The sequence below is a fragment of the Rhinolophus sinicus genome, linkage group LG05 (assembly GCF_036562045.2).
Source record: "Rhinolophus sinicus isolate RSC01 linkage group LG05, ASM3656204v1, whole genome shotgun sequence".
NCBI lineage: Eukaryota > Metazoa > Chordata > Mammalia > Chiroptera > Rhinolophidae > Rhinolophus > Rhinolophus sinicus.
The window spans coordinates 80,649,696-80,707,520 of NC_133755.1; the positions used below are offsets into that span (position 1 = coordinate 80,649,696).

General features: G+C 46.1%; 3 protein-coding genes and 1 long non-coding RNA gene across 17 annotated transcripts; 1 reads left to right on the plus strand and 3 right to left on the minus strand.

Moving 5' to 3' along the window:
• Positions 1-488: 488 nt before the first annotated feature.
• LOC109450997 (HLA class II histocompatibility antigen, DM beta chain) lies at positions 489-7,291 on the minus strand. 5 transcript variants are annotated; one of them, XM_019738845.2, is made up of 7 exons: positions 7,123-7,291; positions 5,251-5,313; positions 4,376-4,657; positions 2,869-3,153; positions 1,388-1,504; positions 1,191-1,226; positions 489-854 (listed from the first exon to the last, which is right to left on the minus strand). In XM_019738845.2, exons 2-7 carry the CDS (start codon positions 5,303-5,305, stop codon positions 835-837), a joined length of 795 nt encoding a protein of 264 aa, XP_019594404.2. In that variant the 5' UTR covers positions 5,306-5,313; positions 7,123-7,291; the 3' UTR covers positions 489-834. The 5 variants fall into 5 exon arrangements, with proteins under 5 accessions (XP_019594404.2, XP_074188851.1, XP_019594403.2 ...); XM_074332750.1 differs by having other exon boundaries at positions 5,251-5,340; XM_019738844.2 differs by having other exon boundaries at positions 5,251-5,375; positions 7,123-7,290.
• Positions 7,292-15,966: 8,675 nt separating this feature from the next.
• Positions 15,967-19,768, minus strand: LOC109451004 (HLA class II histocompatibility antigen, DM alpha chain). 2 transcript variants are annotated; one of them, XM_019738861.2, is made up of 5 exons: positions 19,610-19,768; positions 18,085-18,369; positions 16,955-17,233; positions 16,583-16,711; positions 15,967-16,242 (listed from the first exon to the last, which is right to left on the minus strand). In XM_019738861.2, exons 1-5 carry the CDS (start codon positions 19,695-19,697, stop codon positions 16,238-16,240), a joined length of 786 nt encoding a protein of 261 aa, XP_019594420.1. In that variant the 5' UTR covers positions 19,698-19,768; the 3' UTR covers positions 15,967-16,237. The 2 variants fall into 2 exon arrangements, with proteins under 2 accessions (XP_019594420.1, XP_074188861.1); XM_074332760.1 differs by having other exon boundaries at positions 16,532-16,711.
• Positions 19,769-25,397: 5,629 nt separating this feature from the next.
• On the minus strand, positions 25,398-31,465 carry LOC109451005 (uncharacterized). The gene is made up of 5 exons (XR_002137911.2): positions 31,333-31,465; positions 29,063-29,122; positions 26,966-27,048; positions 26,186-26,265; positions 25,398-25,533 (listed from the first exon to the last, which is right to left on the minus strand). It is a non-coding gene; the product is annotated as an uncharacterized LOC109451005 (long non-coding RNA).
• Positions 31,466-31,757: 292 nt separating this feature from the next.
• Positions 31,758-43,639, plus strand: BRD2 (bromodomain containing 2). 9 transcript variants are annotated; one of them, XM_074332758.1, is made up of 15 exons: positions 34,069-34,342; positions 34,741-35,198; positions 35,818-36,047; positions 37,617-37,920; positions 38,166-38,257; positions 38,526-38,663; positions 39,144-39,282; positions 39,370-39,584; positions 39,680-40,054; positions 40,566-40,694; positions 40,888-41,136; positions 41,278-41,543; positions 42,166-42,470; positions 42,710-42,832; positions 42,927-43,639. In XM_074332758.1, the coding sequence occupies exons 6-15, from the start codon at positions 38,553-38,555 to the stop codon at positions 43,061-43,063; spliced, it is 2,049 nt and encodes a 682-aa protein (XP_074188859.1). In that variant the 5' UTR covers positions 34,069-34,342; positions 34,741-35,198; positions 35,818-36,047; positions 37,617-37,920; positions 38,166-38,257; positions 38,526-38,552; the 3' UTR covers positions 43,064-43,639. The 9 variants fall into 9 exon arrangements, with proteins under 9 accessions (XP_074188857.1, XP_019594230.1, XP_074188858.1 ...); XM_074332756.1 differs by lacking the exons at positions 34,069-34,342; positions 38,166-38,257 and adding an exon at positions 31,758-32,215; XM_074332757.1 differs by lacking the exon at positions 34,069-34,342 and adding an exon at positions 31,781-32,215 and having other exon boundaries at positions 34,741-36,047.
• Positions 43,640-57,825: the final 14,186 nt, after the last annotated feature.

The following is a 57,825-nucleotide window of genomic DNA, read 5'->3' on the forward strand; positions in this document are numbered from 1 at the left end:
AAGAAATAACCACCCAGAAACTCAGACCTGAAGATAAGCTCTGCCCCCTGAATCCTGACTACCTGAGGCTCTGTGTCAGGACGGGGATGAGGACCAAATAAAGTCATGCATGTGAAGCACCTGGTACAATGCCTGGCCCCAAAGCTGAGTAACTGACAACAAACAGCTCATGTCACTATGGTGGGCTCACTGAGTACCCCACAATGTTGTCAGCCATTTACAAGTAAGAACTCACAAGACCCCTGATGAGGTAAGGAAAATAGTTACTCCCTTCCTCTACCTTACTCTGCCACTCCATCCCATCACAGTCTAATTTCTTCTTATGAATTATAAATAATAATAATAATAAACCCAATTTTTGTCATGTCTAGATGGGAAAATGGGAGAAGGCATTGACTCCTCCACTGGAGTAGGAGACAATCCACCCCAGCCCCTAACTCTGCCCGTAGGGCTTCCCTAGCGCCTCAGGAAAAAGCATGGGAAAGCAATACTTCCACCAGAGTTTATTCCTCAGAGATGATCACCAGCGACTCAGCACCTTCTGTGGCACGTGGGGCCCCCAGAAGGGCCTTTAACTTCCCTCCCCAGATTATGTTCACCCCAGAAATAAGCCTCGGACAATAACTTGGTTACAAAATATTCCCAGCAATGAGTTCCCCCAAGTTGCTAAGGTTTACATGGAGGGGGAGGGGTACTAGGAAATTCAAAGAACTGGATGGAGAAATCATAAGATACAGAAAAATCTGGAGGCTTTGAGGATGTTGGAGGGGCACTGCAGTATCACTACAAGTATGACTCTGTCTCACTCGGCATAGAAGTTGTAGAATCCTGCCTCTAGGAAATGTGCCGACCTGCTGAAGAAATAAAAAGAACATAATAAGCCTTCAAACCCCCTTACCCCATCATTTGTCTCTATAACCATCATGCCAGAGCTTTTAATACAGTGACACTGAAAATTCTGGAGCCACCTTCAGCCTCCTCCCCCTAGACACTCCCTTGGTTAGAAGAGAAGGCTTGGCTCTCGTCTTTCCTGCTCCTAATCCCAACAACGGCGGCTTAAACACGCTCTTGGCTAGATCCTGGGTAGCTCACCCCTACTATAAGCATGTTCAGCTGAACCCAATGCTGACCCCCTCCAACTTCACCCCTCCCAAAGCACCAGTAGGCAAACAGACCAACAGAGATGTTACCTTCCGGATAATTGGCCCCAGGGAGGGAAGTATAGCCTAGGAGAGGAAAATGTTTGATTAGAGGACAGTCTTTGTGGATAAAAGTAGCTGGCGTTATTCACAGCAAATGGGGTAGCATTGGGAAAACCGATCACAAACAGAACGTGAGCAGAGACTGGGAGTGAGAGTGGCGCTGGGAGCTCAGGAGGGTCACTCACCAGAGGAGCCAGCTCTCTGACAGCTGAGCAACCCGAGACAGAAGATGATGAAGCCCAGGCCCAGAGTCACCGCAGCCACAGAAACCTTCACTATCTGCTCCGGGGACAGCCCAGGTGCTGCAAAAACACAAACTTACTAGAACCGATCTCTGTCGCTCATTCCCAGAACAACTTAATTTATTGCGACCTCCACCCAGCAGATGCAAAGGTGCTTAATTCCAACCCCAAGGGTCTAGCTCACACCAACCCCTCCTCAAAACCCCCATGCTGTGAATCTCTACTCCTAGAGTAACCCCAAGGGACCACTCTCCCTAGAGTTAGCGCCTCCCTCTTAATACAGCAGGACCTCTCAAGGGACCCTATTGTCTTCCTTCACCCAAAATACAAGGATTCCATGGTGACAATGTTTGCTCCCTCACTTGCTCTATCTGAGCACTTTCCTATTAAAACATCTTTTCTAACGTCCAGTGGTTCTGTTCCATGAGCTCTGCGTCTTATGTGTCTTAATGTGTCTCCTACCTGTCCACATCCAGATTTCCCATGTGTCCTCCCAGAGACTGTCTCCATCCCCTTCACAGCCCCCCGCCCTTCCCAGAGCTGGTCCTACTCTAACTCCTGTCCCACCTGGACCCCTTTCCCATGCTAAAATGAACATTCCACCAGCAAAGGAAACCGCCTGTGAGGGTGTGAAGGAGACTTTCCCAGGAGAGCTCAGGTGAGCCAGCGCGCTCCACTCCGCTCCTCAGGCCCTTCTCAGCTGCCCAGCCAGACACCACCCTCCCCACAGGGGGAAGTTTGGTCTCAGCAGCCAGTCTGGGATTCTGTTCACTGACCCTTTTCAGACACCCTTCCTCTTCTTCCTTTCTTCTTCTTCTCTTTCCCAAAAATCCCCAAATCTGTGTGCACTTCTCTCAGTTCCTTTAACTCCTTCTCATCCTGGTGACTGCTTCCTTGTTCACTAGCCCTGAGCATGCAAGCACAGTGTCTAGCAGCTATGGCTTTTGCTCCCTGATAGAGCAGCCCACATTCAGTATCGCCCCCACACCAAGAGAGAGTCCTTTTTCTTCTGCAACCTTCTTTATTTCTCTAATTCCCACTTCTGACCTGACAACAGAATAGCTGAAATCTGGGGCTCCTGGAATATTGCATCATAATTTGGGGTTCTGAAATGTACATCCTCTTTTCAGAACAGTCCTGCTTCCTTGCAGCCCTCAGACAAGCACACCACATCACCCACACTACCATGGCAACAAGGACACCAGAGAACTTTCCGTTCCTGTATCCCCGTGCCCCGTCTCCCGTCACAAACCGTCCATGCATTCCTTCAGACCCACTTCTCATTCTCACCCTCTCCCTCTCTACCGTATACCGCGGACCTCTCCACATCTCACTCCCTTTGCCAAAGTACTGCTGTTCTTTTCCACCACCCGCTTGCAATGGCTCTGCTTTGGCCCTAATCCTCCGGCCTGCCATGCCCTTACTCCAGTCCTGACGGATGGGCTCTGCAGCCCCAACGTGCTCCACCATGCAGGTGTAGGTATCCCAGAAGGACGGGGTGGTGGCTAAGTGGGAGAGGGTCTGGTACGTCCAGTCTCCATTGGGCTGGGCAATCTTTTGGGCACTGCCCTGAGGAAGGACAAGCTGCCCATTCTTCCACCACGTGATGGTCACGTCCGCTGGATAGAAGCCCCACACGTAGCAGGCCAGCATCACGGGCTCCCTCGTGTTAAAAGGAGTGGTTTTGGCTACTTGCACAGATGGTGGCCCTGCATAGGAGGAAAACGTGGTCACAAAGGAGGGCTTTTCCTCCAACCTGACTTTTTTCCTACTTCAATTCTTCATGGATTGTGCCAACTTCCCCTCCCCACCCCCACCCGACGCCACCACACATCCCTTTGAAAATAGGGAATTAGAATTTACTCCTGCTTCACTCTTCCTTTTCTCCCATTCCTTCACTGCCCCTTCCTTTCTTTTCCTCCAAAATTATGTTTGATCAAAATAAGCAGAAGCTGAGTCTGAACTGCAAGCTGTTTCAGGAATCACTGTATTTATTTCAAGCACATAAGCTAAGAGTTGTCTGGAGTTGCAAGTTGGGGTTTATGTAAAGGTAGAAAGACTTCTGTCCTCAAATCTTGTTAACAAATTAATTTGCTAAATAAAGTTTTTTTCCTCAGATAGTTTAAGGAAACAAGCCTAACTCAGGGCTCTCTTAAATTTGGATTAGCGTAGTCCAAATTAATGAGATTGTTAATACTGCCATTTTTTACTAGTTTATTCCCCTAGGTGACCCTCTTGCTTGCCTCTGTCTTTGCTTTTCAAAGAAAATCTTAAATAAAAATCCAAGAAATTGTGTTAAAATGCAGATTCCCTAGCCTGCATCCCCAGATATTTTCGTTTAATGGATCTGAAGGGCTTGTGTTTGTAACAAGCACCTTCCCCAGGCAATTCAGAGAATGGTGGTTCAGAAATCACATCTCAGGACACACTACTTTGTCCTGTGGAGATCTTCAAGCTTTCCTCTACCAATCTCAAGGCATTCTCAATACAAGCGGTAAGGGTGAGGGAGCATATACATCAGAGGCTCTCCAAATATTCCTATGTCTAGGCCCATCCCAGACCTAGAATATCAGAACCCAGCATAAAAAGACATGCGTACTTGGGCAACACCCAAGTTATTCTGGTTATTCTGACACAGCCCTGGTTGAACTGTGAGCTGCACCCTGGGATGCCCTGGAGGAAACATGCGGACCCTCCCCACCAGGGCTCCTCTCTGGCTCACACGTCCCCTCCTCCTCTTTATTCCTGCTCCACCCCCACCAACCACCTTGTTTCCCCTTGGGGTCAACCCACCCTCTTTCTACATCCAGGTCCATGCATTTTCTCCTTCTTTTCTGCCCAAATCTCAACCCCCTTGCCTGCTAAGGAATCTTCCCTGGCCTCTCTTCTCTTCCCGTGCTTCCTCTCAGCCCCTTACCCCTCCCTCCTTACGTGTCCTGTGGGTCAGTGATCCCCAGAAGGGCTCTGTGTATGTGGTACAGTCCTGCATCCCCTGAGATAAACGCTGGATCAGGTCTCTGTGGCTGTTGAGGTAATTTGACAGGACAGTGGCCAAGCCATGCAGTGTCCCAAATTCACAAGGGGCCATTTGGTGCTCGTTTGGATCCCAGCAGGTCAGCAAATCTTTGTTGAAGGAGATGCAATAGGTGAAATCCTGTGCAGTCCCATTGTCATCCAACAGACAGGTGCTTTCCACATGGGCCACAAAGCCCCCTGCAGGAGCCAGAGAGGGGACAGGTCAGAGGCCAGGCTCAGCTACACCGTGGGGCATAGTTTCCCACCTCGGGCAGCATCTGCTAACCCAGCTCATGTACTGGGGTCCCTGAGAGCCCCGATTAACAGACTAGCTGGCAGTAGCAAGATATGGTTAGATCCTGTTTTATGGAAGGTAGCCCGAGATTATTTACGTGTTTAAACACAGCGATTTACCCAGGACAAGGCCTTTAATAAGGCCACATTATTGAGTGGGAATGGGGGTAAAGGGAAAGAGTCAGCTTTGCTTCGTGCTGGATATACTAGTAACTATTCACCCCACTTATACTTGTGAGGCAGTCACTACGTGCCAGGCACTGCGCTAGGAGCTGGGAGGGCAGCAAACAAGGCAGACGGCCTACATTCCAGCAGGAGATCCATATTACACAAATAATCACACAGCTTCATTACTATTAAAATTGCTACAAAGGCACAGTATAAGTGCTATAAGAGTATATCATAGTCTGGGGTGTCCAAATCCAGTAACAAAACTGAACATTCTCAGCCTACAACAGGAGCAGAGCAAAGGAAGGCCCAGGAAGAAATGTCCTTACCGGCCCCGGTGCAGCCCAGGCTGAGGCCCAGCAGCAGCCGCAGGAGTGTGGTCATGATCTGCTCTGGAGAGACACAGGGAATTCGGTCCCCTGGACCAGCTCTTCCAGGGGCCTCGTGTCCTCACCTGCCCCAGAAACCCCAGCCTGGGTAGATGCTCTCCAGACCCTGAGCAGATCCTGGTATTGCCCGGGTCTCTTGAGTAAATGAGTGATTTGGAGCTACCCAGCCCCTAGATCCTAAACTTGTTCCTACCGGCCCATCTAAGTCGAGTCCCAAACTGAGGGTTGTCAGATTGGCTGGGTAGCCGGGGCAAACATAGACGAATTATAGAGTGCCTCAGCCTAGCGTCATCAGTTGCTAGGTAAATGTCATCCTGTCCTAGGCTTTAAACCACTGGTCTCTTCCTTAACTCTTCCTTGTAGACAACCAGTCTGTAGGTAGAGTTCCCTGGGTCAGTAGAGATAATGCTCCCAGTATTCCCAGGATGCGGACTGCCCAGGATTTAACTGTTTCCTCTCACTGTCCTTCCCAAAGATTGGGCCTAGATAACCTCTTTTGTTCCTTAAAGGGAGGTTTCTTAGGAAGATATTACATAACCCTTGGTCTGCCCTGTCACCCAGAAGACAGAGGACACAGGGCCTTCTGGGGCAGGTGGCAGAGGCGGGGCTGCTGAGAAGGAAGGAGGCGCAGGGAGAGTGCAGGATTCTCTCTGGCCCAAAGCAAGACAGCAGAATAAGGAAAGCAGTTCCACCTTAGAGGGCAGGGACACAGGCCTGCAAATCCCTCCCTGGGCCTCCTGCGCTTCTTTTGTTCCAGCCAGTGGACCTTCATTTCCTCCTTTCTGCTTTCTGGAGCCTGAGCCATGTCAGGACAGACTGCAGGGTAACTCCACTTAAACCCCTTGCTAAATAGCTGGTGATGGGCCAGTGCCCAAAGCTCACCTGTCTCCCCCAAATTCGAAACTCCCCTATATGTTTCCCTCATTGGTCCCATCTGACCGAGGGCAGGTCCCTATAGTATGAAGCCACTAGAACAATAAGATAGTAAAGCTTCCCTACTTCTCTCCCCCTGGAAAAGACAGAGTTAAAAGAAAGGATTAAGAGGGAGCCCCTTATCTCCACACTTATCTGTCCTCACCCACAGTCCCTGACCCTAAGAAATTTCTGATCCTTATGAAGAAAAGTGGAAGGGGGGGAAAAAAGCACATGCATCAAAAGTAAATACAAAGATGAATATCAGAAACAAAAGACGTGTTTTGTATAATTGAGCTTAACTGAAGCTGTGCCCATGTTTCCCAGCCGCCCGCACTCTCAACCCCACCGTGGTTATAAGATTGGTCTACACTCTGATTCCTCTAATGGACCATCAAGTGGGTTGGAATAAGCAGAAAAGGGGGTGGGGAGTCCAAAATTTGTTAAACTTCTACTTTGTGACAGATCCTACGCTGGGTATGCTGTCTCATTGAATCATAAAAGGCCTGTTAATTGTCCTCATTTTACAGTTTTGAAAACAGGTCCAAAGATAAACACCCCCGGGCTAGACACACACACACACACACACACACACACACACACACACACTTAGGCATGCCCAAACACTCGCTACCTCCTGGGACTGAGATGACCCACATACAGGTAGCTAGTGGTGGCTTCCACTGAGCACAGGAGAAAGGGAAGAGCCATCCCATCCACCCAAGTCTTACCTTTCCTGTTCTCAGAATTCCTTCTGCTCTTAGAACCTTTCACTTTCTCTTTCAACAGTTTCAAACTGAATTCTCCTACACACACACACACACACACACACACACACACACACACACACACGCTTCCCCCTTATACCCTCCTCCACCCCTAGGTGGGAGGGAGACTAACCTTGCAGGAAGTAGGTCTTGGGATCGTTTCCAAGGTTTACAAAGCCTGCCCTGGCACAGGCATGCCCACTGTGTGGTCCTGTGCCCGCACCGGTGTGGGCCTCCGCCAGCGTGCTGAGGCTGAGTGGAGTTTCCTCTCGTGCCTAGGTCTCTGCTCTGGCAGCCAAAGGAGATGTGAAACCCTCAGTAAGGCAGCGGCAGGAAATGTAGATTTCACTTCTCCATTAATGAGAAGACTGAGGGTGATTTTTAGAACAAAGCCGGACAGAAAAATCCTGAGACCTGTGCTCAGCGAAGCGGTTTCTTCCCTTCTCTCTTCCTCTTAACCCGACTTCTTTTTTTTCTTTTTTTCTTTTTTTTTTTTTTTGTACAGACTTGGCTCTATCCTCCACCTCCAGGGAACCCAAAAGAATATTTCAACTGCCCTGTCCATTGTTGGTGATATGATAACTATTTACATAGCACTAGGACTGAAGAAGTTAGAGAACACCAGCCAGCTTCCCACATGCTGTTCCAATTTTACTGCCACTATGCAAGGGCCCAAAGAGTGAGTCCTCCCAGCTCCCTCTGCCTCTCCTGGCCTGGCCACCACATGCCAGAAGCGGACTGACCACCGTGTTTATGTGCAAAGCACTAACGGGATAGCCAGAGCTAGGAGATATGGACTCTGCCCCATGTCATTTGTCATTCGCTTACAGGTCAGTTGGGGAGTGAGAATAAACATCTCTAAAGAAAAGAATTTATGTGCAAGTGAGTAGGCAAAAAAGCCAGTGGACTTAAAATAGAAAAGAGAAATCATTGTGTGCATGGTGGACAGGGGGTCCTGCCCGTGTAGGGAGCCTGGAGCCTTCACTACTGTGCTGGATTCATGTCAGAGAAGAAGAAGGCGGTTGGCATCGCAGACCTGGCATACAGCTCCATGAGCTTGGCGATATTGTGAGGTGCTGTGGGAGGTCTACCAGGAGCCCGAGCCGGCTAAAACAAAAATGAACTGCGATAACACCACTGGTACTGCACACTGAAGGAAGTCACAAATGGGGTCTCATGCTTTTCCTGAGAGTGTGGCCATAATAATAAATCTCTTCTAGGTACTTCCTAACATCGCTCCTTACGAGTTCTCAGGTTACTTTTCTGGACAGATGGTTTTAACTCATGCTTCCCCTTTATAAACTCAAAAATTGCTCAACCCATCAAACATTTGTAATCTAAAACCAGTAGCACGAGACCACATTTCTGACTTCCTTCAATGTCTCTTCAAAACTACACACGCCTGCACCCTGCCAGGATTACATCACTCTCTCCGCTCTGTCCCACCTCACCCCGCCCACCTCACCCCTCTCCTCCCTCCCTCTATTCTCTGTCAGGATTCACTGCGCTAGACCCCCGACTTCTGGGGTACGTTGCTGTCACCAGTTCACCATCCTTCTATCCTGCAGCCCAATTACTTGGAACTACTAGAGGATATTCTACCTGATCAGCTGCCACTCTCTTGAAGAATGTTATTATCTTCCATCTTCATCGTGAGAAAATGGAGGCAGAGGGAATTGCCCAGATTTACCCAAATACTAAGTAAAAAACCATAACTTTAACTCAGATTTATGATTCTAAGTTCTATACTCCTAATTATTTATTTTTTAAAAATCGTTGAAAATTGCCAACCATTTATAATAGTAATAAAAACCATAATATATTTAGAAATTAAAATAAAAGTGTAAGAACTTTATGGGAAAAAAGAAAACTTTATTAAATTACATAAATGAATACCTCAAGAAGTGAAGAGGCATAATTTTCATGGATGGGGCATCCTACATAATGAAAAAGTCAATTTCCCCCCATATCTCTAACCAAAATGATGTCCCAACCAAAATCATAGCAGGATTTGGGGATAATTTGACAAGCTGATTCTAAAGTGTATATGGAAATAAAATCCATGGGTTTCTTAGACAATTTTGATAAAGAAAAGCAAAGTGAGTTTTTTTGGGGGGAGGTGAGGTGGTAAAGAAGTAATGAAAATGAGCCCTACCAAATATGAAGACATTAAAAAGCCATAATTAAAACAGTATGAACTTACAAACCAATGGAATTGAATAATCCAGAGACAAACCCATGCATCGAGGGGAACTTGGTATAAAGTCCCTGGAAATAAATGGAATATTTGGTAAATGGTATTAAGATCGATTTACTAGTTGGAGGGAAAAAGTTGTACCCTTACACCACGTAGAAAAATTCCAGATCAATAAAGATCTAAATATGAAAGGAAAACCATAACATTAATAGAACAGCATAGTGGAATATCATACATGGCCAGATTAATATAAGGAAAAGCTTTTTACCCAAAATTATTTATCAGAAAAGAGGGGACTACGTTATACATAAGTCCTTAGGATTTTTTCTTTCCAAATTAAGGCCCCTCTCTCAAAGCTGTTTGGAGACATTACATTATCCTAAAATATCTCAATTAACAAATCCATGAGAATTACAATAAAATTGTTTTTATGGAATGTGAACGTGGAAACAGCGATAGGCCCATATTAATATATCAGATTACAAACTGTGATTTTTACATTAGTGAGTTGGTAGCTAAATAAAGGTAGTTTGACTATTTGACTTTTACATCCTTAAAATTTTATATGTTAAAACTGGTCAACAACTTTTAAAATATCCTTACTGAGAAAATGGAGTATTACCTTATCCCTTGATATTCTAGCAAAAATTGTAACTTTACTGCCTTGCAGTTGGAAAGAATTTCCTAAGATCATAAAAGCACAAACCACAAAGGTTTTGACTGTCAAAATTAAATAATTCTACTCAGGAAGGAACAAATTTAACTGATGAGCAGCAAACTGGAAGAAGGCATTTGAAATATTTATACTGGAATAAGATTAGTATATAGACTATATTAGAAATCCCCATGAATTTACAAGAAAAAGACAAGAAAATTCAATTTTTAGAACAGACAAAAGGTATGAATCAGCAATTCACAGAGAGAGACCCCTGCAAAAAGATGCCCGGCCTCACGAGTAATGTGGGAAAGGCAAATTAAAACGAGATACTACTTTACACCCACCAAATTGCCAATATTTGAAAGTCAAATAATTTCAAGTTTTAGTGATGGTAAATGAAAATGAGAACTACTTTGCTATGTTGGTAGGGGTGTAAACTGTGATCCCTGAATTATAGAAATTACAAAGTAGTGGGATAAAAATAATTAACATATGAAACAAGGCAGGATATCCTTGAGAGTAAATTCTGGGTTGAAAGCTTCTAAGACTTGTGTGCTAAGTCTTGGAAGAGTTCAATAAAGACTAATTAGGGCTGCAGGATTAGGGATAGGTTCACGGAAGAGGTTTCGATGAATCTATAGTGTTGAATCTATAGTCTTGGTTTAAGACGGGAACAAGCAGGTTTCCTCCATGCCATCTGGCCTGACCCCCAGGAATGCTTGAAAGTCCTCTGAGGCTACTTCGGAGTTGGATATATCTACTAAAAAGATAGATGACTTACTTTCATCATCTGAATCAAATCCAAAGAATGTCTGACTTTTCTTTTGTGCAAGGGTTGCCAAACCGATGTTTCCAAATTCCGGTCAAAATGGCACAGTAGGTAAACGCTGTGCTTACCTTCTCTCATGGCCACATCAAAATTACAACTAAACTACAAAACAACTGTAATTGAGAAGAGTCTAAAATCTTGCTGAACCGAAGCCCTACAACTAAGGACATGCAGAAGAAGCTACCTCGAGACTGGTAGGAGGGGCAGAGACGTGGAATGGGCTGGTCTTGCACCCGCATGTGACCATTAAAAATCAGGAGAGATATCTTGGCTGTGGAGGTCCTCCCACCCCTGGAGGAGTGAGAGGTCCCAGCCCCACTCTAACTCAGGGTTCCAGTGCCAGGGAGAGAATTATGGGGACTTCCTGCATAATTTCTGGTTGTGAAAACCAGTGGAGATTGTGGCTGAGAGAGACTGAGGGTGGCTGGAGAACCAGCCACTTCTCTTAAAGGGGCCACACAAGGACTTACTCTGAGCTCCAGTGCTGGGCAGCAGCTAGAAAGGCAGCAGGGACATATGGTGGGGAACTGAGTTGTCTGGCTTCGGGACGGGGGCTGAAGTGGCAGCTTTCTCCTGGACGGAGGAACTGTTTGAGGCCATCGTTTCTTTGCTCAGCCCTCCCCTCCCCAGTGTGCAGTTGCAGGCGGCCGCCATATCTGAATCTCCACCATTCATTCACCATGCCCTCCTGATTTGAGACCCCTCCCCGCACAACTTTCAGGCACAACAACTCCGCTTCCACTGGCTTTTTCATACAAACAACCTGTCTTAGCTCATGCTACAGACTTTCCTAGGGGCTTTCAAAGTTTTGTGGAACCCAGACAAGCAGCATCTGGCTTGAGCATGTCCTATACCTCTAGCTGAGCAGCCCTAAGCTCAGCACTAGTGACAGCTAGTGACAGCCAGCCTTGGTTCTCAGATTGGCCTCTCAAGGTGCTTCCAAGCACAGCACAGGCAGCAGCCATCTGCAGATTGCTTTGTGGCTCCTGTAGGTGGCCCCAGGTGGAGCACAGGCTGTGGCTGAACTTGACCTGCAGTGGATCCCCTCCAAGGCGGTCCTGGGGTTGGTACCCCCAGTGGCCAGCTTCAAAACAAGCTGGAGCATCACCCAGCCACCTCCAAGAAAGACACACCCAAGGGGCAGATCGGGCAGGCACCAGAGCCTTGGTGAGGCAGATCCTGCTCTGTAGGATCAGCCCCTGCACAGCAGCTCCTCCACTGTAGTCACAGCCACTCCTCACAACCAGTGAGCCTGAGGGTCAATCCCTCCCACTGATGTGCAAATAGCAACTAAGGCTCAACTACAAGGGGAGGGCACACACAATCCACAAAAGGGACACACCTGGAGTGCGTGGCTCAGGTGATCAGGAGGACTGTGCTACTGAGCCCCACAGCACACCTACTACATAAGGCCACTCTACTGAGACCGGAAGACTAGCAACCTTACCTAAGACACAGAAACAAACACAGAGAGGCAGCCAAAATGGGGAGACAAAGAAACATCTCCCAAATAACAGAACAGAACAAAGCTTCAGAAAAAGAACTAAAAATGGAGACAAGCAATCTACCAGATGCACAGTTTCAAACACTGGTTATAAGGTTGCTCAATGATCTCAGGGAGAATTTCAACAAAGAGATAGGAAACATAAAAATGGAGATAGAAAACATGAAACAGAACTAGTTCAGAAATGAAGAATACGTTACAGGGAATCAATAGTAGATTAGATGAAATAGAGGATCGAATGAACCAGTGATGTAGAAAATAAGGCAGAAGAAAACACCCAACCTGAACAGCAAAAAGAAAAAAGAATCCAAAAAATTGAGGAGAGTTTAAGGGGCCTCCAGGACAATATCAAGTGTACCAACATTCACATTATGGGGGTACCAGAAGGAGAAGAGAGAAAGCAAGGAATTGAAACCTATTTGAAGAAATAATGACAGAAAACTTCCCTAACCTGGTGAAGGAAATAGACATACAAGCCCAGGGAGCACAGAGTGTCCCAAACAAGATGAACCCAAAGAGGCCCACAACAAGACACATCATAATTAAAATGCCAAAGTTTAAAGACAAAGAGAGAATCTTAAAAGCAGAAAAAGCAGTTACCTACAAGGCACCCCCATAAGACTGTAGATGATGTCTCAACAGAAACTTTGCAGGCAAGAAGGGAATGTTCAAAGTGATGAAAAACAAGGATCTACGACCAACACTACTCTACCCAGCAAAGCTATCATTTAGAATTGAAAGACAGATAAAGAGCTTCCCAGACAAGAAAAAGCTAAAGGAGTTCATCGCCACCAAATCAGTATTATAAGGAATGTTAGAGGGACTTCTTTAAGACGAAAAAAAAGTAAAAAATGTGAATAATAAAATGGCAAAAACTACATACCTATCAACAATTACTTTCAATGGAAATGGATTAAATGGTCCAATCAAAAGATAGCGGGGCTGAATGAATAAGAAAGCAAGATCTTTACATATGCTGCCTCCAAGAGACTCACTTCAGGTGGAAAGACATACACAGACTGAAAGTAAAGGAATGGAAAAAGATATTTCATGACAATGGAAACAAACAAGCAAAGAAAAACCTGGGGTAGCAATACTTATACTAGACAAAATAGACTTTAAAACAAAGGCTATAACAAGAAACAAAGGAAGACCTAGTAATCCCATTTCTGGATATTTATCTGAACAAACCCAAAATGCTACTTCGAGGGGATGTGCTCATCCACATGTTCATTGAAGCATTATTTACATAAGCCAAGATGTGGAGGCAACCTGGGTGTGTGTCCCTGAATGGATGAATGGATAAAGAAGAGGTGGTACATATATACAATGGAATATTACTCAGCCATAAAAAAGAAGGAAACCTTGCCGTATGCAATAACATGGATTGACCTAGAGGGTACTGTGTTGAATATAATAAGTCAGACAGTGAAAACCAAATGTCATATGATTTCACTTATAAGTGGAATCTAAAACAACAAAATAAACAAACAAATGAAACAGGAACAAACTTATATAGAGAGGACATTTTGATGGTTGCCAGATGAGAGAGTGGTTAGGGGTGAGTGAAAAGGGGACGGGATTAAGAAGTACAAATTGTTAGTTACACAGTAGTCATGGGAATGTAGGGTAAAGCATAAGGACTATAGTCAATAATATCGTAATAACTATGTAGGGTATCAGATGGGTACTAGATCTATTGGGGTGATAGATGGGGGGGGATTGGAGACGGGGGAAAAGGTGAAGGTATTAAGAAATACAAACTGGTAGTTACAAAATAGTCATGGGATATAAAGTATAGGGAATATAATCAATTATATGGTAATAACTATGCATAGTGCCAGGTGGGTACTAGTCAGGGGGATCACTTCCTAAATTATATAAATATCTAACCACTATGCTGTACACTTGAAACTAATATAAAATAATATTGAATGTCAACTCTAATTGAAAAAATCTAAAAGGAGGGGAAAGATCAATAGCGTGGTACAGCATCAGATGGTTGCTAGACTTATCATGGTGATCACTTCTTTAGCATAGGGAATATAATCAATAATATGGTAATAACTCTATATTGTGTTAGGTGGGTACTGTTGAATAACTGTGATGTATACCTGAAACTAATATAATTTTGTATGTTAGCTATATTTTAATAAAAAACTTTAAAAATACAAAAACAAAAAGAGGGGAACAAATGGAGCAGAATAAAGAAGGTATTCCGGTGAAAGGGAAAAACCTGGGAAAATGCCCTAAAGTGAAGACAGACATGATATTGTCAAGGAAGTGGGTGGAAACATTCATTGCAGAACAGGACTCCCGCTGGGAAGAGTGGGTAATATTTGTTATTAGAAGGGGGACACCAGAGTAAAGAGGATCTTGACTGCTTCTTGTGTATTCTAAGTGACTGCCTAATAGAATGCTTGATCAGAGAGCAGCTAACCTAAGCCCGTCATTGTACAGATGAGGAATTTGAGTCCCAGAGAGCAGATGTGATTTGTCTAAGGTCACACAGCGTAACAAAAACAGCTGTAAGGCTTGACTGGTGGGAATTCCTGGATAAGGTGGAAAATAGAAATCAGGAAGAAGTAGAAAGCAATAATATACAGATGTAGAATGGTAAAGTGAAGAGAAAAAGAAAAACATCTCAAACGGAGAAAATACAGTAATTGAGGGTAGATTCAAAGTAGGTTCCAGAAAAGAGAAAGAAGTCAATGCTGCTAAGTTCCCATGAAATCCTTGCTAAGTTATCGAGCACATTCTCTACGTGCCAAACACTGTTCTAAGCATTCTATAGGTATTAACTTATCTACGTTTCACAACAACCCTATTAAGGTAGACACTATTGTGATCGGCATCTTTTTATAGAAAATGATAAGGCACAGAGAGGTTAAGTAACTTGTCCAAGGGCACGCAGCTAAAATTTAACAGTCACAGTTGAATTCCCAGCAGCCTGGTTCCATAGCCCATACACACACTAGTACGCATGCTGCTCTCAGAAATGAGGTGGTTCAGAGAAGTACCAACTCCTGGAAAGAACTGGCTATTTTCCCTTAGATTCTAGTACAATGAGTCTCCCTTACTATTACCAAAATAAATTCACTCTTAACCTTAATGCCACCCTCTCCTCCAAAGCAACTACCAGACCCTAAAGAAAGAAGCAAAGCACATGAAAAGTAATTTACCCCCAGTAGTCACGTGCCCGGTCCCCACTATCCACCCAGGACAGCACCGTCAGTTCTCCTGACAGGACGATCCACTCAAGCCAAAGAAAGACCATTTGGGAGGACACGTGACTTCTGGGCCCTTCCAGGCTGCTCAAACTTCACTTCAGGAGTTCGCTTAAACTGTTTCACAGAACCGATATGGTGAAATTAGAATAGCATCTGAAGGCTTATTTTTCCCATTCCTGAGCTCCTGTTTCCCCTGGTGAAGTTTGCAGGGGGTTATATATTTCTTAAGGCAGCCTATGCTATGCATAAATATTTTCACAAACAGTAAAGTGCAAAAAACTCCCACAAGCAGCTCCCTTCACCATTTTGGGAGATTATCAGAAAGGAGCCCTGCCTTCATTTCTCACATATTTTGCATAAACCCACAGGAGTAAAAGCTACTGTGTGGTGCCAAACCAGGAGACAGGAGACAGCGGAGGAGTTGGGGTTTTCCCATTTCCCTCCCTGATGAGGGCAAGCTGTGTTCAGGTTAAGGCATGTTGAATTTGAAATGACAACCCACTCAAGTTGAGATATCCAGAAACAAATATCATGAGTTAAAAAAGAAGCCACACTGATATGAAGTAATGAGATTTATTACCTTGAAGTGGGAAGGGATGTGGTCATGATAGGTAGACCACTCTGGGTTCCCCTGGATGCAAGCCTGAGGACAGCAGAGCCCCCAGCTGAGAATCCTGTACATACACACACACACACACACCCCGGGGCCGTCCCAAGGCCTTCTGCTCTGGGAAGGAGCGATCCTGGGCAGGATGTGAGAAAGCTGAGCACCCCCTGCTACCCTGCTAGGATGGCCGAAGTTGCTGGCATCAGACTCTGGTCAGGAAGAATCAGTCTGAGGACAAAGGACAGAGGAAAGCCATCAGGGGGATCTCACTCCTCCCCAAAGCCCCTCCCTGCCTACAGCACACCCTGCAGAAGCTGATCTCTCCTTATCCCCAAATCATCTGCAAGCACCCCTCCTACAGCTCCCCACATCACCTCTCCCACTCAAGCCATTCCTGTGACCCGTCACTGTGTGTAACTGGGACCCCAGTAAGGAGGATGCCCCATGGTGCCCCATACAGGCCTCCCCACTCAGGGACCTCCCGATGCCACAGGGTAATCCTGGCACGCTCACTCACGTGCCTCCGCGCGGCTGACGCTAGCCAGTCCCTCCAGATGCCCCGACATACCACCTGAGCAAGGCCTCCGGAAGTAGACGATAAGGACGGAGCCAGCAAGGATGCCCAGCAACCCCAGGCCGAAGGCCAGGCCACACAGCACGTTTTCCAGAAGATCTGAAGGCAGCGCGTTCTGGGGCACTGGAGAAAAAGGGGAGCAGGTCTGCCTGGAGCCTGGCTGGGGAGCGCCCCACCCAAGGGAATGATGTGCGTGTCTGGGATGACAAGGGAGAAACTGAGGCATGGAAGATTGAGGTTGGCTCAGAGTGACTACACAAGCTCAGAAGGGACTAAACAAGGTCCAAGTAGAGAAAGAAGGCCCTCCCATAGGTCTATCCTTTTTTGTCCCCAAATGAACCAGGCTTCCAGGGAGAAGGGTCTCACCCCAATAGGCAATTGCTGTGTAGCTGTCAATTTCATGAGTCACGATGCAGGAAAAAAGGTCAGAGTGTGACGGTGTGAAGTTTAAGTAAGCAAAGGCCTGGAAGCTTAGTCCATCAACGGCTGAGACAAAAGTGGGCCCGACTCCTTCCACAGGGGTGGAATGATGCTGCCAGTTCACCGTCAACGTGGGCGGGAAGAGATTACTGACAAAACAGACCAGCGTGTTGGGCTTGCCGAACTCCAGGGGCTTCAGCGTGAACACCTCAACGACAGGAAACCCTAGTGGGGGATTGAAAATGAGAAAAAGAAAGGACTAGTTTAGATGGTACCCCAGTATTTGGAGGGGACGTGGCATACAGACAGGTGGGCAGAGACAGAGTCAGTGCGGACGGGCTTAGAGAGGAGAGATGAGGGAGGTGCTGGGGCTTTGAAGAGTTCTTCTAGGCAAGAACCAGAGCTGGACCAAGAGGCAGAGCCAGATCCAGGCCACTCTGGACCTATCCACCCTGACTTCCTGCAACACTTCCTGTCCAGACCTCACAGCGGCATCTAACCACACATTGCCTTCTCATTAAAACACAGGTATATCATCAGATGCTCCCATTCCCCTATTCTATCTTGCTGAGCATAGTACTGTAACACAAGCATTAATATTCAGTGTGCATTAATTGCTCCCTGCTGAATTCATCAAGTTCAATAAATACCGTGTTTCCCAGAAAACAAGACCTAGCGGGACAATCAGCTCTAATGCATCTTTCGGAGCAAAAACTAATATAAGACCCAGTATTATATTATATATTATAGACCCAGTCTTATATTATAGTAAAATAGGACCATATCTTATATTAATTTTTGCTCCAAAAGACACATTAGAGCTGATTGTCTGGCTAGGTTTTATTTTCAGGGAAACACGATAACTTTGAATGCCTCTATTACACATCCTAGGCACTTGTCTTCTGCCTCACAACAAAAACAGAGTGCAGCCCATGGCTGGTAGAAAACTAAAGGTCCTAGCGGAGAACCAAGAGGCACCAGAGGTGCGGAGCTGGTGTGAAGGGGAATAATTCATTGTATAGGTTAATGAGGTTAAGAATGTAGCCCCCTGCCCCCACCCCGGAAAAATCCCTGACCTCTAGACACTGGGATTTGCCCTTCAAGTCGTGGGCCTATGTGCTGCATCATGATTTCGCAGAATCCTTTGTCAAAGAGAATGGTAGAATTATTTCCAGACTTCTGCGCCCAGTCAGCAAATTCAGGCAGGCGAGGTACTCGAGTATTCCGGGAAAAGTCGAAGGAGAAAAGCTGGTCCCCGTCATAGGTCTCAGAAAGTCCCACGCTGGGAGTCCCATTCTGACAGAACATGGTGTGCAGGAATGTGTGGTTTTGCAGATCATTCCGCCATCCTGAAGTAGGAACTGCAAAGGAGACAGGGCGGGGTTCGGGAAGGTGGGAGCCCTCTCTTCCTCTTTAGCTTAGAAAACAGCCAGGCCTGCTACAAAGAAAGGGGTGGGATGGGGCATATCCCCCACTAGTGTCTGTTATTTGGGCTCTCCCACCCAGTGGGGTGAAAAAGAAATTACATTATCTCTCCAAACTACCTCTGCCCATGAAGAGGCCAACTGTCTAAAGTTTTAAAAACTAAAAAAGGCTCTGAAAGTGACAGATTCAGAGCCACAGTGTTGGTTGTGTGTTTGTGCACTACACAAAGGCATCCAGCCAAGGAGGTAGTTGGAGGGTGAAATCTAGCTGGCACTTTGCTCACCGAGCCATGTATCCTGGCACAGGGCTTCATCCTCCCAAAGGGGAGACGTTTGTCTAATTCATAGAAGCCGCCATATTGACTTGCAAAGGGCCTGGATGGGTTCCCCAGTATTAGAATGGAGAGCAAAGGAATGGTCACGGCTCCCCAAGCTATAGATGACACTGTTCCCTCCTATGCCTAGACACACATGGTAAACTGAAAAACCAGTCTCCAGGCTTCTTTTCAGGCGTTTCATTGGCATCAGGCCTCTCTGAAAATGTTTCCCCCCCTTCAACTTTCCAGCCCTTGAGAGGACTGGGGCAAGTGACCCCATAGCTGCAAGAAATAATCCCTATTCTTTGAAACTTCGTGCATGAATCCCCCAACCAGTAGGTAACCTTCCACCCAATATGTAATACCTAGAATAATAGACATTTAGAATAAGAGGGTTCTTCCAGATTATTATCCCATTCTGCCCCATCCTTTTCAGAGAAGGCAATTAAGGACCAATGAAGATAAGAGACTTTTCAAGGATCACAAGGTGAGTTGATGACAGTGCAGAGTAGACTCTTGAGTAGAACAGTAGAAATGACATTTGCTTTGTTCAAATCCCAGCTCTACCACTTTCCAACTGTGTGAACCTGCACAAGTTACTTAAACTCTGCCTTCTTTTCTACATCTGTAAAATGGGTATACTAATCTCTGCTTCAAGAGATTCTTAAAGGAAACATATAAAGCACCTCTGACATCTTTTGCTGTCCATTCATAGTAGCTCCTTTCCTCAATTCGGTTAGTTTACACTATCCCACAGTACTTCCCAACACTTAAAAGCACAGGGCTCTTCTTCACGGGCTGAGTTGGCTCCCTAGGCTCCTGCCCCTCAGAATGAAGGTAAAGGGGAGGTGCTGTCATACCTTGAAGGGCGGTCCAGGAGTGGGGCAGCAGCCACAGAAGGTGTAGCAGCCGCAGGAGCGCAGCTCCCCGGTTCTTCTCATGATCCATCGTTTCACCCACACAGTGGGCCAGAAGCCGCCAACCAGCTGACCCAGGTCCCCAAACTCCCACCCAGATCACGTTCCGCCAGCTCACTTCCAATAGCGTCCTTGCTTTTTTTGGCTCAGCCAATCATAGAAGGGAAGGGTTTAACGTCATCAGTAGCTGGGGAGAGAGGCCTGGGGCGAGCAACCTCCTGAAGGCTCTTTGACCAGGCCACAGTGGGGTGTGTGACTGGTCTGGGTAGGTGTGGAGGAATGTCTGCCTCCTGGTGGGGATCCCTCTATAATATCAGGTCATCAGCCTCAGCCTGTAATCTAACCCACAGGCTCTTCAGAGCAGCGCCACCCAGTGCCAGAAGGCTGCAGTGGGGAAGCACCTGTTCACTGCAACCCCCAGGGCTCCTCAGACTCCTCCTCTTTCTCAGAGAGACACTCTCCTTAGCTATAATTCTTTCTACAGAAATATTGTGAAAATTTATTAAGTGCCAAGTATTGGGCCCAGTACTAGAAACACAAAGACGTATGCATAAGGCATATTCCTGTCTTCAAAGAGCTTAAAGTCTAGTGGGGGAGGGGTCAATGAATAAATACACAACAATGTGATGTATTCAAATAAGAATATGCCAAGTGTTTTGGAAGTAGTAATTATATGAAAATGAAAGAATAGGTGAGACATAATCAGGAAGGCTTCTAAGAGTCTTGAAGGAAAAACAATTTGACCAGCAGAACATGAGGGAAGAAAAAAGCATTCCAAGTCAAGAGACAGGCAAATGTGTAAAAATCAAAGGGATTCAGAGGCCCTTCTTTTGGAGACCTCTGTGAAGTTGGATGTGAATGTCGTGCAGACTGCTCACGTCTCCCTGTTCGGTCATGGGGAGGGGGTGGCAAGTGTCAAGATGAGCTAGCTCTGGCGAGAACCAGATCACATAAGCCCTGTTGTACCACAAGGAGGGTCTGGCTTTTACTTAGTAGATGATGGAGATAGTAAAACCGAGGAGTACACAATCATTTCAACATTTTAAAAGAATTGTTCCGATATTTCAAACAATGGACTGGAGCTTAGAAAGAATTGAGGCAAAACTGCTAGTCAAGAGTCTGTAGTATGTGACATCAAGTAAAAAGCTGTGTGTGTGTGGGGGGGGACGGCACACACACGCTGCCCTTTTATAGCAACATAGTAATAATTTAGGTGAGAAAGGTTAAGAGCTGAATTAAGTCATGAACAGAGGAGGTGGAGGGAATCAAATATTGAGATAATTAGGAAGAAAAATCTAAGTCTCAGCTACTGATTAGATGTGGGAAGGTGAAATGGAGGGGTCAGGAATAACACTCAGGTTTCTAGATTGGGTGGCTGGGTGGGTGGTCAGTGAATGGGCTGGTTTGAAATAGAAAAGAATGCCATAGGAGCAGGTTTGATGAAGAGAATGAATTCGGTTTTGTACATATTGAATTTGAGATGCCTATGGAACAGCCATGCAGGAGGCGTGAGGTATATGGGTGTGGATTTCAGCCATGGGCTGAAGAACCTTCATTTGAGAATCATCAGCACAAATGTGGAAGCAAAGGTGGTGGATAAGGCCACCCAAGTGAACCGTGCAGAGATGAGTGGAAAGTGGCATAAGGACATACATCTGTGAGAGTTCAAACCTGAAACCTCATATCAGTCAGGATCCAGGATCCAGTCAGGAATATACATCCACTCGAGGTCTTCCAGACTGAGAGAATTTAATATAGAGCATTCGTTACAAAGGTGTTAAAAAGGCAAGAAGTGCAAAAGGGAAAAAGAGAATGGCTGGAGGTGCAAATAGGAAAGAAATGCCCGGAAATCAGAAGATGCTATTGCCCCTGAGCTGGAATCCACGCCTACTTGTGGTGCCCTGGGAGAGACAGTATCATCGTCAGCTCTGGGTCTACTGAAAAGCTGCCATCGCCATCAAGGCTGGATCACTGAGAAGGCACTTTCTGTGCCCAAGAGGCCAGAATCCATAATTACCCGGTTCTTGCTGCTGCTGTAGCTGCCATCAACTGCCACTCTGTTAGAAACTACAGCAGGAAGCTTCTCGGTTTCTCCTGCCTTCTGATCTCCTGCCTCCTATGGAAAGAATCTAATAGGAAGCCACCGGGAAGGCTGGGAAGTACACACCTTGCAGACTCCTAGGCTGAGCTTTCTAAAACACAGTATAGGTCCTAGGTGATAACCAGTACACTGAAATACACTGACATGTAAGAATCTGGTGGCACCAGGAGCATCCAGAGAGCTAAAAGAATAAGGAAGAAGCAGATTCCGAGAAGTAGAGGTGCTCCATGAAGGAGGTCAGCATTAGCAGGTGCTACTCAGAAATCAAGGAAGGACTGGAAAGCGTCCTTACACTTGGTGCTTAGGAGATGGCTGACAAAGTTGCTGAGAGCCGTTTCAGTGTTGTAGTGGGAGTCGACTCCAGATTGAGGTGGGCTGAGCAGTAAGTGGGAGGTGAGGAAGAAACTGTCAGTGGATATGCTGCAAGTTTGATAGAAAAGAGAAAGAGAAAGACAGAAGGGTTGGGGGAAGATGCAGTGAGAAAGAACTAATGTGGCAATTAAGTAATCTTAGAAATTAATCTATGTGAATATGGTCCACCCATGTTTCTGAGACTTTCAAAATCCATACTCCCTTTTGAAAAACATATAGTGCAATAACAGCCCCAAACAAAAACAACGTCATAACCTCCTGGATGTTCTAAAACTAATGTGTGTTTGGGGAGGGGGAAAGGGCAGGGAGAGCACCAGGGTTGGCGTAAGGTTTGGAAATCCTTGTGTTACACTCCAAAAAACAGAACATGTTCCCAATGTCCCTCCCTTTATGGACAAACCCAGTCAGCAGTTCCTGCGGTGGGAAGATTCAGGCTCCTAGGAAAGTGTACAAGTGTGTGACATCCCCAGGACTGAAGGGGGAGATAGATGACACACAGCTATCCAGGGTGTCAGCAAACTTTTGCCATTAAGGACCAGATAGTAAATATTCTAGGCTTTGTGGGCCACCCTTTCTGTCCTGAGTACTCAGCCTGGCTAGGAAACAGCCATAGGCAACATGTAAATGAAAGAGCGTGGCTGTGCTCCCAACCTCCTTCTAGTTTTTCTGTCCAGTTCTTGGGCATCTCCTTCTCAGTCTCCTTCCTGTGCTACTTTCCTTCAGCTACTTATTTATTTGTTTGTTTGTTTGTTTGTTTGTTTATTTTTTTAGTTAGGGAAGGGGAACAGGACTTTATTGGGGAACAGTGTGTACTTCCAGGACTTTTTCCAAGTCAAGTTGTCCTTTCAATCTTAGTTGTGGAGGGTGCTGTTCAGCTCCAGGTCTAGTTGCCATTGTTAGTTGCAGGGGGCGCAGCCCCCCATCCCTTGCGGGACTTGAGGAATTGAACTGGCAACTGGCAACTTTGTGGTTGAGAGCTCACTGGCCCATGTGGGAATCAAACCAGCAGCCTTCGGAGTTAGGAGCATGGAGCTCCAACCGCCGGAGCCACCTGGCCGGCCCTCTTTCAGCTACTTTTTTAAATATTGGTGTTCCCTGGAGTTTTGTTCTTAACCTTCTTCCTACGTGTGGACAATGAAATTTAAATTTCATGTAATATTCATGAGTCATGAAATATAATTCTTTTGCTTTTTTTAACCATTTAAAAACGTAAAAACTGTTCTCAGTCCTGGGGCCATATAAAAACAGACGATGGGCAGGGTTTTGCTCACAAACCACAGTTTGCCAAACATTGTTCTATGCGTGTGGTCAGAATTGGGATGGGAGACCCAAAATAAAAACACCCTCCAAAGAACAGCCCCATTTGCCCTTGGGGATGACCACTGGATAATGAATACATTGTGCCCCAGTTACAACAGATTGTTTGGAAGAAGTCTGAGTGAAAAAAACAGGAGGAAAGGGACTGGGTGGGACAGTTAGGAACAGGTTTAGCAGTTACTGCAACTACCTCGGCTGCGACGAGGCAAAAGGGTTCAAATTCTCCACAGAGCAAGAGGGTGGACAAGACCAACATGAGGAGAAATAAAACTACCGTCACCAGGACAGGAGAGAGGTGTGGTTAACTCTTTCTCGCTTGGTATAAATGATAACAAGTTCAAACACTTATATCTACCCTTCCCTCTATGTAATCCTGCTTCCTGTCAGGACCCTCCAACAACCTCCATACTAGATTAACTTAAAAATAGTCTCTAATCAGTTTGGGGAACTGATAATCATGGGCAAGAGAGGAGCACGGCAGCCAGTTCAGCATCCCGGTAACTGTCTACGTTGGTCTTTAGATACGGATGAATGCCTCTGAAAATAATGGTGAAACACTGTAAACCCTGTAGGCCATGACTTTCTAAAACTCAGCTCTCCCATCCCTTACTAGCACTACCCTGTTTTTGTCCTGGCAGAGCCAAATTTTCTGAAAAAGTAGTGGGCAACCATCTCTCTACTTTTATACTTGCCATTTAATCCTTAACCCTCAGCATGGAAATTGTTCACTAGCATTTTTGTGTTGCTCAATCAATTCGACTCTTTGCAGTCTCTGCAACATTTGGCACTGTTGGCCATGCCTTCCTTCCTAAAACGGCCTATGTTTTTGGCATCCCTGACAGCACTCTCTCCTAGTTGTTCCTCCTATTTCTCTGGCGCCCTCTTCTCAGTCTCCTCTGTGGACTCCTTCCTTTCAGCTACCCGTTAAGTGTTGGTGTTCCCTGGAGTTCTGTCCTCAACCTTTTCTCTCCTTACACTGTGCATGTCCTGGATAGCATTTCCTCCCAATGCCTTCCAATTGCTGACGTCATCCAAGCTTACCCCTTCCGCGCAGCTCTTGCTCTGAGCTTCACACCACCCTGCACACAACTGCCTTCAGGCAGCTCCACTGGGATGTTGCGCAACAGCAGTTCTCCAACTGTATTCTCCACAAAAGTCTCCCTCAAGCAATATTTTTTAAATTAGGGAATATTGGGGAACAGTGTGTTTTTCCAGAACCCATCAGCTCCAAGTCAAGTTGTTGTTTTCAATCTAGTTGTGGAAGGCGCAGCTCAGCTCCAAGTCAAATCATTTTCAATCTTGTTATGGAGGGCACAGCTCACTGGCCCATGTGGGAATCGAACCGGTGACCTTGGTGTTGTGAGCACTGCGCTCTAACCAACTGAGCCAACTGGCTGTCCTTCAAGCAATTTCCTTTACATGTATTTTTTTATTTTTAAATTTATTTCAACACCAAACACATTTACATAATAATTATTATGCAATAGGTTATTATATGTAATAAGGCTATTTTACTTGGAAGCGATAGAAACCAATTCTGGCTAACTAAACTTTTAAAATGGCAACTTATTAAGAGGATACTGAGCTAGCTCACGAAATCAAAAGAGTGGAATAAGCTACCTCAGGAAGGGGAGCCACAGGGGCCCCAGCAGCAGGGGTTGAGTTGCCATTAATATGCTTCACCTTCAAAGGCCTCCAGCCTCCATCTTTCAAGTTGCACACTGCTGGGAGAGACAAGCTGACTGGCTCAGCTGGTATTATTAGGTGTGTAGCTCCAGATCAATTAGCTGTGGCCAGGCACAATATCACCTCCATGCATTAGAGCTATTTCCAGAGAAGGGAGAATCAGCACGAACCAAAAACCACCTCAGTGCAGCTCTCTTCAACTTAACGGCGTCCCCGACAACTACATATCATGCATATTTGGTCACATCATAGGTACTTTGTATGAAACCCTGCAATGGTTCTCTGTACTCTGCTTTCCTTGGTATGACCCTCAACCATCTGGATGCTACTTACCCTACTTCTATTTTGCTTGGAGACGAAATCTCACCTCCCTCAGGAAGGCTTCTGGGAACTGAGCAGAGATTAGCACGGAGCCCTTCAGCACGCTTCCACAGCACCCTGTGCCTGCCATTACCCCCACTTTTATCATTCTCTGCTATTTATGTCTGCTTCACAGTCATCCCACCCCCACTGTGGGGTCCTTAAGGGATCATGTCCTGTTCTTTTTTACATTCTCAGCATCCACCAAGAAGGCCTACCAGCAAGTGACTGCTCACTGGACAAATAAATGGACTGCTAGTTAGTGAAGGTGTTGAGGCAGAGCTGGGAAGTCTTCACGCTTTAGATGAATAATAGATCATCCGTCTAACAGCTTTCAACAGTAAATCTTACCAAGCACGTCTGTGGGCTGCTCTACAAACACCTTCACCCCCACTGCCTGCCCTGTGCACCCCACCACTCTTCCCATTGCATTCTAGGCCCCTCCCTACTACCACTTTCTTCCTACTCCCGGCCACCTCCCACTTCAGAGAGCAACGCCAGCCACCCAGCTCCCACATTTACCCTCATTCCCAGCTCAGTGTGTCTCTACATATCCATACTCATCCTTCCCTTTTAGCTACATTACTAGGATGTAGCAATCCTCTCAACTGCTCTACAAGGTTGGAATTTATTCTCCCACTATATAAACAAGAAAACTGGTTCAAAGAGATTCATTCATTTACCTGGTGGATATTATTGACGACCCTCTATGTACCTGGCTGTACGCTGGGCACTAGACACCTATCATCATCAAACTTATAATCTAATGAAAATAAAGAAACATTAAACAAGTCAACATACAAATCTATAAAAGCAAATTGTAGAAGATACCATGAAGGAAAGAACTAAGATTTCCTAAGAGAGACTAACTGGAGTTGGGAACCTACTGATATTGGGATGGGATCTGAAGAGTAGAAGTTAGCGAAGCAGAGTGAGAAGAAGAGGGAATAGCATGTGTAAGACCCTGAGGCAGGAAAGGGGCGGCTCCTTCAAGGAAGTGAGGGAGACCAGTGTGGCTGGAGCATAATTAGTGAGTAGGAGAGGACAGCAGATGCAGCCAGAGGCAGGCAGAAGCAAAACCATGTGGGACCTTGTGGACCACAAAGAGTCTGGGGTTCTCTTCTAAGTGCAATTAGTTCTGATGCTGCAACTATTTTATTTCTTCTCATCTTATGTGTGAATGTGTGCTAAGCTTCTAGCTGACCAGCCTCCAGTCTCGCCAAAGTCAATCCATGGCGCTCACTGTTGCCAAATAAATCTTCCTACAAAGGAAGCTCTCACTTCTTCAATCACAAAACTTAAATAGCCCCCTCCTTTCCACTATATTCAGTCTGAATTACTTGGGCTGGGTCACCCATACTGTTGAGTTCCATCCCCGATAACAGAAACTGCTCTTCGATATGAACAGCGAACCCCCCACACCAACCAGTGAGTGTTTCCCCTTTCCTCATTCTCACACCTACCTGTGGGACCTCACTTCCTCATCCATCAGAACAGGGATTCTTCACCTGCAGTTCACATGCCATAAAATTCAAGGATCTATGAACTTGGATGGAATAAAAAAAAAAGTGACCTTATTTTCAATAACATCTGACTAACTGAAATTTAGTTTTATGAATGTTAGAAAATAAATCTTTGTAGTACTAGCAGTACCTTAATATTATCATCATTGGAAATCATCATCAATTCATATTTTTATATCACATATACAGACATCTCAAATTATCTCTACTTTACAATTATGGGAGTTGTTCGACCTGCCAATAAATCATTGCATTTAATGTGTTAGTTAAGAATCACAAGTACGAGGTGTGATCGAAACATATGGTGAATGTTTAAATAAAAATTATTACAGTAAAATACACATTGCCATTAATCCCTCTCAAAATACTCTCCACCCCCACCCCTGCCTGCTTCCAACACACTTATCCCATCGTTCTTGCCACTTTCTGAAGCAGTTCTGGAAGTCCTCTTTTGTGTCTTATTCTCGCACTATATAAACGCTGTCCTGGCTGCCTGTGTCCTGAATAGATTCAAAACATTTACCTTTCATGGTCATTTTGACTTTGGGGAAGAGCCAGAAGTTGCTCGATGTTAGATTGAGTGAATAAGGTGGATGAGGACACACTGTAATATTTTTATTTGACAGAAATTGCTGTACCAGAAGCGATGTGTGACATGGAGCGTTGTCATGATGGAGAATGAAACCATTTGCCCATTTCATGTTGCTTGTGACCCATGACTTATGGCACACTTGAAAACACACCTTCTCTAAACTGTAGCTCACACCCAACTGCACAGAACAAGTTGAAACCTGTCACACACTGTTACGAAGGTTTGATGTGCTGCTTCCCATATTGAAGATCCCTGCCTTTCCGTTGGATGGTATTCAGCAGCAGCATTCACCGTAACTTTTTTTTTTATCACACCTCATATTGTATTAATAGTGAAACGCATATTAGTAGACGATCATACATTTCTTTAAATATTTTGATAATTGTATATTTTGGTTATGCATTTACAAATATGTTGGACAAGGTCCACAGGCACCACCAAACTGCCATTCATTTAACTACCGTGTCACTGGAGCTTTCTCTGGTGCTGGCTTACTCATGTTACGTTGTTCTGCTTTTCCTTCTCGTTCGATGCTCTTCTGTTGGTTCCACTTCCCATTCTTGCTCTCTGTATGGGGATCTAACCCAAAGCTCAATCCATGACCCACAACTAAATTGTTTTATACTTCCTCCTTTATAAATATCGCCTACCTGCATAAATGATTCAAACACTGCCTCAAAGATGACTCCCAAATCTACCTCCTAATCTTTTTTGCTCCATCTTCAATTCCAGATCTTAAACTACCTGGTGTGCTTAGCAACCAGAATGACATACCATCCAGAGGCAGACTGCCTGGGCTCAAATTCCAGCTTTGGTCACTTACTAAAAGCATGCCCATGGGCAAATTATTTAACATCTCTTGCTCAGTTGCTTCATTTGAAAAACGGGGGTGATAACAGTATCTACTTTGTAGGCTTATGATTAAGAGAGTTAATACATGTAAGGTATTTATAACAGGGCCTGACACATTTTAAGTACTCAATAAATGTCAGCTATCACCAGCCTCATCTCTTTCCAACCTAACATTTTTATTTGGTGTTTATGAACAGGTACAGTGGTAGCCATTAGGGATATGAAGATGGAGTTCCTATCAAATGACATAATCCTGTTCAAATCATTGTTCAAACACACTCAGTAGCTCCCCACTGAGCCCAAACTTAACAGTACTAGAAATCCTTCACAACATTGCCCCAAATAAATCCACCTTCCAGTCTCCTCTCCTCTCGCTCTACTTCTTGTAGCTTATATTCTATTCTGGCCAGACTGACGGCACTGCTCTTTGTAAACATGACCTGTGCTGTTCTGCTTGTCTTTTCTCACACCACTCCCATGTTTCAGATATGGACTTGACAACAATGATTGTCTTATTATGGTTATGTCCCCAATACTATGCATGGTGCCCTGTAAATGTACACATTACCATCTTACCTAAGTCACATACTTACTTAAGCATCAATTTCCTTCAACGTTTGCTCGCTTTGTGAGCACCTCCTATTGGGCAGGAGCTGGGATACATTTAAAAAAAAAAAAGAAAAAAAAAAAAGACTACAACGTTGCCCTGTTCTCAAGATCAAAGTCTAATAAGGGAGAGACACATGTAATCACATAAATGCCATTGACTGTGAAATGTATAATCATAAGAGGGACACCAAAGAGTGAGCAGTCAGCTCAATTTGGGAAGCAAGAGTAGGCTTTTCAGATGATGCTTTGGGAGCTTAGATGGACTGGGGAAAAGTCTACTCCGTGTTAGACTGCAGTATGTGTAAAATACAGAGGCACAATGCAATAGGAACAGTTCATTATGGCTGGATTACAGGACACAAGAAGGGGCTACACAGGCTGGAGGGGTAGGCAGACTTTTCTGTCAAGCACAGGAATTTGGACTTTATCACACAAACAAGGAGGAATTCACACAGGGCTTAAACAGCAGCACACAGCCAGAGTTGTATTTGGAAAGCTCACTCCTGACAGTATTGTGGCAGAGGCAGAGAGGAAAATCTAGAGTAGCACTGTTCAACAGAACTTTCTGCAATGATGGAATGTTCTGTAATTTGTGCCGTCCAATATGACAGCCATTAGCCACATGTGGCTAACAAGAACTTGAAATGTGGCTAATGCAACTGAGGAACTAAACTTAAAATTGCATTTAATGTTAATTTGAATAGCCACATGTGGCTAGTGGCTACTGTATTGGACAGCGCAGCTTTAGTGATAGGGAATATCCGTTTGGAAGAAGCTGTTGATGTAGCTCAGGTGACAGACAGCACAAAGACAGAGTGTGATTCAATGGATATTTTAGAGGCAAACTAAGTCTAGTGGATATAAAATTGTGAGAAAAGAAATCAAGAATGGGCTCCCAGATTCCAGGCTTTGTCACTGAATAGCTGCCATTAGCCAGGACAATATAGCAGCAAGTCTAGTGTGCATACACATCATATCAATTTTTTTATATGAGTCTGTTTAAACCAAACTGACAACATATGCTGGGTAGCCAGATCTCAAATGCTCCCCAGAGTGCATCAATTTTGAACAGGTTGAAACGTCTGAGGGTTATCCAAGTGGTAATATTTGCTAGCAAGTTTAGCTCAGGAGAGTTTTCTGAACTAAAGATACAGATTTGAGAGGCTTTGAGTCATTGAGTGAGATTACTTAGAGAAGATGAACAGAACTAGAAGCAAAGTGAGACAAAATCCTGGCAAACATCAACGCTTAGGAACTAAAGGAGAGAGCATGAAAGGGACCGGAGAGGAACAGCTGGACAAGTAGGAAGAGAAACAAGTGAGACTGGTCACAGAAATCAAGGGTGTAGAGAATTTCAAGAAGGAAGCGTGATCAAGTGTCAAATGCCTCACAGAGGTCAAATAAAGTGAGAACTGAAAAGCGTTTCCTGCTTTTGCCAATTAGGAGGCCCCTGGTGACATTGGCCAGAACAGTTTCAGTAGTGCAAGAAATGGACTGAGGAGTGGAGATGGGGCAGAGAGGAAAATTTCATAATTTCAGGTCTTGACTGCACAGAGGGGCTGAGAGGTAAATGTGTCTATAAGGGAATACAATATTAATAAGGTTTTCTTTCTTTCCTTTTTTTTCTTTCTGGACCAGGAAACTCGTAGAAAGGAGTTAAAAATACCAGCTGGTAGAAAACGGAGGATAGCTTCAGAGTAATAGATAAGGCTGAACAGGTCAAAAGAAAACGGATTTCCTTAAACGGAAGAGAGGACTTCTGGTACAACGGTAAAGGGATACAGACATGGCCCAGTTTATGAGAGAGAAAGCAGAGTGCTGCAAGTTGGCCTTTCTGTTCTGTTCTGATAGCGGGGAGTGGCGGCAGTGGGGGGTTTGTGGACCACAGACTGAAAATTCATGCTCTGAGGGTCAAGGGATATTACTGGCTACCAACAAGTAAAAGGTCTGCTTCAGGTGGCAACTTCATCTCCGTAACATCCCTAAGTTAGATCTTTATGGGACTGATTCAAGATCGAGAGGGCAAAGCCTTAGGAAAAACGATTAGAATTTTAATTTAAATGGTCCAGCCCGAGTTGGTTAAATAAGTAAACCGTGATCAGAAGGCCGGTACATTTTGTAGAAAGCAGGAGTCCAGGTACTAGCAGGTCTCAATGAAGCACTAAAGTTTGGGTAGTAAGTGCAAGGTAATTGAGAGGTTGTAAAACTGCTTAAGACAAAGCTGCGAAACAACGCCCACATTTTGTGTCCGCACCTCATCTCCCCGCGCGCGGCAGGCACCACGAGGGTAACGAACCCCCTCTCCCGTGGTCGAACAACAGTACTCCGGGGAAGGGTCTCAGCCTGCAAACCCTCACGTCTCCTGGTCCAGACCCCCTTCTACTTCACTGACAACAGTTCGGTAGTGCACATTTCCGCTGGACCCCAGCCAGAACGTGCAACGCTGCACCTTACACCTGCGGAAAATGAATACAGTGCAGCAGCCGCGGGACGCCCCGCGAGACCGCAGACCGCAGGGAAAAGGCCATCACAACAGGTCGCCGCTCCGCGCCCGCTTCCGCCCCACCCACAGCGCGCGCTCCCGGACCCGCCGCGGGAGCTGAGGTGCCCGCCTGGACGCCTGCGCACTGCGGTTCTGCCCGCGGCCTCCTTTCCCCTCCCCCAATCCGGTCGCACGTTGCGCCTGCGCAGTGCACGTTCCCGGGCTGCGGCAGCCATGCTGAACCCATACGGAGAGGCGAGTTGGGGGGGGACAGGGTCGTTGACAGCGGGATAGGGAGCCGGGATATGGAGAAGCAGCTGAATTAGATTGCTCCGGGTCTCTGGAAATAGGCCTGGGCCAGGCAGTTCCCTTGGCCCCTTGCGCGACCCCCAGGAACCTTCGGAAGACTGGCCCCGTGGGGGGGAGGGGGCTGGCACGTGACCCGGGTCAGCCAATCTGAGTGTTGCTGACGTGGCCGCGCGGCCCCGATGATCTCCCCACCCCCCCAGCTCTGTCGAGAAGGGAGGGGCTGGGGGCTACGCCCCCTCCCCCAACACAGTTTCAGTTTCCGGGGGGGTGACACCCCGGATTACATCCTCCCCCCGCACCAAGCCGTGGGGAACATTGGATCCCCCTGGAAGGTTCCACCATCCAGGTAAGAAGGGGACCTTGGACGGGGATGTTGCCAGTCATCCAATGGGGGGGGAGCCCGGGAGGGAAATTTTTGGGGTTCAGAGTAGAATCCTGAGGGTGGGTTTGTCCTTCTAATAGTTCACAGCCAATGGGAGCGTGAAGGGGGGCGAGCGGGCTAGGGCACTGCTGATGGGGGAGGGGAATGGCCAACCTCAAACCTCCAAACCAAGTGGAGGGCAAAGGGGCGGGGGCGGTGTGTACCCCCCCATTCTATTCGTCCCTTGGGGGGTACAGGAACTCGGAGCCAGGTGAGGTTTCCTTTCGGCGGTCGGAGGGAAGGGTGACTTAGTGGGCTGAGGTGTGGGAATGGTGACTAGTTCCTACTTTTTGGGATGTGATGGTTTAGGGTTGAGTGGACAATCCGGGGTGTGAACTGAGATTGTTCCCAGGCGCCCACTCCCTGTCTCCCCGGACTCTGGCAAGAGCATTTCTGTGTTTCCTTTGTGTCAGCGTTAGGAAGCTCGGTTATCACATGGCATGCTGGAGATTACTCTTGGAGTCGCTTATCGAATTTGGGTGCATTCACGTGGACACTGCCTATGGAACCTTGTGCACAAAACTTTGTTGCCCCGTTGGGGTCTTAGCTGAGCATATGCCTACCCCTGGCTGAGGAGGGCTTACAGGCTGAAAGCTTAGGGGTAAGTTTAAGAGCAGAAACTAGGCCCAAAGTCGGTGCTGGGAGGGCGGTAAAAAGCGTGGTCTGAGACTTGAGGGAGTGAGGCTTAGGATCTGGAATCATTTCGCAAATCACAAGGTTTCGGGTTTCTCCAGGGTGGCGTTTTTTGCCTCCATCCCCTCCCCCATTCCTGAACAGTTCTCTCCTTGTGTACTGCGGGGGAGGGAACGGAAAGGAGGGAAGAGTTACTTTTCCAAATTACTGAGTAGCAGTAGCCTCCTCTGTGACTCATGTGGGGGAAGGGAGGACTGGGAGGGAGAGGGGAGCAGTGACTTTCCGGAATGCGGGGAAATAAGCCAGAGTAATGCCTGGCTGCCCTTTCGCTTTCTAAGGCCCACTATTTTCTCGCCCTCCTAAATTTTTCTTTCCTGGCCGGCCTCTGCAGACTTTCAAGGCCCCGGGTGGAGAAAAACAGATTTGGGAGGCTGAGCTACTGGGGAATGCAATGGGGGAGGGGAGAAGGCCCTTGCAAAGTTGCTGTGTCATTGCCCTCCGCGCGGCTACCCGGCGGACCCGCATGTACTTTTCGGGCCGCAGCCTGATAATCTTGCGGAAGGGGTGGGGTACGAATCTACTTTTCCAGGCGCACTTCTCTCCTGCAGGGTTTGCGCGACTAGGGAGGTCGTGGAGACTGGAGAGTGACGGCCATTTTAGACGCAGTAACCGAGGTTAGGGCTAAAGAGCTATTGAAGGAGGGTGATGTGGTTGGAGCTCAAGGATCTTCTAGGCCCTCGCGAGCGCTTCCAGAGGGAGGGCGTTCTTATATTCGTTGACTTGCTTTTTTTTTTTTTGATAGGCATAGTATATCTTCCTTGGTGTCCAGAAAAAAGGAAATGGGGGGGGACCTCCCGCTGAAACCCGGATGGGGGATATTATTTCTGCCATTTGGGGTGGGAGGGAAGCCCCAGAGGTGGCTTTAGAGATCCAGACCTTGTACTCTGGTTCTTCATTCGTAGTTTAACCCTATTCAGATCAGATTGTGGGGAAGACTTAGATAAGTGGGTTGGAGGGGAGGGGGCGAAACTGAGCTCCCAAAATGGCTCCTGCCCCTCCTCGGAGGCGGACGGCCCGGGGGGAGGGGAGAAGGGGAGAGAAGGAGGGGGAGGGCTAGTGAGCCGCAGCCGCCGCCTCCTCCGCTCGCCCTCCTCCCTGGCGCTGACCGATGGACCAGCTGCTCCGTGGGGAGGACTCCGGACCCTGGTGGGGGGTGGGGGGGCCCTTTCCGCCCCCACGGTGGAAGGGACCCTAAGAGGGGGTTGTGGGCATGCCCTCTGGGAGGAGGAGGCGGGGAGCGTGAGGAAAAGTCTGAGCTCTCTTGGTGGTGGTGGTGGGGGGGGTTCACCCTGATTCGCCCCTCGCAGTACTGGTTTTTTCCGCTCTGAGCCAGACACCGGAATGAAGTTTGGGGAGAAGGTGGGTTTCAGACACAGGTGTGTTGGAGATTTTGCTCCCATTTTAAAGGGATGCCGAGCTTTCGTTGAGCAGGCAGATATTTGTATTAATTGAAGGTATGAGTGGGGAAAAATTGGAGAGGTCCTTGGGGTGCAAGTTTTTGGAATGTCGTTTAGGTTTGGCTGTTTTGCTGGTAGAGTTTTGGGGAGTTCAAAGATAGATTCAGAGGACCGTTTTGTCTTTTGGTTGTTTGACCTGGGGAAGGGCGGGGACGATTTTAAGACTCTGACAAGCCTGTATCTTTTATTGCGGAACATAGAGATGTTAGATCCCGTTTTCGCTACATTTGGGAGCCCTTAACTGTTTATCCAGAGAACCAGGCCGCGGCTTTTAAGATGGCGTCTTCTTCCTCGTTTCAGATTCTTCACTGCAGCGGCCTCACTGCCGAGAACCACCACCCTCCAGGCGTCCTGCGGCCACACCCTGGCGGGCCGAGGTTGGCTACGCCCACACAGGCCCCTCCAGTCCTGCCGGTTTGGCCAATGGAGGAGCAACGAATGGTACGACCTGCCCGAGCTTGGCAGTCGCCAGTCGCACCCGGCCTGGACTCCTGGGAAGACTTTGTTGGAAGGGGAGTTGGGGAGAGGGTGCTGCGCCCCTGCCAACCTCCTTTCCCTGGAGTCACGGAACCACAGCGCAGCCAATTGGCTTGGAGCTATGGCGGGTTGCCGCCTCCCAATGGGTCTATGCGGCATTCTTCTGCCTGGTGACTGACGCCTTGGAAATGAAGTTTGTGACGTCATCCCTTCGGCTGACCAATAGAAAACGCTCCCGCGGAGAGGCGTACCTCCCCCTTCGACTCGGCATCTTGACGCGCGTGAGCGAGCGTGCGCGCGCGGAGAGGGTGGGGGGAATCTCGAGCACGGTGGCGCGCATGAGCGGCGAAGCTCCTCCCCCCTGCCTATATATAAAGGGCTGGCGCGGGGCTCGGCGGCGCCATTTCGCGCTGGAGTGGAGCAGCCTCTAGAACGGGCTGGAGGATTCTGCCTACCGATACAGCCTTCGGGTCGTCGGGGCCCGCCATTACAATCCACGTCCATCCGCTTGGAAATGGCCTTCGTCTCGGCCTATGACCGGTCCCGGCGGACAGTACAGACCCCGTAGAAGCCCCCGAAGCTCCCCTTTTTCGGGCCCCGCCCAATCCTCGGAATCTGTCCACCCCCTCTACTCCGCCCTCAAGAGGATTTCAAAGATGGAGGCGGCGGCTCCCTAAAGCACTTTTCGTGTTCATCCGCCTCCATCGAGATCGAAACGGGACCTCGTCCACTCCGGACGGTCCCAGCAGGAAGAGGGAAGCCTTGCAGACCAACAGCAGGCAGTATTGACGACGGTGTCTGGGATTGGGGGCCTTCCTAGGGTTTGAAGAGTCCGTTCCCCCCTTGCTCGCCCTCCTCTGCTGAGGCCGCCGCCATTTTCTCGCTGTCCGCCTCCTGCAGAGCGCGCCAAGCTGCCGGGAGCTTTCCGAGAAGCAGCGGAGGAGACTGCATTCGTGCCAGCCCGGTGGGGGGGTTGTCGCCTGGAGGGCAAGGGCAGCGCGCCCCCCCAGTTCCCGGGTTATGCTGGACCGGGCGGTAAGGGGAACCGAGGCCACCCGGACTTTCCGCGGTTGAGGGCAGCGCCGGTTCCCCACGGTCAAGATGCTGCAAAACGTGACTCCCCATAACAAGTACGTCGCCGGGAGTGGGAAAGGGGCGTTGGGGGATAGTGGCACCGGGATGTAGGACGTTGGGTTCGGAGGGAATACGGAACGACTCGGGCGCGTTGCTGATCGGTGGCGCGACTGTTGGGTCTCGGGGCTCGCGGCAGGGATTGAGCGACGGTTTTGGAATCTTGGTAGCATCCCAGACACTGCGTATAGAGGGAGTACAGGTTGTCAGTGTCTGTGTTACTTTTCCCGTGGTGGTCCAGTCGTAACCGAGCCGGGCAGAGCTAGGTCGGTGGCGGAACGTAATGGAGAAGGACGACATTGATTGGGCAGCGGATCCTATGGGTCTAGTGTTTAGAGACGGTTTGTCATAGTCTTTTTGCGGGTTCGTGGTCGTATTTTGTGCCTTATAGGGTTGCCATGGTGATAGAGCTTCAGGGACTGGCAACGGGAATTCCCAGCGTAGGGTAGAGGGATTACTGTTTCAGCCTGTGAGTTCCTACTGTCTAGGGTAGGTCGTTAAACAGCTTGTCTTTCAGTGACTGGATCGGTTTTGTGTTTGGGGGGGGGAGAGGGTGATTTGACAGGATTGAGAGGTTTTTTAAGGCGGGAAGGTGGAGCTAAGAATTCGTTCGTTCAGCTCTTGGCATGTAAACAATGAGATCTCAGGGTAGTGTCTTTAGTCTTAGGTCCTGGGGAAAACACCTGGTCCTGAGGAGCGCCAGAGAGAATGTAAACTCGAACTGCTCTTGGCTTTTGATCTCCAGAGTTGATGCTACAGTGGGAACTGTTGTTGGAATCATGTTTTTTGGCAGGATTGGGGGGTGGTCTGTCAAGGAACTTGCTGACCTTGACTGGGCACCTCTATTTTTTTGAATCCTTTGGAAAGGAGACTGAATTTGCAGATCGTTTTTGGGGACTGGCAGTGGAGTTATTCCAGGCTGTGAAGTCTGACATGCTTCTTGTCTGATTTTTTTTTTTTTTTTTTTTTTTTTGAGTTGGTGTGGTTTTCCGTTAGATTTTTTGTGTGTGTGTGTTTTTTTTTTTTTTTTTTTTTGCTTTGAAGTTAACTATGCAGAGCTTGTGGAGGGTGCTGATCTCTTCTGCTCAGAGGGAGTCTTAGGCAGCTCATTGGCATTCTACAAAATTCTCCATTTTGTTCCCTTTTTTCACCTGCTAGTCTCAGGCTCATCCACCTTGGCAACCACCAAGCCCCTAGTGAGCGCAGGCTTCAGTTTCTCTGCTCCACCCATTTTAGTTAAGTCCCATCCCCATGAGCCTGTGGTTCTCAGATGCTGTGTGCTATAAGAAACCATCTTGGCGCTTTTTTTCCCCTGAATAAAAAAATAATAGAGTTCATCAGACTCTGGAAGGTGGGAGATCTAGTTTTAAAAATAAAAGTAATGGGAGGGGAGACTATAATAAAAGTTCTGGGTGTTTGAATACTGTTTGTAGTTAATATCCACGTCCATAAACTTGTCCACCTGTCACTAGTTCCCTAACCTGGATTTATTGGGTGTATAGTATGAATTGCACTCTCCCTAATGTTTATGAGCTTACTACATCTAATTTTGTTTCCCGTTTTCACAGGCTCCCTGGGGAGGGGAATGCAGGGTTACTGGGGCTGGGCCCAGAGGCTGCAGCACCAGGGAAAAGGATTCGAAAGCCCTCCTTGTTGTATGAAGGATTTGAAAGCCCTACAATGGCTTCAGTGCCAGCTTTACAACTGACCCCTGCCAACCCACCACCTCCAGAGGTGTCCAACCCCAAAAAGCCAGGACGGGTTACCAACCAGCTGCAGTACCTGCACAAGGTGGTGATGAAGGCTCTGTGGAAACATCAGTTTGCATGGCCTTTCCGGCAGCCTGTGGATGCCGTCAAACTGGGTCTGCCGGTGAGTAGAGAGGTTGGAGTTGGGGGTGTGGCAACGAACGCGAATGTGTGTGAGTGGAGGTGGGTTGTGTATAGTGTAGCTGCTGCGGCCCCTAGGGATTCCCTCTCCTTTGTAGGGTAGATAACCACCGTATTTCTGCCTTCTTGGTCCTTTGTGATTAATCCAACCGTTTGCTACCTTGGCATCTCTCATTGTGCCTTCCATGTGTCCTTCCTTAACTTTTGTGCCCTGGCTCCATTTTACAGATTCCCACCCCGGGTTGGGAGAGGACCACGGTGGCCAAAATTCTTAGCTTCTTCCTCTCCCTCATGCAGCCAATGGATAGCCAGCCCCAGAGGTAATGTCACAGGATGGGAAACTTTCCAGAGCTGGCTGGGAGGTGGGTGGTTAGAGAAAGGCAGTAGGGGCCTCCTGCTGGGTGTTAAGAATTCTATTCCATTGTTTTCTGTCCCGGAGTTTAATTGGGGCCGCAGTTTTAGGGGACTGCTTACTCCTTTGACACAGAGGGGTGTGTGTATGTGTGTGTGAATGTGTGTTGGGGTTAGTAGTTTGCCTGGGAGAACAGGCATTTTTCAGTGGCTCTGACCTGGTATTTCTTTTTTTAGGATTATCATAAAATCATAAAGCAACCTATGGACATGGGTACTATTAAGAGGAGACTTGAAAACAACTATTATTGGGCTGCCTCAGAGTGTATGCAGGATTTTAACACCATGTTCACCAACTGTTACATCTACAACAAGGTGAGTTTTTCTGTATGTGTTCTTTAGTAGACGCGGAGAGCCAGTGAGTGCTCCTATTGTTGCTGATGTTTTGTCTACACAAAGTTGAAATTTTACTACAGAAGGTGTTCTCAGAGTAGTAAGTATTTAGAAAGTCTGAGCTCCAAAGGGTGCCACTGAACAATGACGGGGCTTCAGAAACCCGGTGTTAAAGGTTATTTAAGTAGAACACATATCATACTTGGGGATGGCCCTGTTTCTCAGAAATTTCCAGAGACCTGAGTAGAACAGGTTCTGTTCCCTTAGTTTTCAGTTGTCCTTGTATTCTGCCTGAGGGGCAGTGTTGGAAGAGAAAATGGGGATTAGTGGCCCAGTGGAGGTAGTTTTTAGTCCTAGATGGTGGATTTATCTAAGGGAGTGATGGTGCCTGGAGCTAGGAATTGCTCTGAAAAAAAACAGTTCTATCTTTTACTGGCATTTGAACCTTTTTGTTTCTTGTAGCCCACTGATGATATTGTCTTGATGGCACAAACGCTGGAAAAGATATTCCTACAGAAAGTGGCATCGATGCCACAAGAGGAACAAGAGCTTGTGGTGACCATCCCTAAGAACAGCCACAAAAAGGGGGCCAAATTGGCAGGTAGGAAGAGTGGGACTGGGACTTTTGCTAATGGAGACCAAAAGATGGGGAAGATGATCAAACTAATCATTTTTTTCTCTTTGCCAGCGCTCCAGGGCAGTATCACCAGTGCCCATCAGGTGCCTGCTGTCTCTTCCGTGTCGCACACAGCCCTGTATACTCCACCTCCTGAGATACCTACCACTGTCCTCAACATTCCCCATCCGTCGGTCATCTCTTCTCCCCTTCTCAAGTCCTTGCATTCCGCCGGCCCCCCGCTCCTTGCTGTCTCTGCAGCTCCTCCAGCCCAGCCCCTTGCCAAGGTATAGATCTGTGGAATTCTTCGGGGCAGTGGGGCAGGAAAGCTTGAATGAAGTGAACCTGGAATAAAAGGCTCCCATCTTGTTTCTCTCTGCAGAAAAAAGGGGTAAAGCGGAAAGCAGATACTACCACCCCTACACCTACAGCCATCCTGGCTCCTGGTTCCCCCGCTAGCCCCCCTGGGGGTCTTGAGCCTAAGGCAGCTCGGCTTCCTCCGATGCGCAGAGAGAGTGGCCGCCCCATCAAGCCCCCACGCAAAGACTTGCCTGACTCTCAGCAACAGCACCAGAGCTCCAAGAAAGGAAAGCTATCAGAACAGTTAAAACATTGCAATGGCATTTTGAAGGAGTTACTGTCTAAGAAGCATGCTGCCTATGCCTGGCCTTTCTATAAACCCGTGGACGCTTCTGCCCTTGGCCTGCATGACTACCATGACATCATTAAGCACCCCATGGACCTCAGCACTGTCAAGGTACCCACTGCATGGGGCAGCTGGGCTGCGTAGGCAGTGACTGGAGCCTAGGGAGCAATAAAAGCAGTCATTTCTCCTCATGGGCACACAGCAATCTTTGATTGTTGGTATTATCCTTCTACAAATAGTAGTGGGGCAGGGCAGATGGTCAGGTACTTAAGAGTCCCTAATTCTGGGAGTTTGAAACTAGGGTTTTGTCTTCAGAGCAACACGACTCATCTACAATTAAATCCTACTTATTGGGAGTGTTGGGTTTGGGGAGTTAAAAGCGGGGGACGATAGTCAGGGCCACCCACCCTCCCTATCACTTAGAAATGATTTTTTTCCCAAACATAGATATTTCTTCAACCCACCCAAATACCTTTGACTTCAAACTTGAACCTCAGGGCACAGATCCTTAAAGTCACCCCTACTGTGCTCTCAAAAGAGGGCCGCTCTTGCGGTGTCTGGGGTTGGCAGGGAAAGGTGAGTCTCCTGCCTGTGCAGCTTCTGATGCTGCCTCCTTCTGCAGCGGAAGATGGAGAACCGGGATTACCGGGATGCACAGGAGTTCGCTGCTGATGTGCGGCTCATGTTCTCCAACTGCTATAAGTACAACCCCCCGGACCATGATGTTGTGGCCATGGCGCGAAAGCTACAGGTGAGTGCCAAGGTCGGAGTCTGAAAAATAAATGGGTCTGAGGAGAGATTTTTGTCACCTGGCTGCATGCACAGTCTCAGTGTGAGGCTCTCCTAGGCTTTACAGTTGTAAACGAGCTAAAGCACCAGGTGGCTGGGTGTATGTAATAGGGGCACTGTCCCCCAGCATGGTTTTGAGTCTGCCCCTCTTTTAGGATGTATTTGAGTTCCGTTATGCCAAGATGCCAGATGAACCACTGGAACCAGGGCCTCTGCCAGTCTCTACTGCCTTGCCTGCTGGCCTGGCCAAGTCTTCTTCCGAGTCCTCGAGTGAGGAAAGCAGCAGTGAGAGCTCTTCTGAGGAGGAGGAGGAGGAAGAGGAAGAAGATGAAGAGGAAGAAGAGAGTGAAAGCTCTGACTCGGAGGAAGAAAGGGCTCATCGCTTAGCTGAACTACAGGAACAGGTATTTTGTCACTGCTCAGTTTACTGAGCAAGACGTTTGTGCCCTGTCTTTGCCCTGACTTCTTTTCTTAGTCTTTTTCTTTTTAGATTGTCTGTTGATGTGTTTTTCCCATTTCACATCTTGATTCCTTTTCCTCTCTAGCTTCGGGCAGTACATGAACAACTGGCTGCCCTGTCCCAAGGCCCAATATCTAAGCCCAAGCGGAAGAGAGAGAAAAAAGAAAAGAAGAAGAAACGGAAAGCAGAGAAGCACCGAGGCCGGACTGGGGTAGATGAAGATGACAAGGGGCCTCGGGCACCCCGCCTCTCTCAGCCCAAGAAGTCCAAGAAAGCAAGTGGCACTGGGGGTGGCAGTGCTGCTACACTAGGCCCCACTGGCTTTGGACCTTCTGGAGGAAGTGGCACCAAGTGAGTTCTAACAGGATAGGAGGCAGAGGCGAGCTTGGCTATTTCTGTAATCTCTTCAGGGGAAGGATGCTTTCTACCATTCCTTGTGCAGTTTTCTCTAAGCCAGGGGTTAGTTAGCAAATGTTTCCTATAAGTGGCCAGGTGACAGACACGGACCGTGGGGTCTCAAAGCTGCTCTGTTCTGACAGGACAGTGCAAAAGTAGCCATAGGCAATAAAGATGTGAATGTGAATCTGTTTCAATAAAACTTTATTTACAAAAACAAGTAGTAGGCCAGATGTGGCCCAGGGCCATAGTTTGCCCACCCCCTTCTGTAAACCAATCCGTTTTTTGTTTGTTTTTCATAGTGGGGTGGGTTAGTAGTGCTTTAAAACAAAAAGATGCACTTCTGCCAGCATACCTATATTTAGTTCTTAAAGCCCAAAATAAATGTAAAGTGGTTGGCATATAAGAATCTGTTTCCCTAATAGTGCCCAAAAGCCCATCTCTGGCTCAGTCATTTGCATTTAGGAAGAAAGCTCCACACCAAGCAGGAAATCCAAATTACTGGATTGAACAGTGGGAACATGTTAGGATGAGGGGTTAAGGATGCTTCTATAATTGAGTTTTCTTTTGCCCATAGACTGCCCAAAAAGACCACCAAGACGGCCCCAGCTACCTTGCCTACAGGCTATGATTCAGAGGAGGAAGAAGAAAGCAGGCCTATGAGTTATGATGAGAAGCGGCAGTTGAGCCTAGACATCAACAAACTACCTGGGGAGAAGCTGGGTCGAGTTGTTCACATAATCCAAGCCAGGGAGCCGTCTTTACGTGACTCGAACCCAGAAGAGATTGAGATTGATTTTGAAACTCTCAAGCCATCCACGCTTAGAGAGCTCGAACGCTACGTCCTCTCTTGCCTACGAAAGAAACCTCGGAAGCCCTACAGTAAGTGTGAATGAGGCCCCCGTGGCTGCAGCAGTCCTCACGCCTCAGGACAGTTGAGAGAAGGCTAGTGGGGTGTGCAGAACTGATGCGCTCAGTCTGCAGCTCCCAGGAGGTGGCAGGCGGGCGGGCATCACTGCCCTCCTGGTATTCAAGAAAGGAACTTGGTGACACTGGGGTGCAATAAAACTTTTGGTATTTACAGCAATCGCTGTCCTGATGTGTTGTTTTTTTTTTCCTAGCCATTAAAAAACCTGTGGGAAAGACAAAGGAGGAACTGGCTTTGGAGAAAAAGCGGGAACTAGAAAAGCGGTTACAGGATGTTAGCGGGCAGCTCAACTCCACCAAAAAGCCCCCCAAGAAAGGTGAGTATCTTGGACACCACTGCAAATTCACTATCTTCTGCCCTTTTGACTGGCTTGACAAATGGCATTTTTAACCTTCAATTTGATTCTGCAGCGAATGAGAAAACAGAGTCGTCGTCAGCACAGCAAGTAGCGGTGTCCCGCCTCAGTGCTTCCAGCTCCAGCTCAGACTCCAGCTCCTCTTCGTCCTCTTCCTCCTCTTCAGACACCAGTGATTCCGACTCAGGCTGAGGGGCCAGGCCAGTTGGGGCAGGAGGCTCCGCAGGACCGGACCCTTAGATGGCTCTGCCCCACCCCTCCCCTTGCTGTGCCACTTCCTCATCTCACTCCCTCCCCCCACTGTAGGAGAGCTGGCTCTGCAGGGGGGAGGGATGCAAGGACATGACTGAAGGAGGGACACAATGGACAAAATAACATTGAGTTCCCAGCCCCATTGAGAGGGACCTCTTGGGCATAGAGCCCCCATTCAAAATGGGGCAGGGCAGGACTACAGGGTGAGTGAGCAAAGGCTCCGATAGGGAGTTACCCGAGGTCATAGCTGCCCTGTTGACTTGTATAGGCCCAGTTTTGAGGTTGGTTCTAATTTATTTTAAGCTAGGCAAGGCTGAGGGGTGTGTGGGGCCATGGTCCCCTCGGCCTCCATGGGGAGGGAAGAGGGAGCTCATTTTTTACGTTGACATTTTTTTTTCTACTCTGTTTTCCTTCTCCATTTGGGGCCCCTGGGGGTTTCTGTCATCTCCTCATTTGGTCCCCTGGATTGTCTTTCTTTGTTAATTCTAACTTGTAAATAAAGAAAATATTATTCAAGTTTTGAGTCAATACGTTTCTGCAGTGCTTTAAAAGGAATATGATAGAATTGTCTGAATTTTGAGGGATGTATTCCTGAAGTGAGAAAAAGGCAGAGCCATCTGAAGTTGGATTGGGTCTTAACTTTTAAACCAGTAGGTTGTTGCTATGGTGATAAATGCATCTGCCCCTTGTGAAGTGCATCCTTCAAAATAACCTTAAGTTCATGATTTGCTTTGGTTTCGATTAAGCAAACCCCCTGGCTCGTTCATGCCACAAGAGTTTAGGATTCAAGACTTGAGACAGCCTCTGCAGTGCTGAGTGGGTGTTAGATACGCACTGGAGTGATGGATGGGAGGCAGCCCACTGCCAGTACTGGCCACTGGGCAGCTGCCTTGAGAAGGTAACTTAATTGGCTGTTTTGGCTTCAAATTGCAGATGGACAGAGCCCTGCATAGTTCATTAATAGAATGCCAGTTTAGAGCATTCCAGCAATTCTTAACCAAATTCAAATCACAATATCTTCACAAGTCAAACGCCCTTGTCTTGCTAAGGTCGATGGGTTCTGGGATTTGGGGCTTACATATTTACCATGTTTCCCCAAAAAGAAGACCTAGCTAGACCATCAGCTCTAATGTCTGTTTTGGAGCAAAAATGAATGTAAGACCTGGTATTAAAAGACCGGGTCTTAAATTCATTTTTGCTCCAAAACACACATTAGATCTGATGGTTTGGTTAGATCTTTTCAGGGAAACAGTAGCTTAGAATAGTGGGCCACAGAAGGAAGCCTGAACTTGGAAATAAATGCTTCAAATTAATAATGCAAATAGTTTATTCTGCCATAAATGCTGGAAGAAACAAGGTATAGGGTAGTTCTTGTGGAGATGGGAAGATTTGAAAGGTGCAATAAATTGGGCTCTCACAGGGCCTCTCCATCCCTCATTGCATATTTGGACTCCCAACAGCTTTTAAAACCTGCATTTATGTCTGGATCCTATTTTGAATTCTCAGCAAATTGAGGCCTGGACAACAATTTTCAAAAGCTCAGGAAATGGTGATACACAGCGAGGTTTTGCAAAGCGCTTCACACTTTGTTTTGAAGGGGAGGAGGCCGGTGATTGGGGTTTTTTACCAATTTTAAGTGTGAAGCTCAGTGAACTTTGAACTCTGGTCCTTTTGAGAAGAGAAAATTTTGAAAACTCACAGGTACTTTACTAATAGTTTCGTTGTCGGTGAGCTAGGAATTAAATCTGGAAGGGAAGCACTGAGGTTACTCCTTTTAGGTGCATGTCTGTCTAGGACTACTTCAAACATGTCATGAGACGGCAGCGGGCTTTGGAAGAGAACGTAATGCTGGGAAGAGAAGAAGGCAGCAGGAAACAGACCAAGTATGAGATGGACTGACTCCATAAAGAAGCCATAGGCCTGAGTCTCCAGGAGCTGAGCAGGGCTGCTGAGGGTGGGACAGTACATGCGGTTGCCCGGAGGCAGCTGACTCTGGCATATAACAGCGCATTTCAGAAGGAATTTAGGGTTTGAATTGGATTAGCTTGGGGAGAAGGCTAGTGACAAAAAAACTAGAGCTGTATCGCCTTCTGTATATACTCAAGATATTTTTAAATTGTAGCGGGAAAATAAATTTCAGCCATCAAAAGGTGTGTTTCTGACATTGTACTTTGGGAGGCACTGCAGAGTTTATAACCTGTACTGGGAACAATCTAAAATACTGTGAGGAGGAGGCCTGGCTCATCCCTGATTGCAGAACAGGCCGAGACTGGGAAAGTGGCTGGACCTGCGTTACACCTCCCTTCCCCGCCCCTCCCCCCTCCCCCACACACACATTAGTAGGCAGTTTACATACCTACATGGATTTCCTGACCTCCAGTCTAGAGTCCTTGCCCTGTTCCCTGACCCTTGAGGTTTCAGTTTGGGCCAGTCTGTGCTTTGATTTACCTTCTGCATTAGTCCAAGCCGCAGGTCTACCCTATCCCATCCCCTCAGGAGTCAGTGCCATCTTGGTTGGAATTACCTCCTTCCACAGTAACCAATCCCCAGCACAACAAGGAGTCCTGCGACTGCAACTCTAGAGCCCTGCCATGGGCATTATTTCCTCCCATGCTCTTCCCAGTTCTTGGAATCGTGCTCCACTGCCTCTGCTTTTTTTCCCTTCATATCATGCCATTTGCTCCTCTGAATAATTCAATCAACATATTTTACTGAGTTCCTTTGATTGCTTTTTATTTTTCAACAAACACTATTAGGTCAATAGACCTAGATATTGCCAAGCTCTGTTAAGTCAGGAGGTGTGGAGATGAAGATAGAGGGCAGGCCTTTTCCTCATGAAGCTTGCTTTATCAATAGTCCAATTATTAGCTATCATGGTTACAGTGATTGTATTGACTGGCTCCAAGATAAACGCATGACTTGATCTACCCAGACTATTCATCCTTATAGAACCCCAATGTGTGGACCCCAGTCCCAGCCCTGCAAACCTTGCTGTTAGATTCTCTCAGGACTTTCATTAGAAAGCCCTACTTCCCTGAGGGACCAGCATGAGGGGCTCCCAAGACAAGGACAGAGATTCTCTGGGACTCACCCAAAATAACCTTACCGGAGGTTACCCTGAGCAACAAGAGAGGCACTGATAGAAAGCTGGGAAGGAGATGTGAGAATGGTAGAAGGGAACTGCTCTGATGTTTCCATGATCTCACATCTTTGCTTCTTTGCCCATAACTGGTGCTGAAGCAGCAAGAATAAAAAGGGGAGTGCTTTCAGATAAGGCCAGAAAGACAGCTAGAGCAAGGAGAACACTTTCGGCCACAATAAGGGTTTGAATTTTTATTCCAAAGACTTTAATAGTAGCTCACATGTATTGAGCATTTACTATGCCAAGCACTGTACTAAATAAAGAAAGAAAGAAACAAACAAACCCTGTTAACTAATTTCATCCTCATAGTTCTGTGAGGTCTTATTTATCTCCATTTAACAGGTGCAGAAATGAGGCACAAAAAGAGGTTAAGGAATTTGCCCAAAGTTGCGACACAGCCAGTGGGTTCTGGAGGTGGGATTTGAACTTAGCCTTCTGTCTTCAGGAACTACTACACTAGAATCCCAATACCGTGGGCTGGAGGGGAGCTAGGAAACAATACTCCGAAGAAATTGCAGTAAGAATCATGTTGGGTTTGTGGGATGTCAAGAACGGGTGTAGGGTGATAATTTAGAAAGTAGTTGCAGCGGTGGGTCCCAGCAGGTGGGGATGGTGGTTTGGGATGGAGAGGCAACGATGTAAACGAAGAGACACAGATTTGAAAACTACGTAGGAGACAGAATTGATGGGACTATCTGAAAGGTCTTATTTTCTCTCCACACACCAAAGGAAGGGCAGAGTTGTGTGTATCTGTGGGATCCCTCAGTCCCAGAGCTTTGCAGTAGGGGACGTTTGATATAGTTTCTTGACTGAACGAGTGCCTTCTGGCTGACGCGCAGGTGTGAATGAAACTCCCGCAAGGCTGGTAGAAGGGGCGGAGTTTTGAAGCGCTAGTTGACGTAAGAGCCACAGAGGGTCTTTGGCGCCACCTGGTGAGCACGTTACCCACGACTTCCTCGTGAATCTATTCTAGGCATTTTTGTGCCCACCCTCCCATCTTTAGTTTCTATTATACTTTCCTTCTTACTTCCTTAAACTTCTGCCTTTGAAACACGAGCTTCGCTTCTCTGACGCAGAGGGCCTTATCGCCTTTGACCTCTGAAGCATCTCCTGTGCTCCTCTGACACCACTTGCTCCCAGCTCTCATACTTTTCAGACAGCCCAGCTTAGTCTGCTTCTCAAATGTCTGCCTCACCCTTCCATGAGATGTTGTCCGTTGTGTTAACCTTCTTTGGTCCTCTTCTCCTTATTTGCAGTTATTTCTAAGCAATTTTACCCATTCCTCTGGAGGCAACTCCCACCACAAAATCTGTCTCTGTCCAGACCTTGCTCCAAAGTTCCAAGTCTGTTTTTCAGCTGCCTGATGGCAGTATCCCATAGGCTCCTGGCACTCAGTGCGTGTCCAGACAAGATCCTATCTTGTTTCCCAAATATGTCCCTCTGTGACTTATCTGTTTATGTAACAAGCACTCATACAGAACTCGCTAGTGTACCCGGCACGTATGAGTGCCTTTACAGTCAAGGCTTCACAATAAGGCCATGAGATTGTCTGCTCATCACCCCTTTACAGATGAAGAAACTGAGGCTCAGATAGTCAGTAACAGTTCTACTACAGATAAGCGGTAGCAGAGCCAGGATTATTAATGTATCATTATTCTCCCAGTTGTTTGGGCCAGAGCCTGGTCTGCCTAGGATTCTGCCCCTTGCCCTCTCGCCCCCTCCCTGGTCATCCGTCAAGGCCTGTTGAGATTGCCTCTATCGCTTCTCTCCTATCAGTGCCCCCCGCCCCCATCAAGCTGCACTGTCACAACTCTCTTCTTAGGAGTCTTCTATCCGACGTTTCATTTCCACCTGATTTATCCACCGCCCACACTGTAGCTGTCAGAGAGACCCTTTCAAAAATAAACCTGATCATGTTGCTTATTACCTTTAAGGTTTAAAGTGCTTTGCAAAGCCTACAAGCCTCTGTCTAGCCCTTGTCTCCTCTACAACATTATGTCCCTCATTCACCCTTCCTTGAATTCTATGCTCAACTCAGAGTAAAAGATGGGCCTTCTCAGGTGGCCACTCGGCCTTGGAGCATGCTGCTCTCTGCCCGGAATATCCTCTTTCTCCTCCAGCAAAGTCTACATAATCCCCAAGAACAGCTAGTTACCCCCACTATAAAGACTTTTCTAACTGTCCTCTATCCTTTGTGACACAGACACACACTTTCCAAGGGACCTCACTGAGCTGCTAACTCTGTACTGGGCCCTACGTTCAACCACTCCCTTGTCTCCAGACTCCAGAAGGAGGCTAGCACTGAGTTAACGTGGCCTCTCTGTCATGGCTGTCCACTCATCAGCCTTGGAGGACTCCCAGTGAACAAGCAGACTGAGCTTCCATTTTTTAGTTCACACTTAAACACTTCCTTCCTCCTTAATGTTGTCCCCTTGTGCATACATGTCTCCCACAGCTCCCTTGTGAGGTAGGGACCGTGTCTTGTTCTTTATAGCCTTAACCTGCCCAGTACCTGGGAAACAGTTCAAATATAAGCACAAATGATGGTTACTCCACCTCTCAGCATTCGTATCCATCCAGGTATCCCAGCACAGGTTCCAACAGGAGGCTTGCCAGCCTTGCCCGAGGACTGGCAGGTCCAGGAACTGAGCTTTGAACAGGTGTATCATCGAGATGTGGTAAATGTGGGGCAACCAGCTATCTCTGGTTTGCCCCGGGCTGAGGCACTTCCCAGGACAAGGGACTTGTAGCAATAAAATCGGGAAAATCCCAGGCAAACTGAGCAAAGTGTTCACCTCATGAATGGGAGACGTTGTCATCACTTTGGTGATGTAGGGAGACAGTGAGAACTAATGTACACTAGACATTTATTATTTTCCAGGCCCTGTGCTTGTCACTTCACATATACCATCTCGTGATTCTCACATTCAATTCCTGATCATTAGATTGTATTACACCCACTTCATAGAAGAGAAAACTGAGGCACACAGAGGTATATTAACTTGGCCTAAATCCAAAGTCCGTGTCTTTCTGCTGTGCCATGTTGTCTCGGGCGCCCGTCAACCACCTTCTCTCATGCCCTGCCCCACCCCCACCTGGCCGTCCGTAGCCCAAGGTGGCCAAGATAAGAATAACTCCTTGTGCAAGGGAGAGGAACCAGTCATCCGTGCCAAATCTCATGTATTTTTATGTCCTTGTATAACAAATATTTATACATATTTCTCTTATGCGTTTGCCAAATGAGGGCATTGCTAATCTTGTCAGTTAAGCTAATGTTTGATTTAAGGTTGGAGGAGAAAAGGGATTCTCCAGGGATAAGACTTTCTGCCAGGTGTTCATTTGAAAAGAGTATTGCTAAAGTCAGACTTGACAGAGTCCGCTATTATTATTTCTGAGACCATGAGAATGTAACTCGAGTCAATCGATGAGTACTTTCTCCTCTTCTGCACCTGCACTGTATATGTTGGAACTGGCTTCCCATAAAGGCAGGTTGTAGAAACACTGAAGAGTTCTTCCGAAAATGGTTATTACCTCTCCGCTTGCCTAATCTGTATTTCTCAGCCAGAGTTGCTGCAAGCTGCAAAAAAGGAGACAGTTTCCCTCATCTTTTTCCTTTTCTCTTTCTCTCTCTCAAAAAAAAGGCAGCAGTTTTCAAGGTTTTCTAAGTTTGTGTGTGTGCTTTCAACTCTAAGTACCCCCAGGGCAATGAAAGCTGAAAAGTGCCTACTACACAGAGCGATCGTTACAAAGGGCCAGGTAGTCCTGCGTCGCTGTCACAGTGCACCCTCGTGCTCTTTGGTGGGAAGTAAAATGATGGTGGTTCTTCTAGAGTCATGGTTCCTGATTTTGAGACAGAACAGCGCTGCCCAATCCCCTTAGGATTCTTGTATCAGATTTCTGGTTGCACCAGCTGCCTTCTCTAAGGAACTCTCCTTACTTGGCCCCCAGTTCCCTGAGGTCTAGTCAACGACCTGGTGCAGGCACTGGCCATGAACCTGTGCTTAGACTTCCCCTTAAAATTCTGCATCGTGTTCTGGACCTGGTTCCAACCACAGTGACCCAACCCACTGATCTGCTCTTCTTGAATCCATCTGCCTCCCCTCAGGCTTACCCCAGTATCTGTTCTGCTTCGCTGCCTTTGACCTCACAATCAGACCCTGCACAGCCTCACAGTGATTGAACCAATGATTTGGCCAGGAGACAAAACTGAGTGCAGGAAAGAATGCTGAGCCACTGAGGGAGGAGCTTGGGTGGAGAGGCTCCTTCACAGAGCAGGTCTATGAGTGGGAGTGGTAGTGAAGGCTTACTTCAGAGGAAGGTCCAAAACAAAACAGAAAGGACCTTGTTTCCGCAGTGTCTGGGGAAGCTGAGAGAGAAGGCGAAAGTCAGGGAAAGGAAACTGAAAAGAACTGCGCTCTTGCTAACTGCCAGGTATTTTCGTAGTTACCTCTTTCAGTCCACTCAGCACCCCTATCACATACACATCACTATTCCTGGTTTAGAGATGAGGAAACTCTAACTTCATAGAGCTAGTGAGATAGGATAAAGCTGGTTTCAAAGTTTATATTCTTCTATACCAAAAGTTTTTGGTTATGTTCTAGATTTAAGCAAGAAAGGAATTCAGAAATGAAATGTAGAAAAAAGATATTGTTAACTCCACCAACCTGAACTGAAGAATAAGGCTGGAGACACACACACACACACACACACACACACACACACACACACACACTGCTATCTAGCTACATATTTATCAATCTATACCTTTTTTAGTGTAGCTTCCACCCAAGATTCCTCCATGCTGTAGAAAATTAATTTTTTTCCACCAAGCCCAACTAACTGAGATTAGCTGAAGAACTATTAGGAAGTATGAAGACACAAAGAAGAAATGAGACAACTTTGTTCCACAATAAGTGAGGGGATTCCCAATGATTGCTTTTGCTGTATGAAGAGAAAGCAGGCTGAGTGGAAATTATTCCTCAGGACTCAGCAGTAGCTGAGTGGTGACTATTCATACCTACCTCCCTCCTAACCATCCCTTCAGGTGTGGCTTAGAGACTGGGACCTTTACGCAGGACAAGGACTGCAGGAACCAGGACGATGGAGATGGAGCTGTGGCCAGCTGAGTAGGTCCATGAGGGGAAAGTGGAGTGGGGGTGATAACTGGGCTGCTACTGGCCATGTAAGAAGGACAAAAAAAGGATCATAAAAATTATAGACCACAAATAAAAATTATAAGACCTTTGTAAGATTTTGGAAACTTTGTATCTTCTCCATTTTTACTATTTTTTGTTAAATTCATCTGTTTTCTGATTGGGGTTGACAATAAGACCTCAAACATGGACAAAAGTACAAAATTACAAACCATCTTAACATTTTTACAGTTGAACTTATCCTTGGTGTTCATGAAATGGCTATGGATAGTGTTATGGTAACTTTTGACTGCAGAACATTGTTTTTCAAAGGATAAGATGTCACTGAGGTAATTGTAGGACTCCAAGATAAAATGAGACTGTACTTTGAACCCATGGATGAAAAAGTTGCTGGAAAAATGGTCAAATTTTATGTATGTATTTAATAACCATGTTATGGAGCAAAATATTAAAGGCATTATATCATGCTTATTTTAGTTAAAATAAAATAACAAAACATTAAAATTACTTATATTTAAATTATAAAATATCTATTACAGATGAGTAATTCGACTATTCAGTAGGTGACACACATCAGTTCATGGGTTCAAGATTCCAGTGATGTGTCATTTAATCTTCTGCTATTTTCAAGTATGGCATAGCATTACACACACACACACACACACACACACACACACACACACACACATTATTATGAGAAGTCCAAACATAGAGAAAAGCTGGAAACAGTACAAAGAATAATTAAATACCCATAATGTAGATTCAACAACTGTCAAGATTTTGATATATATTTTTCAACTGTGTGAGTGTATCTGACTCCATTTCAAAATAAAGACCTCATGGCATTTCATCTCTTAATACATTAGCGTAAAGATGTCTTGCCGACATCTTATGGTACCATAGGACCATAATCATACTGAACAAAACTGAAAATAATTTTATAATACCATTGATTACCCAGTCCATATTTAAATTTGTCCTATTTTTCTAAAAAATGTATTAATATCTTGCTTACACCCAAAGATGTTGCCCAAAATCACCCACTAAATTTTATTGTAATGTCTCTTAATTCCATTTTAATCCCTCCCCACACCACCATTTCTCACATTGCCATTTTAAAGAGACCAGGCCAATCATCTTGTTGAATATCTCACATTCTGAATTTGTATGTTTCTTCATGGTTTCATTTGACGTATTCTCCTATCTAATGTATTCTCTATAAACTAGAACTTTGAACCAAAGGCTTGATTAGATTCAGATTAAAGATACGTGATGTTGTGTACTTCACTTTTCATCTCCTCAGGAAGCACATGATTACTGTCTTGTTGTCCCACTATTGATGAGGCCAAGTTGATCACTGAATTGAGGTGGTGACAGCCAGGTCTCTCTCCTCCGTAAAGGTGTTCTCTCCTTTTTGTCAGTAGCAAACAATCTCTGGGCGTGAGACTTTTGTATAATGTGGCTCTCCCGTTCCCCATCATCTTTGCTCCTAATGGTTTTAACATCTACGATGCCTTCCCTGAATCAGTGATCACATTAGAGTGCAAAATGTTGATTTTCTAATTCTATTATTTCATGTACATTTATTAGCTGGCAGTCATCTAAACTGAAGAACTTTTCTTGTCAATGGAACTATAGTTCCTTCTGAAACGTCAGGATATATGTTTTCTTTAGTACTAATTTTCTGTGTTAGGAATTCGAATAGAACATCCAGTGGTGACAGTAACATTTTGTCGTTGTTGATTGTTTTATCTTTATTTGATTATTATTAGGGATTCATGGATTTTTATATGTTCAATATGTTCAAGTGGAGTATGATCATTTTTTCTGATGCTCAAGTTGTCCCAGATTTGGCCAATGAGAACCCCTTCAAGCTGGCTGCTCTTGTCTTTCGACATGACTCTATTAGTCTCTGAACACTTCCTGATTTTCTAAAACAAGCTTGCCTTATATTTTCCCTAATCCAGACCTGAAATCAGTCACTTCTCTAAGAAGCTCCATTTCCTTTTATTGGATAGTGGTATTTAGAAACCACAGTCTGTGCACTAGGGACCCTCATTACTACTGGGTATCACTGCTTCCAGGTTCTTTCATTGGAGGGCTAGGATACATAATCATTAGTTAAAATTGGGATTTGTTTTAATTTACTTCTTTTTTCTTACCTTTTATACACTGAAGATCTTATATCAGTAATTACTGATTTGCTTTATCCTATAGTATACATAACATAGTTTCAAAATAACATACAATATTACTCTTAACAGTGGATGTTAAAACTACTGAATGACATTTTACTTTTTTGGTAGTTGTTTTTGTCCTCGGAAGATATTCCACTGAGGATATACAGAATTGCCTTCTAATATTAGCTAAAACGATTATTTTCTCTTTGTGGTTCACTTGTTTTAAATTTTATGCTCTTTTGTTTAATTTTTATAAAAATTGTAAAGCATCTGTATGTTTCAAAAGTCAATATTCACTCTTGCCTTAAACCCCTTCCCTCAAATGTATTCTCCTTTCCCCTCATTTTTATCAGTCTTTGGTTTATCTTTCCAGTGTGGCTTTTTAAAAATATCTCTCTCCCCTCTTTCTTACCCAAAAGTTAGTACATACTATATACATTCCTTTGTATCTTGCATGTTTCACTCCATCCTAGATATCCCTCCACATCAATTCAAACAGGTCTTCTTTATTCTTTCTATCAGCTTTATGTTACTCCATTGTGAGGATGTGCCATAGCTTTTTCAACTATTCTAGTCTTACTGGATATGTTTCCAGTCTTTTGCTATTACAAAAAAATGACACATCAGTCTTAAAAGGCAGATGATTATTTAATAGCGACTACATTAAAATATATTTTAGGAGAAAAAATATTACTTGCATTGATTTGTTGTTAATTAAGTTATCAACATTCTTCAGAACACTTGAGTTCCATGGAACAATTTAGGAAATCATAGGTGTGCTTCATGTTGAGTGTGCAGACTAGTAAATTTGACAAATGCAAGGTGCTTAGACTAGCGGTTGGCACATTGGAGGTGCTCAATAAGTGAGACATAATAGTAATAATAAAAGCAATAGTGTTAATAACAGCAAACATTTTTAAACCTGAATGGATTGCATTTTACTCTTTAGTCGGTCAGTTATTTCAACATTTATTGAGCAATTACCATGTTCTAGGCGTTATGGTAAGACTTTGGACCTGGAGCACAGCAGTAGACTGAAGACCTCAAGGAAAGGATGAAGGGCAACTGGAAATCCAACCTTGTCTCAGGAGTGGGGCTGGGCTCCAGGGAGGAGGCAGCAGAAGTTTCCAGGGGCCAGCAATGCTGGGAAGTCCTCTCCTCGGGAGACCCAGGTTTGCTCAGATTTGGAGCCTCTGCATGAGTGAAACCACAAGGTGGAGCCAGATCACTGTTAGTGGCAACTGTATGAAGATGTGGAGAGGAGAGAAGAGAGGAAGTGACTCCGCTCCTTTAAGGATATGGTCACTTCCTAGGAAGGCTTTTCAGGAGGTTAAAAAGTAAAGGAAGCCTGAGAGGAGGGGCCCCATTCAAGGTGAGGATTCAGTCTATAAAGATAAATCGGGTAATGTGATAGAGAGACACTGCAGATAGGTGGTTTACTCAGCAAAGTTGATCAGGAAAGCATCTCTGAACTTGAACCACATGAGTTGTCAATGGATGATGAGTTGGAGGCATGACATTAAGATCTTGGGCAGTAGGATTCCAAGGAAAGATAGTGTGGTTGTGACTTAATGAAAGAAGGAAGACTGGAAGGAAGTGAGATTGGGGAGAGGTTCAAGGCCAGTGAGAGCTTTAGCCAGTAAGGAATACAGAGTGTATTCTAAGTGAGAAAGGAAGTCTGAACATAGGGGAGTGATATAAATGATGCAGGTGGGAAAAGGAAAATCTCTAGTAATTCCCAAAACTGGTCATTCTTCAGTGTCACCTCATTTCCTGCAATCTATTAGAAGCCTCAACAGAAGTTAACTTCAAAAGGGGCTACAACATCCTCCTATGCATTTCCTAGTAACGCTGATGTCTGACCCAACTCATCCTGCCTCATGTTCCGCAGGCTAGCTTCTGTGTGCTCTGAGTAGTGAAAGTGCCATGAAAAGAATTTGGGCTCTAGCATCATGCAGACCTTCCCAGCCATCTTCCAGCTGTCTGATCTTGCACAAGTTATGTACTTTGAATCCCAGTTTCCTTCTCTGTGAAATGGGTATGATTACACTTACCTTGCAGGTTGGTTGTAAGGAAGAAATAAAATAACGCGTGGTAGCAGAATAATGCTTTTCTTTCTTCTTTCTCTGTACTTAGGCTTGTGATACAGGGCAATGGCAGATGTCACCTCCAAGACCCTTCTTCTTCTGGCTTTGAATTCCCCAAAGCTTGAAGCACTCTTGACGTTATGCCATGCGTCTCAGACATTATACTAGAGAAAGCGGGGGGATGCCTTTGAGAGGTAGGAAGGCAAGACAGAGATTGTCCCAAACTGTGAAGGGCATAGCGGTCTGTGAGTCATAAGAGAACCCTGTTCTCTTGCAGCACCCAAAGCAAGTGGGGAAGAAAGCTGGCTGTGTGGTGCAGCTTTGCAGTCCTATCCCAAAGCAGTGGAGACTACTCCTCATCAAACATTCCTTTGCCCCAAGCTTGATGCAGAAGCCACAAAACAGCCACTCTGAAGGGACCGTCCAGGTTAAGACCTAGGCATCTGGAGTTATCAGTCTGGACAGATGCAGGAAGACAGAAGGGGCTGTCCAGTGTTTCTGCACAACCATGAAAGAGGGAAGCCCCAATTATAATTGAGGTTGAATTTACTACTGGTCTCATGGAGGTAGGAGGTAAGTTTTGAGTCCAGTTTAAGATGACTTACAGAAATTTACTATTTCTTGCTCTTTTTTCTTGCACTGTTTTCTTGATTTTGTGGGCCAAGAGTCAAATCCACTACATATGAAAAGCATTTACCACAAAGCCTGGGACATTATTTGTGTTCAGTAAACAACAGCCAGTGTTACTAAAACCAGCCACAGCACAATGCAAGCAGGTTTTGGAGCAAATGAAATGGAATTACGTAGAATTCCACAAATGTCTTAATGTTCCAGTCAGTATGTCCCAGACACTAGGACAGGTGTTGGAAATGTAAGACACAGACTTTCCTTGGCCTAGAGGAACGGCACAGGAAGATACATACACAGTTACTCTGACACATGACAGAGTGTGGCAGATACTATTGAGAGAATGGGCAGAGTATTAGGGGCTGGGATAGCTAAGGCTTCACAGAAGCCATTTAATCTGGACCTGGGGCGAAAGAGGTAAAGCTTTGATTGGTTGGCAGAGGAAGGCAGGTTCAGCACCAAGAATAGTATTGCAAGGCAGAGAGGAGTAAACATTTATTGACTATTTTTAGGGGAGCGTTTGGGAATAAAGTAGATTGGGGGCAGTTGGAGAAGCATCTTCACCCTGTAGGTAATGAAACACCCGAAGGAATTTAAAGCTGGAGAAAGGGAAAAAGAAAATATCCTATAAGCATCCAGACAGAGAAAAACAACAGACCTCATGCAAGTTTCAGGATTCAGTACCTTTTGGCTTTCAAAAATAACACTGGAAACTAAGAGAGTGTCAAAAAAGGCCTTACAAATTCTGATGAAAATTATTCCCAACCTTAAATTTTATACCCAATGAAGTGATCATTCAAATGTGAGAGTAGAATAAATACGTTTTCTGACATATGCAAAGCATATAAAGTTTACTTCATGTGAACTCTTTCTCAGGAACCTAAAAGAGGAGTGCCTCTCTGAAATAAGGCAGTAGACCACAAAAGGGTCATTACTGAATGTAAGAAACAGAAGGACAGGCAAATCCTGACAAGGATGATGATGACAGCTGTGTCACTGAGGGCAACTAATTCAGGTCAGAGCAGTCTTCTCAGTTAAGAATGACTTTTATCCAACGATAAAATTGACAGAATACCTTGTGTGTCTGATTGTATTTGAGAATGAATTTTACGTTAATAAATTTGTGATTCATTAATGATAGGTACATAAAAACCAAGCAAAGAAAAACATGATAATTATTAACTCCAGGGAAAACAAAAAGTTCTCTAGTAAAGGAAGAGCAAGCATGGTTTACCCTGTGGTTTGGCTGTGAATAATAGTCTTTCCATGAGCATAAACACTGGACACCAACCTAGCCAAAATATCAATATAACCACGTTAAAGGAAGGGGATTTGAGAAGGGAGCATGTGTGTAGTGTGAGGATAAAGAAAATCTAAATCCTCCTCTTCCCTAGTGGGAAGTAAAGCGATAAAGCCTAAAGCTGCAAAATCAAACTCATGCTGTAGCAACACAAACATGTAGCGATGTGTGGGGGTCAATACTAATAGAATTGGTTTAAAATAGTTGAAAGTT

Coding starts and splice junctions, on each gene's coding strand:
- LOC109450997 (XM_019738845.2), bottom strand. CDS start 5,305: ATGACCACACTCCTGCGGCTGCTGCTGGGCCTCAGCCTGGGCTGCACC. Junction 3,154..4,375: donor ATCACTGACCCACAGGACAC/GTAAGGAGGGAG, acceptor CCTCCTATGCAG/GGCCACCATCTGTGCAAGTA. Junction 855..1,190: donor TGGGGCCAATTATCCGGAAG/GTAACATCTCTG, acceptor TTATTTCTTCAG/CAGGTCGGCACATTTCCTAG.
- LOC109451004 (XM_074332760.1), bottom strand. CDS start 19,697: ATGGATCATGAGAAGAACCGGGGAGCTGCGCTCCTGCGGCTGCTACAC. Junction 17,234..18,084: donor GCAAATCCCAGTGTCTAGAG/GTCAGGGATTTT, acceptor ATCCCCCACTAG/GGTTTCCTGTCGTTGAGGTG. Junction 16,712..16,954: donor CACAGCAATTGCCTATTGGG/GTGAGACCCTTC, acceptor CTTTTTCTCCAG/TGCCCCAGAACGCGCTGCCT.
- BRD2 (XM_074332756.1), top strand. CDS start 36,019: ATGCTGCAAAACGTGACTCCCCATAACAA. Junction 38,664..39,143: donor ACTGTTACATCTACAACAAG/GTGAGTTTTTCT, acceptor TGTTTCTTGTAG/CCCACTGATGATATTGTCTT. Junction 41,137..41,277: donor TAGCTGAACTACAGGAACAG/GTATTTTGTCAC, acceptor TTTCCTCTCTAG/CTTCGGGCAGTACATGAACA.